This window comes from Schistocerca nitens, chromosome 1, assembly GCF_023898315.1.
Source record: "Schistocerca nitens isolate TAMUIC-IGC-003100 chromosome 1, iqSchNite1.1, whole genome shotgun sequence".
Classification (NCBI taxonomy): domain Eukaryota; kingdom Metazoa; phylum Arthropoda; class Insecta; order Orthoptera; family Acrididae; genus Schistocerca; species Schistocerca nitens.
The window spans coordinates 462,283,764-462,355,852 of record NC_064614.1 but is presented as its reverse complement, the minus strand read 5'-3'; the positions used below and the strand labels follow the sequence as shown (position 1 = coordinate 462,355,852).

The 72,089-nt window shown below is 38.0% G+C and overlaps 2 protein-coding genes across 3 annotated transcripts; one reads left to right on the top strand and one right to left on the bottom strand.

Moving 5' to 3' along the window:
* Positions 1 to 4,823: 4,823 nt before the first annotated feature.
* LOC126251821 (poly(A) RNA polymerase, mitochondrial-like) lies at positions 4,824 to 9,257 on the bottom strand. The gene has a single exon (XM_049952484.1). The coding sequence runs from the start codon at positions 8,940 to 8,942 to the stop codon at positions 7,266 to 7,268; it is 1,677 nt and encodes a 558-aa protein (XP_049808441.1). The 5' UTR covers positions 8,943 to 9,257; the 3' UTR covers positions 4,824 to 7,265.
* An 8,161-nt stretch (positions 9,258 to 17,418) lies between these two features.
* On the top strand, positions 17,419 to 54,474 carry LOC126251812 (39S ribosomal protein L16, mitochondrial). Of its 2 annotated transcripts, XM_049952460.1 has the most exons (6): positions 17,419 to 17,577; positions 17,685 to 17,756; positions 26,244 to 26,401; positions 26,498 to 26,629; positions 26,733 to 26,843; positions 54,203 to 54,474. In XM_049952460.1, exons 1-6 carry the CDS (start codon positions 17,544 to 17,546, stop codon positions 54,416 to 54,418), a joined length of 723 nt encoding a protein of 240 aa, XP_049808417.1. In that variant the 5' UTR covers positions 17,419 to 17,543; the 3' UTR covers positions 54,419 to 54,474. The 2 variants fall into 2 exon arrangements, with proteins under 2 accessions (XP_049808417.1, XP_049808426.1); XM_049952469.1 differs by lacking the exons at positions 17,419 to 17,577; positions 17,685 to 17,756 and adding an exon at positions 24,987 to 25,006 and having other exon boundaries at positions 26,227 to 26,401.
* Positions 54,475 to 72,089: the final 17,615 nt, after the last annotated feature.

Sequence of the window (72,089 nt, the reverse complement as noted above, 5' to 3'; positions counted from 1 at the left end):
TGGACATCTTCATGGAAGCTTTTGAACAAATGGCACTACCTTCTGCACCATTATGCCCCTGTTGCTGGCTTCAATATGTAGATGACAAATCTCTTATCTGGTCATAGAGGGAGGGGGAATTGGAAAGCTTTCTTCAGCATTTAAACAACCTGCATAAGAATACAAAGTTCAACCACTGAACCAAAGACAGTGGTGCATTACCATTTATGGCTGTGAAGGTGTATAGAGCTGCGGATCATACACTGGGACACAAAAGGTACCAGAAGCCAACCCACACAAGTTGGTAACTACACACAGCAAGCCACCATCACCCAGCTATGAAGTATTCAGTTCTGCACACGCTGACTGCCCATGCCTTCCAGATAAGTGACACTAACATCAAAGAAGAATTGAGGGAGCTAAACCACATGTTTTGCACTAGCAGTTATGGCTACAATATTATAAGAAAGGCGACAAGGTCAACCAAAATAAAACAAGAGAAGAGGGCAATAAAGAGAAGCTACCACTTGTGCACTTACCATATGTGAAGGGGATCAGTGAATGGCTAGGCAACATCTGTCTCTGATGAGGTTGGAAATCAATTTTCTGCAGCAGCTACAGGGTCCACAACATGACAGGTTCCACCAAGGATGCAGTGAACAAACTAAATACTGCGGGAGTATGTTGTGACAGCGGGGCTGCCTACAGGGAGACCAGGTAGCACACTAGTAGCAGAACATGAATACTACATGTGATTAGCACAGCATAATAAAACAGCGATAGTGGGACACGACCGAGAATGCAGACAGCGTACCTTGTTCCAGGAGGCCCGTATGCTAATGAAAGAGTCGTGGATGCGGCAATCAAAAATATGAGAGGCAACTGAAATTATTAAGCAGCCTGACATCAACAGAGAGGACGTCAAGAAACTTCCGGTGTCCTGGCTGCCGGCTATTCCAGTTCAATGCACCATAAACGGTAGTGGGTCAGAAGCCTCACCTGGCGCAGATAGAACAGCCTACAGAAACAGCTATAGGAGAACTGTCACGGCTTTTTCACACACACCATGAAGAAAATGAGTCCACCAGAAGCTGTGCTGATTTTCTCACTGCCATCAATCACTGAAAAGCTTCTTTCCTGCTCTCCCCCTTCTTTCATAAGTAGCCTATTATATTCTAGGGCCAATAAAATATCAAACAAATGATGTCTTGACACCGATTGTCTGCAATAACCTTTCCTCCTCCAAAACCAGTCTTGCCCTGGAGAGGGCCATTGTAATAGATCAAAACATGGGTTTTAAGTTTATAATTAATGTATTTCATACAATGACCTGGTTCAACACCCCGAAGAATTCTAATCATCAATGCTCGCTATATTGTTTAATGCTATTTGTGCATATGTCAACCAAATTTAACCAAGCATATTAAAAAGGAAGCAGCTACTTTGAGGAAAACTGCTGCTTTCTCAGTTATATTAAATATCTGCTGTTTATCTTCTAGCTTACCATCACTGACTCCAGAAACATTTAAAATAAGAAAACTAACTCACACAACATTCTGAAAGTCCTGGATTGAGACACACTGAAAAAGATGCAGTAGGCTACTTATTAACTCATAATAAGCATTTGATTCAGTACTACATCAATACTTATTAACGGAATGTATGACTATATGGAGTACCAAATGAGATCTGTTACTGGATTAAGGATTTCTTGGTATGGAAGATGCAGTGTTGTATCTTGGATGGACAGTAGTCAAAAGAAAAAAAAAAGGAGGAGGAGGAGGAGGAGGAGGAGGAGGAGGAGAAACTTGAATCATAGCCCAGGGAAATATGTAGGATTGTTGCTATTCATGACCTGACATGCAAGTAATATACTTTGATTAAAATAACTTTTTGATTGACAGATATGCTAGTGGAATATCAACAATGCCAGGGAAGGGATCTCCCCCCCCCCCCCACCCCACCCCCACATACACACACGAATGACTGCTACCATCAGCAGCTTCATTGGAGTGGAACTGCAGGCTTGTCACAACGTTCCAAACACTCATGTGATTGATAACAGTTACTGAGTGTTGTAACCATGATTGTCACTAGTGGGGAGTGTGGCAGTGGTAGCCACATCAGCTGAATATTTGGCTCTCTTTCCCCTCCCAACTCCAGTAGCCTGCTGTGCATGGTGAGGCCTTGTAAGTACCTATTGCACAGAACACAGGGAGCACATAAGGTCTGACAAAAAGCTGTGATTGACTGACAACCAGCTCCTAACACTCAGTTCACTGAAATGCCAATTACAAAGATTTTTCTTTTTTTTTTTTTTTTTTAATTAAAGTGTAGTATTCTAAAAGTAGTGACCTCCATCTTTTTGCAGATGAAGTACTGTTTGAGAAAAAGCTTCATACAATATCAAAGTGGTACAAAGATTGACAACTCACTTTAAACGTTCAGGAATGCAAATTGTTCACTTCATACAATACCAGTATGTAGTATCATATGCCTATTATCAATAAATCACTACTGGACTGACTCAACTTGTACAATTATGTCTGTGTAATAGTTTTTCGGGGGGGGGGGGGGGGGTATGAAATGGAAAGATCAAACACACTCAGTCATACGTGAAGGACGTGACAGATTTTGGTTAATTAGTACATTATTGGGAAAATGCAATCGGTCTGCTAAGGAGTTTTCATACAAAACACTCATGCAACCAATCCTAGATTATTGCTCAAGTTGCTTACACCAAGTAGAGCTAACAGGAGATATCTAACATACACAAATAAGGATGGCATGAATGGGCACATAATTGTCTGACCCATGGGACAGCATCACAGATGTGCTGAAAAACTGGAAGTGGCAGGTGCTTAAAGATAGATGGCAACTATTCTGTTAAAACCTGGTTACAAAGTTTCAATAACCACTATGAAGTGAGGAATCTAGGAATGTAATAGAACTTCCAACACATCATCCACGTAGCAACTGCGAAGACAAGATTAAATTAATTACAGTGTACACAGAGGTGCTGAAGAAATTATATGTGAATGGAAGAGGAATGAAAGCTAATATGCATTATAGTGGAAAGTACTTACTGCCATGCACTTACGCACTTGACAGTGGTTTGCTGAGTACACATGAAGGTAAGGCAGCTTAATAGATACTTGATTACACTCATTTTTCTTTAAAAAATTGTTTTTCAACATAAGTAAATACATAGTCCTGTTTAAAATTTATAATTACTTCTCATGTAGTTTTACAATGACTGTTGCTATGTAGTACACAGTATGCACCATGCAGTTAACAGATCTTTCCAATCCTTGAATCTAGAAAAAAAGATAATTTGTGGCAGGAGTTGCAACAGAGGTGTATTTTTTAAATTTTCTTTTAGATAAGTTAGGGTTTCCCATTTCTTGTTTATTTTAGATAGAAGATAATTGATTACTCTCGCACCAGAGTACATAAACTCAATCTGACCATAAGGCAAAGTGCCCACGAAAATTATTTTTGTTCCTTGTATTAGGGCAGTGTAGGTCCCAGTAACTTATTTTTACTGTAAGCAGCAAAAACATTAAGCAGTAAATTTACTGTAAAATTAGTGTAAGAATCAGATATTGAATGTATAAAATAACAAGAAGTTGTTGGGTGCACCTCTTAAAAATATGTATATTTATATAGTGACACAATGACTGTTTGCTGGCTTGTTATTGATTACATTTTCTATTCAAGATTTCCTCTATGACAGAGAATGAAGTGAAATAAAAAAAGTTTCTGATTATGGATTATAAATAAATCTTCAATTCATAGCGCTCTGTCACCCAAAATGCTTCTCATGCTCAACTTTTACCTCACTTTAATCTTTGGTCACCATATTGCATTTCCTTAAAGCTGTGGACCTGCTACACAGTTCTACTAATTATACTGTGTGGACTTCTTTGTCATTTGCAGAGGACCGAGGATTGTAAGAGAGTCCACAACTATGTCAGCTTAGTATGAAATGACATAACTGTCTTTTGAAGACCTCTTTGATATTTTGTTGCTCAAATAAAATAATTACACAGTTGGATGAACAGATCTCAACTAGAGCAATATGTCTGAAGTAAATCTTGTGACATCACCTAAAAGAGTGCATTGAATCAAGTCACAGTTTAGACTTAAAACATTTAAATTATTTTCTTCGGCGTTGACATTGTAGACAGCGCACCTGTCTGTCTGTCATCCGAAAAAACCACCAAGCCGTAATGCCAAATCATAAATGACCCCTTCTCAGCAGTTGGAGACACTCGATCACTGTTGCACTTTGCCGATGTCCTGTGGGCACAATTATTTGTCATCTCTGCAAATGTATCAACACAAAGCGCGCCCTGCTGTCTGTTCTCTGTCTACTAACTACCTAACATACATTTTTAACTTTCATGAGCATCTTTCATCAGCCTAAGAGGATAATAGTGGAACATATTACGGGGAATCTCATGCTACACTACAAGTAGTAATTTTCAAGGAAAGCAACTTCGACGTGCAGTTGAAATCAATCGTCTCTGACAAAGGTCTTAGGCAAGCTATTTGCAGGCACATGGAAAATTAAAGAAAACCTGCAAATTAGAACAATGACATATTATTAGTTGCTACTTCTACAAATGATCATATCATCCAGTTCTAAGGTCTGAAAACACTTGTTACGTAAGAATGTTCATAATTAGTGAGAATAAATAACTATTATTCTTTGATTTCTATCAGTGGACTAAAGTAAATATTCAGCAGATGTAGACATCATATTTATTTTGGTCAAACCCAGGACATTTACCATTTTTTATTGTGGGGGGGAATGACATTTTTACTTACATTACTTAAAAGTTTTAACAGCTTATTGAAGCATTAGACTTTATTTATACAGTCATATTTTCTAACAGACGTGACCCTTCTTTTCAGAAATGGTTTAATGTATTTACATCATAAAATTCACAACCAGAAAATTCAGAATTAATTTTTATCGTTTACCAGACGGTCAACAATAGATACTGACAGTCTATCCCTTTCTGTAGGCCAAATGCTCCCAGAATTGAAAAAAACTCTCTCAATTGGAATGTTTCACGCAAAGACATCAAAAACTTAACCATTTTAGATATACTGCAACACAAAATATCAGTCCTTCGGAACACCTTAAAAAAATTGCTTTCTGCGTCTCTTCAGTAGTATCTGGTACTTTCTCAGAACTTGAACCACACCCTACCCTTTGGTTTTGAACTACCTAGTTCACCATTGTATGTTCAGGAAATAGATTAACAATATCTATGGAATATTTTGTAATTTCATTAACAACTTGTGCATACACTTGTTAATCAGACCAGGAAACTTCATTCTATGAATATAGTACCTGAAACTTACTACGAGTAACTTTAACAAAACTTGTTCTCCACAAGTCTTAGTACTGGGTACTAGAATTACAAAAATTGTATGCAACAATACCAGAGAAGGAAAGTTGCTACTCACAGAGATGCTGAGTCGCGATAGACACAACAAAAAGATTCACACAATTATAGCTTTCGGCCATTGCGTTTGCGCGCGCGCGCGTGTGTGTACTGCTGACAAAGGCCTTAATGGCCAAAAGCTATAATTGACTGAATCTTTTTGTTGTGCCTATTGTGACTCAGCATCTCCGCTATATGGTGAGTAGCAACTTTCCTTCTCTGGTATTATTAAATTTCATCCTGGATGCACTTGTCCCTGAATGTCTTTACCCTCTTTAGCAACACACTCCAGATCACTATTATTCCCATCTTTGGCTTTGGTAAAATTTATTATATTTGGTGGAGCAGTAGCATTAATAGTAATCCTGTGTTTAGCTGTTTTCATGTGGTCTTTAATATAATCCTTTCTTTTATGTGCAACATAAATTCTTCAGCACACAGTGTGCAGTAAACACACACAATTTCACTGTAATTGCACAATTTCAAAAATTTTAATTCCTGTTCCACATTACAGTAACATTAAATACACACTTCCTTTTGACCAATGCTACGCAATGAGACTAAAACTGAATACAGATTAAATGATCAAAACCATGTGGACAAGTGTCTTGATGCACAACATAAACACACAGCCCTAGCCCTGTTGTTATACATGAGTTCAGCAGTGTTTTCAATCTCGTTTAGCTAGGCACACAAACAATACTGATAACATTGCTAGCTGAATACAACTATCTGGCAAAAAGTTATTTCTCCTGCCTCTCATATGCAATGCAGACACTATATCTATGCTTTGTGTACCATATTAAGCACCTAATGGCAACACTTATCTATGAACTGTATGTTACACACACTGTTGTTGGCTCATCAGGGTTGACAATTAAAAACACTAGTAACCAATACGGAACTATCATGCCGAGATGTGAAGAAAAAGTACACACATTCTACTAGTAATATTATGAAAAATAATCAAAACTGATATCATTCCATAGTCAAAAATGTTCCAGAAATAAAACAATTTTATAAAATTAACATGTACTTCACACGAGAAAGTCGTATAAGTTAGTTTCAGTCAGATACATGAACAGTACACAATGTGAAAGTTCAGCTTTCCTGTCCAACCATAAAGATTCAGGGTTACTGCTGTTTCTGTGCATCAATTAATGCAAATGCTGAGTTGGTTTCTTTGACAAAAATACAGCAAATTTTAATCCCCAAACAGAGTTCATGCCCTGTCAACACTTTATTTAATCATTCAAGAACTTTGTCACAGTAGCACGATGAAAATCAACAACACCCCCCCCCCCCCCCCCCCACACACACACAAAATATATAAATAAGCATTTTGAGGACAGGACACTGGTTGTACAGGTGTTGTTGATGGAACAATAAACTGTTACCTTTATTTCTTCTAGACAACTTCTGATTAATTAGCTGTAAAAAATTTGACTGAATGTAAGAGGTAATTGTCCATAAACCTTAAATTAGAAAAAATACCACAACTGACTATAACTTGCTAACAGTAGCACAAACATACAAGGAAATAAAAATTTGTTGTCCATTTCTGCTAAAGATTTATAATACTCTGATGACTCTTTCACCAATAAGTGACTACAAAATAACAGTAGGCCTACTCATGATCAAATTTATTAACATTAGCAATATACAATAATTTTGAGCAAAAATAAGCTACATTGCAATTCACAATTTTAATTTTACAGATTGCCACACACAGAATAAGGCAAAAAATTTAAATCTCTCATTCCGTACACAATAGTTTTCTTATTTAAAAAAAAAAAACTACTTTTCAACTGAAAATTTTTGTTAGCGCTACCTTGTTTCTTCCAAGAATAATTTGTTTATGGACACTCTCCTACGTTTGCTTACTGGAGGGGCAAATGACCTTTGTTCTTTACTGTGGTGATTTTCTCTGAAAAATGTCAATAAGCCCCAAGGAACACTTTTGTCCGAAGTTGGTGTTACATCAGCAGATTCTAACAACCATGCAGAATTCCTCAGCTCCATACGGAGTTTTTCTACCTCTTCTGGCCCAACATTTTTGCTTACATTTAAGTTTGGCTCCAAAGGATTTACAATGTAAAGAGGTGAATGTTCTGGCTTTATAGTGTTGGCTGATGTTAAAAGATTGATAGCTAAATTGTTAAAATCAAATGAAGAATAGAATGCAAGGAATTCTGTAAACATTATTCCTACAGTCTCAACACGATTATCCTGTTCCGAGGGGATATCTTCATGGTCAGACCCCACAATAGCAGATCTGGCATCCAAGTTGTTTAAATTCAATGCAGCGGAAGACATACTTAGTTTATCAAGTGCTGGCAATATTGGAGGCGATCTCTGTTGGAGGAAGTACAGCACCATAAGAACGAGTGAGAAGTTTGTGATCCATCTGCCTGGTACAGGGTTCGTCAGTCCTACATAGCGGGCCCAGGCACGAACGGCAAACACTAGAGGACGCACTCTTACATCGTGAGAACCCAAGATGTAAAGCAGTTCGCTCATCTGGACTGCAAATGCATTTGAGGCTGATAAATCACACTCAATACCTGTGAGATCTTGTTGAAATTTGACAATTGGCACTCGCGCTTGTAAAATCCGTTTAACTCCCGTTACACCTGGGAGGAACAACTGACACATGTCACCTACAGTTTCCATTAGCCGTTGTGTGGATGCACGTCCGTTAGGAGAAGACGTTTTGGCTTGGAACACCAGACGACAATCTTCCCATTTTTCGTGACTGTCATCATTGTCCAGCTGTAAGACTATATCAAGGTCACAGCCCATTCTTCCAAACCCATTCACCGATGATCCAAAAGGAAGAGCTTCGACGTTAGGAAATGGTCCACAGAGAGCTATTTCTATCTGCCGAGCGGTTAGAAACCGCAGTCTTTCTCCCACATCGTTTAAGTGAGTTGCACTATACAACACATCTATCTGCTCTGACAAGGATTTTGCTCCTTGTAATAAATTTTTAATGTCTTTATCTGTTGGTATTGCGGTTCCGTATTGATGTTTAAGTATTGGCACATCTGACTCGCCTGTTCTTGCTTGCTTCTTTCTAGGCGACTTTGAACGAAACCATAGGAACGGAGTCCTTGTTGGTATGATGTGGCTTTCATTCAAGTGGCAACACTGATTTAGAAGTCTTTCCATTGCACTCACTGCTTTAAATTCCACGAGAATAAAGTGTGACTGTTCATTCAAACAATAATGATGCATACTTTCGATTGTGCCATACTCGGAACAATAGTTATACAAATCGGTTGCAGATTTCTCAGACTGCACCTGCACTATTACACTCTTCTTCGCCTCATTTCTTCTGTTCTCAACTTTTTCCCTGAAAGTCATAATCATCTGTTGTCCTGCAGTAATGTCATTTTGAGTATCTAAAACAATTTTTCTCGCAAAACTCCTTGAACTGGTAGTGCAAAAATTTCTGAGTGTTTTGCAAATCTTGATTGAAGTTCCCATGAGAATTAGCGTCATTTTAGAACTACGACCCACTCACATCTCAAAACAATGCACAATATATTGCTTTTCTCGTCTGTCACAGCTAAATAAGTCACACGATGTGCCAGATTACTAGATGTTTCATTTTAATTATCTTTTGCCGCATTTGAAGGACTCGTATGTTTCTCACAACATGTGTCAGAGGTTATAACTATGCAGAAATTGAAAACAACTTGTCACAAACCAGAAAGAAACAAACATACTCAAACGTAGATGGCACAATCACGTATAAAATTAACTGAACATCTCCAGTACATTAAACACCGCATGTTTTCTTCGTATCGTAAACATTGTACTCATGTACTGGTGATATCTCTGGTTACTGAGCATTTCAACAGCGAAGTAACATCGATGCAAATAATCAAACAGTGCTCTACGGGCCATTCTCCGATTAGCAGTCGGTTAAGCTCTATTCTCGGAATAGCGCGAGAAACCGGAGAATAAACTCGAGATAACATAAGCGGCGATTTTTAGCCGGTTACCGGGCTTAACTGGGGAAAAACGTTTCAAGAAGGCAGGAATAGTGACAGATAAAAAGCAGCCAGCAATGACGAGATTTTGGCTGAACTGTTCATGAGAACGACGAAGGAAAAGAAACAGTGACGACACTGATTCCGAATTTGTATCCAGTTTTCCATATCAAAGGAAGCTGTACTTCGTCTTGTCAATCTTGTACGTAAGAAACTGGAGCATATGACGGACAGGCGATATTATTTCTCTGTCTGCCTGTTTATCTGAATGTTAATGCTGCGGGCCCGGGTTCGATTCCCGGTCAGGTTTGAGATTTTCTTCTTCAATGGACAGGGTGTTGTGTTATCATCATTTCATCCTCATCACCGGCATGCGAGTCGCCGAATGTGGTGTCGTCTGAAATAAGGCTCGCACTCGGCGGCCGAGCTTCCCCTAATGAGGCCTCCTGGCCAGTCAAGCCATACTATCATTTCATTTTTCCCTCTGTTTGTTAAATAATACTGTTTATTTGTAGTTATATGCATTCGATTTCAGTACCTCGTGAATTCCGTCGTGTTATTTATGTGAATCAGGAACATTAAAATGACGGTTCATACAAAAATACTCTTGTTCATCTGGTGTGTGTTACAATTGCTGCAGTAGCTTGAAGGACTGTTTCATTGTATTTAACAGATAGTGGCGTAATAGACTTTACCAAATAGAAAAACCACACCAATTATGTGTGCAATTTGCATTACCAGCTTTTCCTGTTTTTGACGAAATATCTATTTTTGTGTTGCAAAACGTTTTGATAAAACAGTAGTGCCCCAATCTCATGAATAGCAGAAAATATTGTTCCACTCTGTTCTTTTATTGGAAATGCCTTTTTAGCAAACACCACAGCACTGTAAAAATTTACTTACTGAAGGCAGTGAACTACTTGTTCTTACTCAGGCAAAATTTAACACAGTAAGATTAAGAGGAAAGTAAGGTTTTTTATTTTATTTTTTTAAAGCGATGCTTCCCATTCTATAGAATGTTGTTTCTGTTTTCAGTATTGTCCACATAATCCCACCCATATTTATCATAAAACTTCTATACTATAAGAACATAACAAGAATCTAGTTATCTGCATAACTGTAGCATGTGGAAGGGGTGCCTGGAATACCATTTTTTTAAATTTCCTTGAATGTAAAGTTATTTTCAGTGTTCTCCTTTATGTCAAACTGTAGCTACTTGAAGGTAACGTAAATTGAAATATCTTATATTGTACTTGTGTGAAGCACCATTTTTCTGAAATTGGTGGCATATTGTGATTGTTAAATGTAACGAAAAGTTTGGTACCACACTAATGTCCATAGTTCACTCAGCCAAATCTATAGCAGATAATATTGTTCACTCTTATATCCCATTGGGACAATAACTTTCCATATTTTACTGAATGCTTCAGAGCAACAAAATTGAGCACCACCTAGCATTATTCCCCTAAAAACATGTAAATTATTTCTGTTTACTCAAGCAAAGTTTAACGTAGTAAAATTAACAGGTAAGCTATTTTTTTTAAAGAGAGCTATAGGAGATATCTATTATATTTCTCAATTATTAGTATTATACGCATAACCACATTCATATTTATCATAAAGTAACTATTCTGTGTGACAAGAACATAGGTACTTTTCATGTAGTTGACATGAATCTTTAGTTATTAGATAATCATAACAATGAGTGGCTGCAAGCTATGTTTTTAAATTTCCCATGAATTGTCTCGTGTCATTCTTTTCTTTCTTTCAGAAATGACTCTTCTATCAATGAACCAGCTCCTACACATACTCATATATTTTGTCTCTGGTGATTTCCTTCTGTCCATTGGAGATTTTATTGGTATTGGCAAGGGACAGCCAGCATGATTATTAAAAGAATGTATATTACACTAGACAACATGAACAAGAGACTGTTTTTTAATTATTTCAGTTCTCTATTGCAATTGAAAGAAAATAAATAAATGTATATGGATTAATATATTTATATTCTGAACTCATTAGTATTAATTTTGATTTTGTTATCCTATTTTTGAGGTTTAGGATCCTTTTTTAAGCAGTACAGTTCTTTCTCTCTTCTCTGGTTCTTGAAGCAGCACCATCTGCAACTCTAATTCTTTCACGTTTGAGAACAGGTAGTTTTATTCTGAAAACAAAACTGACAGTTGCAAGCTGGACTAACAAGAAAAGAAGGAAGAACACAGCGAAGGTGTCAGGCCTCTGGTTACTTCCTCTTCCCTCTGAGATTACATACAGGTGCTAGAGATGACTGCACAACCCAAAATTATGTGTGAAACGGTTTCTCAACCATTTATGGTGCGATACAACAACAGCAGCCTACAGTTTATAAAAAAAGATAATGGATGATTATTGTAAATGTTGGCATTGTGCTCTTCCATATATACTCTTAATATAATTAATAATCATCACATCACAGAAACATGATTTATATATGCCCAAGAACTGCAAAAGCAGCTGCACAAAGGTGTTCAATATCTTAGCAAGGGTCTTTTCTGTATAACACCCATTGTTGCTTTAATGAATGAATCATTCAAAGACGTTAATATAAGAGCAAACTAGTCAGTAACACCTTTCACAATTTTCGGTCAAATTAATCTCCATGATCTCTATGGTATGACAGTTTGTTGGGGAGACTGTAAAGACCAACTGTATCACAAAGCAGACCACATTTCACACTTGCTTCTATTTATGTGCCTACTTATGATTCAATTCAGCTTCTACCCTACAGGTACATTTGATGGGATACTATTGTGTAGAAATTATGCATCTCAATCGAACTGTCTGTGGCGTCCTTCTGTAGACAACATTATCAAATCCTGTATTTGATTGCACACAATCTGGAAGTTACATTTCACATATGGGGCGCCACCAATCTGTAGCCTCTGTTGCCTTTCCTGTGCTTAATATTAACGCCTATCTTCTTTTAAATAACAATAATATTAATCATAAGTCTATATTTTTTGTATACTTTATTCTGAAATCTAGAAAGATTTCTTACAGGTCAAATAACATTTACCTGATCATTTAACTCTATTCAAGTTAGGAAGTTATACATACATGTATCCTACCAGATTAGTTAAATCTTTTGCACTAATATTTTCGCTGAATGAGACTGCAACAGTTTTCGTGTTTTCTACTATACTCTTGAACTCATTCGTAGTATCTACCAGCCTCAAAGAATCTTCAAGCGAAAAGTTTTAAAATATGGAACATTTATCATCCATTTTTGACACAGACGACGACTATGTAAATATGAAACGATGCAGGCGAAAATACCCACAGCAGTGGTTCCCAAACTTTTTTGTAACGCAACCCACTATTCCTCTGGAAACATTTTCGCGCCCCAATATATACAGATGTTTACTCTACCACTACAACCACTATGCAATAGTTAATAGTACTGTAAAAATTATACATAATATGAAACTGAACTTAGTACTGTACGAAAAAATGCTTTGCTGAATATTAACTTTGAAAATGGTGAAGGAACATAATGAAAGAAAAGAAGCAATATCTTGGCCTACAAGAACTTTATTTCACTCGAATTAAATGGTGAACTTAATGAAATTTGTGGTGTTGTTGAGTCTTGGTGTTAATGAAACCTTCTATATCTGGATTGAAGCTTGTTAGCTTTTGTCATAAATCGTTTTCCCGCAAAGTTTGTTTTTACATTTCTTTTTTAAAACAACCAAGCTAGAAAAAGCACATTCACATAAGTAAGTACTTGTGAAACCCATTAGTTTCTTCAAAGCTATGTTTGCAAACACTGGATACTCTCCCTTCAATTTGATCCAAAACGGGATTAGGCTTAATTCTTGAAATAAAGTTTTGAAAGAAGAATCACTCGATAGTTCTATCAGGGAGTCTTCTGCAGATGCCATCAGTTTTTACTTTTTAAGATTGTCCTCTTCAAACGGATTTCTTATCCATAGCAGTTCATCATGAATTCTTTGAAAATAATACCTACAACAAGAAATCAATATTAAGTAACAATATTAAATAACCAAACACCTGTCAGTAGGATTAACGTGAAACTATGAGATTCTCTTGAGTTCGCTATCTTGGGACGGCCTAACTATCATTTTTAAAATGGAGGAGGTGGAACTTAATTGATATATTTCTATATTGGGAGAAAAACAATAACATGAAAATTATATACATATTTAATAAGGAATCTTCAAATTTAAGTGCTAACTAGAAAAATTATTTCAGAATAAGTACCTGAAACTTCAGGCCAGTGCTTCAAGATGTTCCTTCATGGCACCTGCTGTTTCCTTGTTAACTTCGATTCCGTATGTTTCTAAGAAAGCATTGAAGAATGGGAATGCATCAAAACAGCTCTCTTTCACTTTACTGGACTATCTTTCAAGTTCTTTTAATATTTGCTTCTATTTTATCTTGAACATAGAACTTGTGGATATCCTTCCCTTGCAGTGATAAATTGAGGCTATTAAGAGCACTGAATATGTCACTCAAATATGAGAGATGTATTATACAGCTTTCGTCATTTAACACGCCCAAGAAACTGCTCACAGATTTCGTATAATTTTTGTGCTCCAACAGGAAGATTCTCAGCTCACCTCGAAGTTCATACAATCTTGATAGCACTTTCCCTCTTGACAACCAGCGTACTTCACATTGCAGGAGAAGTGTTTTGTGCTCACTGCCCATCTCATTGCACAGAATGACAAACAATCTTGAATTTTTAGGTCTAGATTTCATAAAACTAATAATTTTCACTGAGTCATTAATGATTATCTTTAGGCTTTCAGACAGACTTTTATCTACAAGGGCCTCTCGGTGCAGGCTACAGTGAGTCCACTGATCAGAATGGGCTACTGCCCTAACTTTGGCAATCAAACCTGAATATAAGCCAGACCTAGCAATGGCACCATCAGTCATCATTGCAACATATTTTGTCCACTTCATTTCATTTTCTATCATAAAGCCACCAAGACATTTAAAAATTTCTTCCCCCATTGCTGTCATTCTCAAACATTTACAAAAGGGCATTTCTTCCTCTATACTCCCATCAAATTCAAATTTAACAAAAGCCAAAAGAATAGCCTCGCCAGCTATATGTGTGCTTTCATCAAGCTGAAGTGAAAAGTAATCACTTTGCTTGAAAACTGTAATCATGGATTGTTTTACAAATTCTGACATTTCATCAATCCTTCTCTTCATTATTGTGTTTGATAGGCTATTTCATCAATTAGTCTTGTGTGCTTTTCCGCTAAATAAAGAATCATATCTTATTCTGGCCGCTGGTAAAATAATATCCTTTCCTACGATGTGAGCTGCCCCCTTTTTGGCTATCAATAATGACAATCGATATAAAGCTATTGTAGCTTGCTTATTTTGTTCCCCAGAAGTCGATTTTGTTATCACACAGTTTGACTTTAAAAATTCTCATTTTCTGTTTTGGAAAAAATCGATTGACTTACTTGCGTATTCTGGATGTTTCTTCAATAAATGTAGTTTCAGTTTTGAGGGTGTCATATTCTCACTAGCAAGTACTTCAAAGCACACAACACACTGAGGAAGTGGCTCTTGAAATGTGCCAGCAAACACAAACCCAAATTTCAAATAGCTATCATTGTATTTACGAAAGCAATATTTTGCCTTCTTCTGGATGGAGTTCAGTTCACTAACTTCACTAACACAGTCACCTTTAGTTGTATTATATGATGCACTGGTACTGGATGTGGAAGGCTCATTGTACTTACATGAAGTCTGTATTTTAAGGCATGATCCAGTTTTAATCTACACGTCCATAGTGAAATTAAATGATGCAAGCCACTTCAATAAACACGCATGCACACACTATACCAAGAAACAAGCAAAGCATGCTCTCACAGTCGTGAGTCACACTGTCCTAAGACCCCTAGTAGAAGGGAAAGTGGTGTAGCATTATTGCAATCACCGATGAGTCCTGCGCCTGTGCTGTTCTCGTTTTTCCAGAGCACGTTATTAAGCCAAAATAGTGGCTTGCTTAGAATGATCTTGTATATAATTTTTCAGATTATAAAACTTTCCTTTTGAAATAACATTTCATATTTTCATTCTGCAAGATATTTTACTTAATTATTTTAAAAATTGTTTGGTGACCCACCTGAATAATTCTCGCGGCCGACTAGCGAGTCGCGACCCAAAGTTTTTGAATCACTGACCCCAGAGATCTACATACTGAGATCACTGACTGACCCAGAGTGCTCTTCAGTTGTTGCCAACTTCAAAAATGGCTCAAATGGTTCTGAGCACTATGGGACTTAACTTCTGAGGTCATCAGTCCCATAGAACTTAGAACTACTTAAACCAAACTAACCTAAGGACATCACAGACATCGAAGCCCGAGGCAGGATTCGAACCTGCGACCGTAGCGGTCGCGCGGTTCCAGACTGAAGCGCCTAGAACCGCTCGGCCACCCGTGCCGGCATTGCCAACTTAACTCGACATGAACTCTATTCTGGAAATGACTAACCGAGGAATAAAATAGCGACATACAGCGCGTATTCCAAGTTAACAAGTGGTTAACCTGTTCCTTGGTTAGCTAGCGCTGGATGTATCCTGAGATTTTACCATTGGCCCTATGTTCAGTTCAACAGAACGGGACGGAAGGTGACTAGGCGCCAAAACGTGGTGGTACACACTAGACGGAACGCTAACGCGTAACTTCGCATAACCAATTACCGAACCGCAACAGAGAGGTTTCGAGATACCGTTTGTGGTGTAAAACTAGGAATATAAAATCACAGCAACTTTGTTTGCGCCGACCGTAGTGAGAGCACACGAAAGCGTAGTACACACATTTATAAAATAAATCGCAGTCTCACAGTTATTTGCAAGAATTATAGAAACCTTCTAAAGGGTCTTTCCTTCTCCTTTGTTGCCAGAACTCGGATGACGCGAAAGCCTGGTACGATCGTCTGCAAAAAGGTGGCGTGATGCGCTATTGACAGTTACTAAAATAACGGGTGGTGTCAGATGAGCGGCAATAACAGTAACCACTACTTCTCAGTAACCGGTTATTTCTATCTGTTAATTTATTTTGTGCCACCTCTATTAGACAGTTGTTTAGAGTTTTGTTGGGAGTATGGGTTATTGCCAAACAGGATGTGAGGAATTGCGTCGACTGCTATGGGAGGCTGCTGTGACACTCTGTAAGGAGACCACCGATGTAATGAAATTACTAGTTTCCTTTGAGAATAACTTTAACTTGGAAAACATTCATCACTTGTTGCCGCTCTTGTCAAATCTGCAAACTGTATCCACACTTGCCGCCTTGAGACCCGCACGCTCGATATGTATCGGTCGGAGGCGACTTCGTTATGTAAACTCGAAAATCGATTTACGAAATCCGGTTTTGGAAGCCCAATGTAAACTAGACGACACATTGGTTTGCGAACGTCCCCTTTTTGGTGTTTTGCGAACAGAAACCAGACTGTCACCGTGTTTTTTAATCATGTCTGTCTATTTCCTAAGTGTTTTTAATCAACACCACTGACTCCGGTTTTTCTTCACAACTTTTTCGCCATGTACCAGTTTTAAACATTACCCCTTTTATCACCTCTTTTTATAGTTATATCTCCTCATTATGTTTTTTAACTTTATCTGTAGGCTGCAGAGCGATGTATTACGCTGCTGCCAGCCCGCACCCCTCTGGGGACTTATGACCTCAGCAGTTGAGTCCCATAGTGCTCAGAGCCATTTGAACCCGCACCCCTCTATGGGAATCAAAATACAATAAAGAAAAAATAAATTGATTTACGGAGTGTAGATATTGATGTAGAACTTAGCAGATAACAGCACTCAAACAGCAGCATCCCCTCCCCTCACCAATGTCAGTGTTTCAACTTCCTGCATGAGGATAAATGACGCTTCGTTCCGTTCGGCGTGCGTGAAATTTTTGCACCTTTTATCGTGTGTATGTTGGCTGCTCTGGGGTTTAAGCACTGTTTTGTTTTGTGCTATGAAGTTGTTGTAGTGTGGTAGAGAATGTTGTGTGTTGTTTAATATAACAGTTAATTAAAATAACATTTAATGTTCTGCGAACGATAGAAGCAGCAAAATGATGCGATCGAACTTGGTTAAAATTTTAAACAGTATGTGCATTTTTTTCTGTAACATACCTTATTGGGTGTAATTTGTATTGATCAAATGGGAAACCTAAATGAATATAACAGTTTTAATAGTTTCCTTTGTTTAACAGGCTCATTTTCAAAGATTTGCGCAGAACAGACAGCAGGCATGAAACATTTTCCTCCACCTCCAAAATACGATGGTAAGCAGGATATTGATTTTGTTTCTCTGTTGCTGTATGTGCCAGGGACATTGTAAAGTTGTTAGGAGAATGTCGTTCATTGTACGCTCGACCCCCAATTAATATTTGCTCTCGTAAATGTCATCCTATTTTGCTCGAACTGTAAAGTTGTGTGATTCACACAAACTATAGGTATAAAGTGCAAATCACTATTATTTGGTAAAAATTACTTTCGTGTGAGTAAGAGCTTCTCTCTTGTTTCGTTAACAACGGATGTTGAGTTACTGTTTATTTTTTGACTATCAACTCGGAGTAACAGTCATTCGTTCCTCCTGTTCACAGGTTATAATTATGCTTTTACTTGTGGAAGCTTGTACCACAGTTTTAATGGTTTCATCTCATTTTTGTGTGTGGACATTGAGAGGAACCTTTAGCTTTTCATTTTGATAAGGGACTGCTGTGAGTGAATTGGTAAATGTCATTTTGTGCTTTCATGAGAAATAGAAAGCTATTACATGTTCTGTTATCGTATGAAGACTTTAAAAGCTATTGCCACTGACTATGTATGGTGCCTTGATGTATTTTCCACGAGAATCTGTTTGGGTCTCGGACAAATGAGAGAACAGTTGAGGGAGGCAAAAATGTTATGTTTATTGTGTTACACTTTAAAGAAAGCAAGAAATGATGTGGGACTACACAGCTCAGTAATTATTCAATTCTTGCTTATTTGATGGCATATACACTTTCATCTAAGGTAATCTTAATTTAAACTGTTACTTTGGAAACATAATTAGGGATTAAAGGCTTGTTGATGGCGAGTTTTATTGGATTAAAGAAGGATGAAACAGGAATCTTCCCAGCATTTCCTTTTCAAAGGTACCATACCCAGCATTTACCTAAGCAAGTTAGAGCTACAAGGGATAATCCAAATCTGATGCCTTGCTTTAGTACATGCATTTAAATGGAACAAGATATTATGCTTTAATAAAGTCATTCATTTCCCATTATTAATACCCAGACCGAAACTAACAGTGTGAAGGAAACTTCTTTCAGCTTTTAAATGAACATAATGTGAATGAATGAAGTAGAAGAAAAACATCTCAATTTCTGTGGCAACATGCGTATAAAATGAACATTGAACATGATTACTAAATTTCACAGTGCCACCTGTCACAGTAGTATTGACACACTCATTCTTCTGAAGTGTTAGTTCAGAGGCAGACCTATCAATATTATAAACTTGAGGATTTCTTTCTATGGATGTAGGGTTAAATCTCGTGCTTGACCGAAGAAACATGCTTTGAACTAACAAAGAACATACAATGAAAAGCAATGGACAGACATAACTATCACAATGTACTCAACAGAATAGTGAACTGTGGTATTTATTTCCGTTTAAATTAAATTGATTTAAAGCTGCAGCCCATTCTGAGTAGTTTCTGTAAGTCACATTCAATAAAGAGCAGCCCGCTTTCGTTTGCCATGATGAAAATGTACATTCTCTAAGTTTAAGTGCAGTGCCCTGCCACAGTGTCTGGTGCTTCCTACATGATTCTCTCTCTCTCTCTCTCTCTCTCTCTCTCTCTCTCTCTCTCTCTCTCTCTCTCTCTCTCTGCCACAACCACTGCACTGCTTAACACAATACCCAAATCAAAATACAAAAAAATTAACTGCATTCAAAACAAAAAACCTGAGCCACCAGGAAACAAAACTAAATAACACCTCAACTTACCCTAACTGCCACCAAAACATGCCCCATCCCCCACAAACCAAATCATGAACATCCCCGCCCCAACCCGACCTACTCAGTTCACAACCCTTGGCCTATCCGCTTTCCCCACTGCCCTCAGAAAACAACGAATTGCACAAAAATCATAAGGGACAATCTTTCACCTGCAGTATTCGTCCAGGGTTGAAGAGCACCTTTTCCCCATCTCTATAACTGATTTAATAAGCCCCCAAAACCCCTCTATTGCATTGGAACATGCCCCAGTACTGTAATCTTTAAACTACATATTGTGATTGACAGCAGAATTATCATATCCCAGTTTGACAAACCCTTATATGAAAAAACCATCTGAAACTACAGTAGTCCTCTCCTCAATGTATTCTTCAATCAAGCCCACTAAAACCCTTTTAGTTCTGTTCTGAAGCACCCTGAAAACATCATCTGAAACCCCCACCTGATATAACAGCTCCCCATACCCACAAAGCTGCATGAGGAACACCCCTCCTGTACTTTCCTTTTCCTGAACTATGACTTATTATTTCCAGCACTACTCCCCCCCCCCCCCCTTTCCCAAATTTTCCTCTGTATTTAACAAATTCAGATGACACTTCTCTACAATATGGATATCAATCTAAAACATATAAAGCACTCACTCCAGTCTCATGTGCACAGAAAGAAATGAAAGAGCAATAATAATAAGTAATTAAAACAATCTCTTGGATGGCCAATCTAAATTTCTCAGACTGATCTCTCTCTGTATGGATTGCCATATGTTATCACAGCAACACCACCACATATAAAGGTTCCTGGTCCAAACAGCAGGATCTTTGGCCAACTCCATATGTACCACAGTCAAGCTAAAAGCCTACAGAAACATGGTTGTGTTCATCATATCATCCTCCAGGGTAACCCCTGCTATACAATATCAGTGTAACTCCTTAGCAAAGCGGCACACACTGCTGTTGTCAATAATAATTATTTCCTTTATGAGAGCATTGTTGATTGAAATGAGTAGTTGAGTTGTGTCAAGTAACTATTAAGGCTGTTGAATGCTAATAATTATTACTGATAAATTAAGGCAACTGCTACCTCGCATCTGAAAAACGTGCTCTTTGTCTGTGTAAGGTCACACATGACTAGTATTGCTTGGCTCAATTTGCTAATTGACTCTAGTATCTAAACATTTATTCTAATCATGAGGACAATGTTATACCCAGCTTGTGCACAATATTCCCTAAAGGTCTACCATTGCCGATGTGTATATTACTGCCTCAAAATGTATCTGCCACCTGAATCAGCACAGGTTTACAGAATTTTAATTTCAGCCTCATTTCTTTCACATGTGATCTACATAATAGAGGTTGGGTGGTACTACTCCATAAATATTTAAGCTTGTCAACATGACTTGTGGATTGTCAGTTCATAGAACAGTTTCCTTCCAATTTCCCTGATATACTGGCACACTATGTATGCTCTGTATAGTGATTTGTGGAGTACAAAGGGAGATAACTGGATATCAAACACCGTACCAACTGTTTTAATAATTAAGTTCCACATGCCACTACTATGGTGGGTTAGAATAAGTATTGCATATTGCTTTATTGTCATTATTAGACATGTCAGCTGTAGCTGTAAGAAAAATAAATAAATAAAGAAGATAAACATAATTCCACTTGATAAATGCAAACAAACAAAATGAAGCCATACAAATGATTCTACTGAAAATATTACAGTTTCTTCTCACTGTCATCTTGCATATCACATTGTTTATGAACCCATTGACCTTCCTTATAAATGTAGACTCTTTTGAATGTTGTTAGGCATACTCGTTACCGGGTTGCCCAGATAAGTATAAGCCTGTTGGATATTGTTCCATTCATTCACAGCAGCCCCTTTGATGCCCTGTAAGGTTTCTGGTGGAGCAGGTCGAATGACAGTTGCTTGTTTTAGTATGGGCCATGCATTCTCTGTGCAATTGATGTCTGAAGTCATTCCATTTGACTGGTTGATATGTAAGCCATTCTGTTTGACCGATTCTTCACTCCACTAGGAAGGTGCTCACAAGATTGTGATGTTGGGGGTGTGCATTGTAGTCTATCAGTGTGCTTCCTACTTGAGTATGTTCAGCAAATGGAGCCTCAATGCATGCAAGGGTGTCATTCTGATGTTTTACAGTAGTCATCCTCCTATGTATTGGCACAAGAGGTGTCCTGCAGCCACACATGATTCCACCCCAAAACATGCACCTTGATAAGGGTGACATGGTCTGTGATACATTTAGGATGTAAAAATTATCCTCGTTGCCTCCCCACACAAATACCAGTATTAATGTGGATCTCATCAGAAAAGAGTGTTGTCCCACTGCTGCCAAGTCCAAAAATGTGGTTTCTTGCTCATGTGAGCCAAGTTAGAGCAGGAGCCTTGAGAGGTCTCCTGGCATGTAATCCCTGCTCATGAAGCTTACTATGTATACTTTCTGTTGACACCTGCACTCCTGTGGCTAATTGCAACTACTGCCATAGACATATACTATTGTGTACTGGTGTTATACACAGATATTGGTCCTGCACGCCTGTTTTATTTCTCCTTGGCTATTTATTTGATGATCCTCAACTAATCCTGTTGCTAGAAACTTGTTCCAAATTCAAGAAACATCACTTTGACTCACAGTGCCATTCGCTGCAATGTCCAAATGTCTCATTCCATGCTTCATCAGAGTGACTTATATGGAGTTTCTGATTGTACGTTATTGTTGTCCAGACCATCCTGAATCAACACAGTAACAATATTCCAGTATTTACAGGTGGCATGGTGGCCATAGACTGCACATACTGCCCCCTCATGGGCTGTTTCCACTAGAATTACATTACAAACAAATCATTGTATTGACATCATAATGAAGTTCTAGGTCACAACATTCAGAATTAAAGTTTCAGCAATATACAACCTTTATTTTGATCGCTGTACAATAATGCATGTCTGAGAGCTGAAGTTTGAGGTACCAGTCCTGTTACATATTAGTCAGTCGCATTACAGCACAGTAAAAATAAGTAATGCTTACAATTGTGCATGTTATTGAACATCTTCCACTATCTTGACATTCAGCTTGAAGGATACTCCCTGGGGTGAAGGGGGAGGGAGGCAGTTGAACTCTGTGACTGTTCCGTTATTGAGTGTAGTCTACACACTGCAATGTTTGATCCCTGAGATTACACATCTGGAAAAGGCAATTAATGTTATAGTATAATGCGGAGTAAGGTACATAATATTAGCAAGTTAAGTTTGAGATGCAAGTGTAGTGTCGTGGTGTCATAGCGATATGGGAAACAGGGAAACAGAGCTGCCCAAATGAACTGCTTGATAAAATACATTTTACGTGCTTTTGGGTTTTTTATGTTTGGTCTATAGAAAGTACAAGATAAACAAAATGGAAAGCATACAGTGCGTAGCTTCTTCATGCTTCATATTTTCTTCAGAGGCCTTAGGTATCAAGGGCCATTTGCATATTGTGAAAATGGGCTCTGTAAAGTGACCAGTAAATTGCTTATTTTGTGCCAGTTCTCTGAAGTAGCTCCATTAATGTTCTGATGGTTACCTCTGGTTCTTGTCCCAGGCTCGGACTGGTTTTCTCAGACACTTCTTTTTGTGATCACCTTTTTGTTTTGGATGAAAGAGGCGGCCAGCTAAAAAGAACAATTCTGTTCTCTTTTGCATGCTATTGCTGAAGTGTTTATTGGAGCCTGATGTTACTGATTATTGATATAGTTGTCTTACTGAGGTGATTATATATTCTATATAGTTTATATATATTGTGCTGTACAAAGTCAACAAACTATTCTGTGAAGAATTCGAAGCCCAACTCCACACTGTCCAGAAGCACGGCTACTGTGATGATTTGAGGATATTTTTGGAATCAGAATAGATTTCTTGCATGCTGTGTGCATGCATGGAACAATAGTTCACTGAGGAAAATAATAGTTCAATGGAAATTATTATGTTTTTCAAGTTGAGATTGACGTGCTGTTCAGTAGAGACATTGTTCATCCCAGAGCATCCCCTTCATGGTGACATATTTGGCTTGTTGCTCAGCCTTTTGAAATCAGCAGTGAATCTTTGCTATTGACCTGGGAAGTGCAGTTTCCTTTGCACTGGAGTGTGAAAACAGATGATATGGGCACTACTTCATTATCCTTGGCAGGTATTGTAACATGCCAAAGGCTTGTTTTGCAAGCCTACTGAAGACTTCAGTTTCTTGATATCTGTCTGTTTACCGTGATGGATCGTAGTCAGGAGCAACAAATCATGTTGTCGCCTTCAGTGCAGTCATATTACCTTCCACTGCAATAGGAACAATGCAGTTATGGGTTGCCTGTTGGTTGTAAGGTACAGTTTGTTGATAAAATGGCTGGGCATGTTGCAGATGTCCGACAGCGAGTTGTGTACTGTCATTGGCTATTGGGGAGCAACAACTGAGGGTTAAGGACAGCAGTACCAGGTTTTTTGGTTAATGTAGGCTACCATGTAATGCAGTGATGGCTTATGGCTGAGAAGTTAGGTGAAGAGACAGCAGGAAAGGAAAATATACCTATATTTACACAAGCTTGTCTTAATAATTGAACTTGTGCAACAAATCAATTCTTTGGTCCTTTAAGGCTGCAAAATTGTTGATGATATCTTCCTAGAATGGCTGTATTTTTATTAACTGTGCTAAAAGTTTTTTCTGAATTGAAATATTCTCTAAGAAGAAAGTCTCTTTTCCGAAATTGCATTTACTCAGGTATGTTTTTATACTTCAGGCAAGAAAAGCTTCATTTCACATTTGCTGTAGAGAAGAGATGGACAGAATAAAGGAGAACAATATACGTATCTGAAAAATGTCCTATTCTCATTAAGTATTTCTAATGTCTTTCCAATTGATATATTCCTGCACATCTCATGGGGAAACAGAACAGGGAGTTTTGCTTCTTGAGTGTTGTATCTTGGAGAATATAACCCCAAAGAAATTTTGCATGTTTTCAAGTGCACAAGAAGGAAAACATGCACTTTTCTTCAGACATTGTGGTATTGGCAAAGCAAACAAAACCTCTCATTCATTCCCATCAAAATGTGATCCAATGTTTTGGAATGAAAGGCTTGATAGAATGTGAAAAGGGTGTTTGTAATAAGATACACCCTGGATTATACGCAGAGTTCATATTTGAAACATAAACCACTAAATGCACTTCAGATGGAAGCATGCTCCATGCATGCAACCTTCACTGCTTTATAGCCTGCTGTTTTGAACTGAGTAGCCGGCAATAAAAGCTCCGTATCTACTTCACTGCATGCCCCTTTCACAGGCAAACTCGAGCATGTGATGTCATGGTTGCTGTAGCAGCCATATAGCCATGCTTGGCCTGTGGCTGCACCAATGAGCTTGAGCTGTGGGAAAGGGGAAAGCCACTTGGCCTGGGTAAAATCATGCGCTTGCTGCTACAAGACAGTTCTGTGGAGTACCAACCAAAACAGGGAAATACATTTGGAGTAAAAACCAGCATATGTGGTAAGATAAATAAACTTTTATAAAAATATTGGTGAAGTGCTACTTCACCTACTACTCTTAAAACCTCTGATGTAATGCATTGAGCTTTATGTTCTGTTATGAAGGTGTTTGTCAGTTTCTGAACTAGTGACAGTGGAAGGGGCCCATGTTATAACATTATTAATGTGACTGCTACTTAAAAGTTTTCTTTCGGTATGTGTTATTATTATTATAATTATTGTTATTGTTATTATACAGTGATATGCAAAATAAGAGTTCCCTTGTTAACAATAACTTTTCTTCCTGTAGCTTATAGAAATCGAGCTCTTACCAGAGCCATCAGACAATATATTGTTACCCATGATTTGCAAGGTTGTCAGTTATATTGGTTCTTGTAACAGAAGTAGCTTCTCCTTGATCTCATACCAAAACGTTATCACTTAAACTGTGGGAAGTTGACTGCGTATTGCATAATCAGTAAAAGTTACATGTGCCAGTGTTAATATGATCATCTAGTTGAAAGATAATGTTAAGCCCAGTGACCCTCGTCATCATTCGTAATGTTTTTTTATCTTACTCTCAGTAAGGATATTGCCACAGTTGTGTGAAATTTAATTTTTGTATCTTTTCAGGTTTTGTAGTAAGATGTTGTTATTTTTCTCATATTGCTTTAAATTTGTGCAGCTTTTCATCAATATGATCATCATAATCATAACTTATCTCACAGCCCAGATGTTTAAAACACTCAGTTGCACTGTTAGTGCTATTTTATAGAAGTAGACTATGTGCCCCTACTTCCCCCCCTCCCCCTCCCCCCTCCCCCCTCTCCCCCTCCCCCCTCTCCCCCTCCCCCCTCTCCCCCTCCCCCCTCCCCCCTCTCCCCCTCCCCCCTCTCCCCCTCTCCCCCCTCTCCCCCCTCTCCCCCTCTCCCCCTCTCCCCCTCTCCCCCCTCTCCCCCACCTCCCCTCTCTTTCTCCCCTAATGTCTATATACACTCATCAAAGTTATCTACATTCAATAGATGCACATAAGAGACAATACTCACGGTATAATTATGTAGGTCAAGTGCTACTGTACACAAAGAAATAAAACATTTCAAATTGGGAAACTGAACCTCGTACTCAGGATCTCCCAGCTTACAGTGCCAAAATACTTGACCTGTATTACCTTTTATTTTTATATAAAGAAAAAAATCTTAATTTTCTGTGTTGTACTTTTTCAACAACATTGAGCAGTATCAGTTTTTATTTTTTTCCAGACATTGAGTTTCCTGAAAGAGCAAGGTTGCGGTTCATGGATAAAGTTCCTCAGTATCCACCAAGTGTTCGACCGCCAAAAATGATGAAACGGCTGCTTCTTATGCGGGGTCCAGAACTTGTGCATAATGAACTCCTTCATAGACAGTATGGGATTATAGTAAGTCTCTTAAGGTTCATAAGTTGAAATTTGAAACTACTTTCTGACTTTTATTACTTGTGGAAGCCCTGTTTCAGTGCTTCATTTTGTGGCTAGGCTACAGGAGGTGGCCGTCTGAAATGGGGTCACTTTGAAATGATACGTCTAGGAATTCTGCGGAAGATGGATGATTCAAGAATGTTTGCCATATGGAGGATTGATGCGCCATGGCAGTCTGTTACGAAAAAGGTATGCTTCCCATTTTTTGCACGTTTTTAGGCTTCTTCCCATGTTTTTGCACGTTTTTAAGCTTATCATTTGGATTTTGCATAACCATTTTAATCCATTGCAGGGTCAAGGACAACGAATGGGAGGTGGGAAAGGTCCAATAGATCATTACGTGACACCTGTGAAAGCAGGACGTGTGATTGTTGAAGTTGGAGGAAAGTGTGAATTTGCGGAAGTAAGTTAGCCATTTTTTATGTACATAAATATCAGCAGAATTAGTTACTGTACTGTGTTTAATGTAATAAGGTACATACTTGATAGCTTCTGCTAAAGTATTAGCAGTTGTGATGGTGTCTGAACTGCCAAGAAGTGTAGCAGTTGTAATGGTGTCAAACTGTGAAGAAGCAGAGGCTGAGTCAGAAGCTTTGAGAATAGCAATTGTGTCACCTCATATGTTACACAGAGAATAATTATGTGTGCCTCACAGTTATCTGCGGGGAAAAGAAACTAAAAACTGGTGCATTCACAAAATGTATTTGGATGAAAGAAAAGTGTTTGTTTCAGCCCGTGTACGTATGTAATGGCAGTATGAGGAAAGTTTAAAAATTAAGTTAAAAGTTATCATGGGAGGCCAGGTAATTTTATTGAATGCTGTACTACACTTCCAAATGATGCAAATGCAACACTATCAACAAAGTCATTAAGTTTCTGTAAGTTGCTAAAACATTATACCAATTGCTCCATTCCTTGATGATAGAAATTCACTCCTTGATCACAGACTTATTTGAGAACGTCACCCGACTTCATTTTTATTTTATTTATTTATTTTTTTTCAGTTGGAAGTATAGTAATTTCTTCCAAAAGAAATGGATTCAACTACATTTCGATCTCCAAACTCCAATAAGTAGTTTTGAGGAAATAGCAATATGTTGAACCTGGTATTTCTTTTTAGTATCAAACCAATTTCTGTCTTGCATGAAAGTTTGAAACTTTGTGCACAAATAAGAAAATACGTCATTTTGGATGAATCATGGATTTTAATTATGTATGAGGCTGACTGCAAAACATGTCTGTGATAATATTTAGGAGTGACAATTTTAGCTCATGCTATTAATATACCGGAGACTGAGTGGATTTCCCATAATATGTTCACATTGGTCCTGCTGATGGCATGGAGCACCAGTGAGAACACTAAATTTGAATACTGAGATTACCAGTAAGTGTTCACATATATTATTTATTGATTAACAGTTATTTCATTCTCAGTAGCCCACATAACTTGGGGTCATTCCATATCAAATCACCCAATAAAAAATAAATTTTACACCCACCTCCTTAGATTTTCATGAAATTTGGCTCAAATGGTTCTAATACCATCCTGACAACACCTGCAATTTTTTTGCTGTACCTCTTACAGTTTTTTTTATAAATTTTTAAAGTTTTTATGTTTTGCGTTTTCTGAACCTTCGGAAATGGTCAATTTAATTTGTATTCAAAACTTTAAATTTGCTTATCTTAAAAACTCTTTTAGATAAAATCATGAATTTTTGCAGCAAGTTTATTTATTATACGTATTTGAAGATAAAAATGATGCTATTAAAATATATTAATATTTTCTATGAAAAAATATATATATATATATATATATATTCTTCTTCTTCTTCTTCTGCTTTTACGGCCTCATTGGACCACTTCAGTCAATCATTTCTGGTCCTCTTCTTTGGTATTTTCCCCTTCCGAGTGGCCCAGTATCTCTTCATTCGTTCCGATGCTTTTCGTCGTTCCTTATCTGTAAATACCCTTTTCATTGTATGTCGTTTGTCAATTTTTGGTTTAAATCTAATTTCTGTGTCCCTCAACTTCTTTAAATTTGGCGTTTTGTTCTGCAAATCATCCAGAGTTATTTCCAGTTCTTCCATATCCTCTCTTATTTCCTTAAGCCATCCTCCTTGTTGTTTCAAATTCCAGAGTTTCTCAATAATTTTCCTTGATAATCTGGTCTCTGGTGTCCTCAGAATGTGACCACAAAAAGAGATCCTTTTCTTTCGTATATATATATATATATATATATATATATATATATATATATATATATATATATTTTTAACGGATGTTTTGTTTTATAAGAATTGCAATATCTAGAGTCTCAGACCTGATAGAATGCTCAAATTTGTTTTAATTTACTCTTAAACATATAGGCTACTTGATAAAACAAAAATAATGATGGCTTTTTAACATGTTTATTAATTATAGTAGATTACATTAGAATTATGTACAAAGATAGTTTACTTACGACACTTATGTATAACCCAACTGATTGCTTGAAACATTGAATTTTTTGAGTAATTTTGTCTTTTTAATAAACATTAATGCTGATTCAAACTGTTTTTCCACTTCATCCAAGAGCTTTCAGTTCTTTTGATACAGTCTTTTTTGAAGTAATACATTCTCCCAGTGCCGCTTGATTGAGGTGCGTCTACTACAGACTATGTGCTCCAAAGGCACTATGCACGAATCTTCTCTTTCAGGCCAATAAAATGATGCAGCGGGTCCTGAAGGATGTAGAAATAGAATTTCTGCATCTTCTTCATCATTGAATGTTGTTTTTACCAGTCCAAAGTACCAGTTACCATCATAATTTGCAGCCACATAGCAATTTATGGATGGTTCAACACGAACCCAATCGGAAGAAGAATGGAAAGAAAAGACTAAGGAGGGTTTTACACTATCTATAGTCCTTCTAATTTCAAGGTTGTTTGTTGTAAGTGGTTTGAAGTTATGAAAACTTCTTGTTGCAGGAATGGTTCGGGTTGCTGAAAAACGTTTTTCTAGTTTTAACCGTAGCAAATCAGCTTCTTTTTTGTCAATAAAGTGCAAATGAATGTTCTCAATATTTTTTCACAAAACTTATACACATCGATTGCTGTCATTTTTTGTTCTTTGTCTGAAAGCTGTAGACTGGCTTTCCTTAAAATTCTTTTAATAGTTCCTCCTAGGCCATCACAAATTGACTTCCCATGACTTGTTGAAAAAAAAAAAAGAGTGTTGGGCCTACAAATTAAAGTCTCTCAAGTGTTCAGTACTGCCCAGCACAACCATCTGTAAAGTAGTGAACTGAGTCAATGTCAGTATGATGTAATGACAGCCACTTTGTAATTTCTTTTTGTACAAACTTAACAAAACCAGTGTCATGTTCTTGGTCATCACTAATAAAACAGTGGTTGGAAACAAAAACATTGTTTTCCTCATTTCTTAGAAAAACTCCAACTGGGTGTAGAGTACAACCACCTCTATTCCAGTGGTAACTTTGGATCTCCTTTTGTATAACAAAGGAATAATTTTCACTGAAATCCATCACAATAATTGCTGTTTTGGGTGGTGGGTCTTCTTTCAATCTTTTAAAGGCTGCTGATTGGGATTTTGCTATAAACGAGTGCGGGGTGAGCTTTTCCAATGACCTAACCAATAAAGAAATGTAGTCTTCAACACTGATAGACCGTTTGATCATTTCTGCCCTGTCTGTGTTAACCCACTGACTGATTACAATTTCTTCTTCTAAATCATAATCTTCACTTAGTTTTTCAGTTAAGTACTCAGTTAGTGCAGTATTTGCAGGACAGCTGTCGCAATGATGTAGCATGCAGTTTTGGTTTTCCGTGTTGCACACAAGCATCTTAATTAGGTCTTTATAAGATTCTTCAATTTTCACAGCATCCAGTAATAGTTTAACATTCTGGTGGATACTGCATACACATACAGTGTGTGTGCCTGCAGCACCAGCAAGGATACACCATTTAGGTCTCAAGAAACAAAATTTTGAAAATCCTACTTCTACCTCGGGATTCTCCCATTTGAAAGAATAATAGAGTTCTCTCAAGTTACACAAAATGAGTCTTTTTTGCATGTACACCTTTTTTTTGAACACTTACTTTGTCTTTTGTTCCAGGTAGCACTCTGGAACTTTCATCCTTTTCATAAAAATCTGTTACAAGTCTTACTGTATTTTCAGAAAGAGTTTTACCTTTTTTTGGACCAGGAGTTTCCAAAATACCCTTTTCAGATTTTAGCTTTCTAGCTTGTCGCACCATGTACTCACTTACATTAAATTCTTTCACCACTTTATTTCGAGTCCAAGAATCTGGAGCCAAGGTCAGAATCTGGATTTTTCTAGACCTCCCAACAGATGAAATCTTCTCTTTCATAAGAGAAATCATTACATCAAAATCCTTTGCTTTCTCAACCACACTTTTATCTTCTTCGTCATCATCAGAACTTGGTGCATCATATTTTAATGCTTTTGAAACCGCCTTTTTTGCAGTCTTTTCAATACTGCTAACCTTCCTTTTAAAATAAGACCCTTTACTTTGTTCTGACAAGCCATGAAGCTTTATCGGTGTTAAACCTAAATAATCAAGAGCAATGTTTGTTTGTACGAGGGATTCATTTCTGGATTCCAATGATTCTAATTCAACCATGACTTCATCATCTGTTTCACTTTCATTGACTTCAACTCTTAATTTTTCCTCACAAAAGTTACGGCATGTTGAGCAAAGCTTTTCTCCAGGTTTTATGCTAATATTTTTTGTCAGTAATTGTTTAGAAAGATCCAAGCCTACACTTCTCAACGATTTTTTGATGGGCTTTTTGTGTTTTTTTAGTGGGTCTACACATGTTGTTTGATACTTTTCAAAAACATTTAAAAAGTAGTAGCTGTGGTGTGAACATATATTCTTAAATTCACACAGATTAATTCCAGATCGTAAGTGGATCAAATCTTTTTCTTCCTCACTCAATTCTGATACCGGTTGTAACTTTTTTGAAGGTGTGTAGGTTGTTTGGAAACAGTCAGATTTTTTAAATAACCCTACACTACAGGTTTGAATATCTGACATATACTGATTTCACTTTTGGTCTGATTACTGTTCTGGTTACTTTTATAGGATATTGGAAAAGAATCTCTGTAAACTAAGTAACAGTACTTACTGAGAGTTCGAATAAACTTAATAAAATACTATCCAAGCACTGTTTAACACTGTAATAATTTTTTACTTCAAAACACAGGAGTAACAATACAAAATCCAAGTGTACATTGTTACTCCAAGAAGACAAAAACTTATTTTCGGTGTCTAAGTCACTTGGTATTTTTTATTTTTAAAATATAATTAATATTATTTTAAAAATTAGATAACTATTAAACAGGTTAAAAAGCCAACATAATTTTTCTTTCTATCAGGTCTGAGACTCTAGATATTTCAGTTTTTGTAAAACTAAACATCTGTTAGCTAAAAAAAAAAAAAAAAAACATGAAAATTTTTTTCCATTTGGAAGAATTTAATATATCTTTATGGTAATTTTTTAACATTTAGATATAATACACAAACTTATTCCAAAATTTCGTACTGATATCTTGAGTATTCTTTAATATACAAATTTTTTTAGTTGTGAGGACACGTTTAAGTTACAGTTTCCGACTGCTGAAACAACGCCAAATCTAAAAACTTTAAAAATTTATATAAAAAGAAAACTATAAGAGATAGAGCAAAAAAATTTTACAAGTGCTTTCAGGATGATAAAAGAAGTAATTGTACCAAGTTTCATCAAAATCTGACATGGTTGGTGTCAAGGCCTGGGTGACTTGACTTGGAATGACCCCTTGTTAACTGATAGCTGTGCCAGCCCTTCAATAGGAAACCAGAGGAGATGCACACTCCTACTACATACTGACATAGCCATAGCTTAGGAAGTTCTTTGGGCTATTTGGAACGATGTAATTGTTAACAGCTGCTTAGCCAATAAAAATATGTGTGAGCAAGAAATGTTAACATCAGTTTTTGACAATGAAATTCTCCAAACAGCCATGCAATTGAGAAGTTATTTTATTTTCATGACCAGTTTCGGAAGTTCATTATGCTGTCTTCACCTCGCGTATGCAACTCTAAAAAATAATCGATATTGGCATAATGGGGCCATTTGTTTCTGGATGCCGTGAATTCTCACATGCTTCCTTTGAAAACTTGACTGCAACTCCAATAATAGTTGCTCTCAAGTCTTCAAAGGAGGCACTGCACGACTGTTTGATGAATTTCATGTTAAATCAGTAGTCCCACATAATAGTTCCCTAATACATTCAGTGTATTTGCTACTGGCTATCCTTCAAGTGTCCTCATATGGGAATTCTATAAATTATGAAATGTGTTTTACAATATATTAGTTCCAAATCACTTTGGAGACAAATTCTGTAAACTTTAAATGTACGCCACAGCTTCAATCTGTTGAGAAAGGATTAGGATTGTGGCTTGAATTGAAGCACACATGTTCCAATGACAGGAATTTTGCTAATTATTTCGCTCTGACTTGGTCCTGTTAATTTATTAGAACAGGAAATAGCTGTAAATTATTAAAGGAATTGCTGCTCAGTTTGTTACTAATATCTATTGGAATAGGCAAGTCTGCTTCCAATACATAATTTGTAATGATTGGATCACAGATATGTGGCACTTGTCAATAAATTTTAGAGAATATTGCTAAGTCTACATTCAGTCTATTTCTTTTTTTCCTCTCCAGAGATTCTCATAGCATCTGTACTACGTATGATGTGGACTATTACTATTCTATCATCCACTGTCTTCTGTTCTTGTGTTTCATTCCTACAGATTTGCATCTCTATAACTAATTATCTAGGATGCGGCTCCCAGAATTTTACATTTGTGCATTATCATTTAAGTTTTCCAGGGATATATTAAATACCCTTTTCATCAGCCTCATGGAAAATTTAAAACAACAAGTAGAGTGGGGGTGGGGAATAAAAAACACACTGTCTGTGCTAGCATATGTCACAAAGTGGTTTTCCCAATGTCGGCTATTGAAAATGATCAACATATACGTAACTCTGCATCTATAAATGCTAACACAGTAAGTTGTCCCTTACTGGAAATTGCATATGGAGGACTATGTTGGATGAACTGTTGAAGTAAATCCTGCAGTTTGTGCTCCCTATTTGATTGCTTGTTTGAGAAGAAGCCCCCTTATCTCTTCTGAGGCTGTCGTGTTGTCTCCATTGGAATTCTTCTCCGTTAGATTGCGCTTTCTAGTTGCTATTTGTAACAGTGAAATTTAGTGTGGCGGTTTGTATTACTACTATTGTTTCTGCAATAATGTCCAAAGTCATTACTTTAAGAAGAGGAATGCCATCTTATTTATTTATCAAAGTGAAATAAGGACTCACATCTGGTGATGTAACAAAATCAGTCCAGTGTGAGAGCCAAATGAAGTTCATAACTAGTGTTAGGATCACAGTTATAATCATACAGCATTATTTCTAGCACTGCGAGTAATGAACGTTATTTCATTATCCTTTCACCTAGTCTTGTAAGGTTAAATTAACATTTCATGAAATGAAATAATCTTTTATATTACTTATATGGAAATAACTTGCCCATTCTGTCAAAAGTGAATCGTTCATATCACCAGGTATGACTGATAACTGACTTGGACGTTTGTGTCACAGTGGCCAACTGATGACTGATCCAAGACTAAGAGTAATCTAATTTTTAATAAATGAAACTGTAATTAAAAAGCATTAACATAGGCGAAGACTTCAGGATTGTTAAATTGATTTTTAATAAGTCAAACTTTAAAGCAGCTCATTGTAAGAGCTATACCACACTGTGGGTTCATTTGTCATGACCATCTGGAGTGAGTAACCTGTGTCTCTATCAGCGTACTTGGTGACAGCAGTGAATCGGCAAATACAATTCTATGCATATAAAAATATATGTACAGAGTGAACATTAATAAAACTGACAAACTGCAGGCATGGATTCCTGACTGGAAATGGAGGGGAAAAGATCCTATTAACATTTGTCCGAAAACGGACAGTAAGCATGCAATGACAACAAATTGTTCCAAAACACAGTACAGAACTGAATCACATCCACAGCACAACAGATGTTTGGTGTAGCCTCCATGGGATTTCAGCTAATAGGAGTAATAGTGCTTGTCATGCAGGATACACGTAATCGTACTTTGGGTCACACCATGTATACCATGTTGAGGGGCCACTTGCCTGAGCTTGTGCTAGGGTTTGTCTCAGTATCCTGTAGAACCTGGTTCTCCAAATCTGTTGTACACACCATCCTCTGCATCCCTGCATGTTCGTCTGTCTGAAAGGATCCATGGTTGCGCACACACTCAAAAAGGGCTTGAAATGTTATATGGTGTCTGTAAGGGTACTTGTTTTGCTATAGCCTTGCTGACTCTCAATCACCTCCATCTGCATGGCTGTACGCAGGCACAATCTTGGCTTGTTCCTGACATGAATACTGGACCATTTTGTTGCTTGCAGTACGCTGTCAGTCACACAGCCTGAGACACACAAGGGACAGGTGTCAAGTGGTCAGAGAACTGTCATTCATCAGTGTCATCTACTGTGGTAATGATGCATTTCGGACACATATTTGTAGGACCTTTTTTCCTTCATTTGTAGTCAGGAATCTGTCCCTGCAGTTTGTCGGTTTTGTTAATGTTCACCCCCCCCCCCCCCCACACACACACACACACTCTGCAATGTGGCATAAATGCCACAGACTGCTGACACATTTGAAACATTGGATATTCTTGTCAGTAAAGGCAGTAGTATCTACACCTGCTGAGGTTGGGAAAAACAGAAAGAAAAACTATTTTGTTTGTTATGTGTGCTGCTCTCGAGACCATACTACAGTGAGAGATCTTGATCTGCACAGTTTTATGAATGTGCAGGACTTTTTTACTGCACGGCATTTGGAACTGTATCTTTGCACATGCTGAATTTTAATTGATTTTTATGCATAATCAGTAAATCATATAGTATCTCCTTAATGAGTTCGACATTTTAATTGTAAAACATTGGGGGGAAGTGACGTAATATGAGTACAAGTGGTCTCTTTATTCAAGACCGCCTTGAGTATGTTAGGTCAGCCTGTTCTCAATAGGTTGAAAAATTTACCTCAAGGCAGAGGAATCTCATTGAAGATCAGTGGCAAGAGAGAGTAGAAGGCAAAGAGAACCCACCATGTTACAGAGCCTTAAGAATCTCTCAAGTTTTGTTACTAGGAATAAATAGTCAGAAGAAAAAAAGGGAATCGGAGCCCAGGGTCTGGTAGTGGAAGGAACTATGTGAGACTTCTCAGATCTTCAGCGAAATGATAGGTGAAAAAAAAGTGAGATAGGAAATTGAAAATGCAATTGGGATAAGAGAACACTACTGAAAACTGAAAAAATTGTAAAAAAAAAATCAGGAAAGAGGCTGATTAGATATGTTTGCTGTACCAGAAACTAGACAGAAAAATAATATAAAAAAGGGAACACATCCTAATGTTCCTCAAAATGTATTTATTCAGTCACAAACTGGTTTTTGGCTTCTTAGGCTGTCTTCAGGTGACAGCTGTATGTCTCAAACACACGTAAAATTGATGTGTGACTTACAAAGATATTATTTCCACAAAAGATGCAAAAAAGATATTTTTTTGTCATACAGAAATAATTACATTCAGTATAAAAGGAAACAAAGTTTTTTGTAGAGATACATTTAACAGCTGATGGAAAATAATTTGGACTTTGAAATTTTACTCTATGATTTGTAACAAATATAATTTGAAGGAGAGGGAAAAAAGAAATTTAGTTTGATCATTTGATACTAAATTGGCATTCTGTCTTATGTTTGTTGATTTCCAGTACATCCAGCATGGTCATCTTTCCATTTTTTGTTACAGAATGAAATACTTCACATTCAGCATCATATTAGTGGTTGTCTGTTATTAGATTATAGGCAGAGGTTGAATCTTTCTTAATATCCAGCTTCTCTTGCATTCAGATAACCTAATTGCCATAGATCTGCCTGAGTGACCAATATATACTTTACCACAGTGCTGCATATGATTTTATGTAAACCACTCTGTGCCAAGAGCTGCATGTCTTTATTACAGAATAAAAATTATGGTGCACTGTTGATATTATAAAATCCATGTCTGTAGTTGCCAGACTTCAACTTTCTGCTGAGGTTATCTGACATTTTCCCATATGCGGGGTGATGCGTCTTGTTTCCGTAACTACTGACTGGTTCCTATTGGCCTACATACAGAATGGTATAATATTAAACATACTAATATTGCTTCAATTTATGGCTACAGCTCTGCTTTGATTGGTAATATACTAAAAATGTGTAAAAGTACACCATTTCTGTATGCTGGCCAACAGGAACCATTCAATAGTTGCAAAATCTGATTATCATCCCAGATAATGGCAAGATTTAAGATAACCTCTGTAAAAAGTAGAAGTCTCACAACTACAGAAGTACATTTTATAATACCAACAGTATATCAAAATTTTTATTGAGTAGTAAAGCCAAATTGCAAACCTTGGTACAGAGTGGTGCATATAAAATCACTTGCAAGCACTGTGGGAAAGTATGTATTGGTCAGTTAGGCAGAGTTGCTGATATTAGGTTACCTGAATGTGAGAGAAGCCGGAGATTAAGTAAGAAAGAAGGAAAGATTTAACTTTCACCAAATGGCTAATAACAAAAAACCAGTCATTTTATGTAGAACGTGAAGTATTACATTCTGTAAAGAAAAGCTGAAAATGAACCTACTGGAAATCAACAAATGTATGACACAGAATGTCATTTAGTATTAAATAATCAAACTTTATTTCCTTTTTCCCTCTTTTAAATTTAGGTTTAGTTACAAATAATAGACCGAAATAGTAAATTCTTAATTTTTTTTTCATCAGTTGGTAAATGTACTTGCACAAAAATCTTTTCCTTTTTTAATTAATGTAATTATTTATGAGTGATATATCTTCTGTGTAAATAATATTTGTGTAAGTCAAATATCATTTTATCACTGTTTGTGACATTCAGTTGTCTCGTAAAGATGGCCTAAGAAACCAAAAGCCGGTTCATGAGTGAATAAATGTTACTTATCAGAACATTAGGAAGTATTTCTTTTTCATATTATTATCATGTTCTGCCAAGCACTGATGGAAAATTCAAGTCATTAAATAGAAAAAAAAGTGGGAGATATCATGTCAGATGACTTCAGAAATATTTCCTTGTGGGAAAGGAAAATCAGACTGTTGCTGCATATGTGTTTTGTATATTGTGGCACTGTGGCTCTGTAGTGAATTGACAGACTACAAATCCAAAGGGCTTGGGTTTGATCTGTGGTCAGTTGTAAGGTTTTTATCAGTCACTTATCAGTTCAGTCTCCTCTGGCAATGTTAATGTCAAAAAGGTTGATTGCTTTGTGGTTCTGATTCCACATTAAAATGAATAAGTCACTTCAAAGATCAGGGAAAGTCAAGGGCATAGCACTCCAATAGGACAATGCCTAGGAAAACACTGTGGTGTTCAAACCGATCTTCAGTTTTGTGTCAGCTTTACATTATGTTCTTTCTTGTAAGAAGATGAAGCCTCATCCATGAATTGCTGCCAGTATGATGCTACCAGTGTTCATGGTCAGCATATGCTTAGTTTTTTCCAGAAGTACAGTTACTGGTGAGCTACATTTTGAGAAGAGGACGTGGATGCAAGAAAATTGACTGCAAAAATTTTATTGATTTTTATGAATTATTTTCCTTTGAACCATTATGCAATAATGATACTGTTATGAGGAGTTTTGTGGATAAAGTTTGTCAGTGCTTTCCATGCAGTGCATATTGTTAAATGAAGATATTTCTGATGATGAAAACATGTATCTTGAAAACACACAAAAGAAAGTGTCTTTGTGTTGTGAGTAGTTTCACCTACATTTTAGTTTTCAAGCCAGAACCGAACATCCAGTCAAGGGTAAAAAAGAAAATCAATCTGTGTCTGTTGTTAAGGATATAATAGACCAACAATATAGTTAATACCTTCCATGTTAATAACAGACTATTTCTGACAAAACTAGACATTTCTCCAGAATTCAGACAAAAAGAAAGCGTTCAGAAGATGGAGGATCATATTACATGTGTGATCCACCAAGCTGCTGAAAAATCGATATCAAAGTCTGGCAACCATCTCAGAAGACAACCTGCTCTGTGTGCAATAAAAAATACAACTTGAGAATCAGTTCCAGATGTGAAGCTCTGTGGAAATTCAAATGTAATCTAACAGCAGATCATCTTGGCAACTTCAGGACTGTGAGATTGAAAGTGTGGTAAGTGGTTAAATAAAGGAAGAGAAACTTCTGGAAGGAATTAGTGAATTCCAATTATCGATCCACATTGACCATGCAAGTTTCAGAGCCAATAAGAAGAATTACAGGCAAGGGCAATACACATCCTCTTCGGCCACATTGTGGATAGATTCTTTGTGGACTCATCTTGAGATTTGGCTCAAACTATGGCTTAACACTTTTTTAATATCACCCCATCAATCAGACAAACTCATGAGTTCATGGCATTCCACAAAACTGAAGAGATCAGGTGAAGTTCCTTCTCATATATGAGGAAACTTACAACAATACATACTCCATGTGAGAAATGGAATCATATCTGTCCGCAGCAAGAGAAACTGCCCCAGGTTTGGATCTGATTCATTATAGCGTTTTGTGATATCTGTGCTCGGGAGACAAAGACAAATGCCTATCTAGTTTCAATAAGAACTGGTTTGATGGACCAACATGGAGAGGAGGAATATTAAATCCTTTGTATAAATCATGCAAGAATCAGATCATTGCTAACAGTTACCAGATTAGATCTTACCAACTGTATGGGAAGACTCTATAGCAAATGGTGCACTGCCATTTTGTGTGGTTCCTCAAATTCAAAATCTACTGTGCTGCTCCCATTGCAGTATCAGATGAAGCACTTCCACCCTAGATGACTTAATTCTTTAAGTCAGTGCGGTTTTTACCTTGAAAAAGTATGTGACACCACTTAGAGATACAATATTGTTTGGCAGCTTAATGAATGTGACTTTGGGAACAAATCTGCCAGTTCCTAATCAGTCCTTCTTTGATAAAATGTGCTTCCACTGGTCATGTCAACTCGTGGTCATGAATTTCTCAGGGGAAAAAAAAAAAAAAAAAGTTCCCGCTAGGTAGCAGCAGTGATGGCCACACTTCAGTTCTAGTAAAAATGGTGTTGGGACGACAGAAAGCGTTTTGTGTTCTACATTTTGCGCAGTGCGGGTCAGTAATAACTTTCAGCAAGGTTTTCGTAGTAGGTATGGTGTGGATCCTCCTGCAGCACAGAGCATTAGATGATGGAATGAGCAGCTCCGAGAAACAGATTGTTTGTGTAAAGGCAAATCGCTGGGCCATCGCGGAGTCTCTGACACAGACGTCGAATACATCTGCCATATTTTCACTAGGAATCTACAGGAATCCTGTCGCCATGCAGCTCAACAGCTCAACATGTCCCCAGTGTCCATCTGGCATGTGCTACACCAATGAAACCATACAAAATTTGGCTACTGAAAGCTCTTCGTGGAGGTGACAAACAACAATGTGTGGAGATCTGTAATTTTGTTCTTGGCAAGATGAAGGATGACAGTTTCCTTCCACGCTTAGTGTTCAGTATTTAGTGAGCAACATTCCATTTAAATGGAAAGGTGGACCATCATAATGTAAGAATATGGGGTATGGAACAACCATGTAAAGTTGTACAACATGAGAAGGAATCTCCAAAATGTATTGTGTTGTGTGCAGTTTCACAGGAAAAGGTGTATGATCCATATTTCTTTGCTGAGAATATTACAGGAAGCACATATCTCGGTGTACTTGTAACTTTGTTTTCCCACAGTTGGAGACTGACTTGAAAGACTTCAGTTTGCGACAGGATGGGGCACTGCCACACTGGCATTGGAAGTGCGGGGATTTTTAAATCAAAGGGTTACTGAATCATGGATTGGTCACACTGTACCAAATGATTCAGACTTAAGACCTGATTGTGTGTGATCATTTCTTTGTGGGGGTTTATAAAAAGACTCTGTTAATGTGTCTCCATTACCAGAAGCAATGAATGAACTGAGACGTCTCATAACAGCAACTGTGGAAGCTATAACTCAAGATAAGCTCCCTGCAGTACAAGAACAATTTGAATACTGCAGTGACATATGCTGTGCTTCTCAAGAGGGGCCATATTGATCTCATATGAAAAGGCATCAAAAAAACAAAATACATTGTATATGTTTATTAGTGTCAGAAATATAGAAATGCCAAATCGAATGATTCTTTTCGAGATATAAACCACAAGTACAGGAGACCTAGCAGATGTTTTGTGTTAAAGTTCCCTCGTAGTGTGTTGAAATTTAGTTGACACCCACATAATTTTGGGCTTCCTTTAACAAATCTAAGATGAAAATATGAAATTTAACCCTCTATTGCACTGTGTATATTTAAATATACATATTTTCAGAACTCTGTACTGGCTCATGTGATGTAACTGTGCCACTGACGTGCACTGTATACTCAGATATGCTGCGAAAAAATTTATCAAAAATACCAATTGAAGAACACCTTGCAGTGGACGAACAAACTGTGCCATTCAAAGGTCACAGTAGCTTGAAACAGTATAATCCCAAGAAACCAAAAAAGTGGGGCTACAAAATATATTGCATAGCAGGTGCCAGTGGTATTATTTATGATTTCGAAATCTATTCTGGACCCGTCAATCAACCCAGTCATCTTCCTAATGTAAACGCCAGTGGAAATGTAGTGCTCAGATTGGCTGAAAGAATACCAAAGTACAAAAATCATAAACTGTTCTATGATAACTGGTTCTGCAGTCCAGAGCTTCAAGTTGAGCTGGTAAAATGTGGTATTCACTGTCTGGGAACAGTACAGTTGAATAGAGTGAGAAACAATAAGATGCCATCTGATGCTGAAATGAAAAAGCAGGGAAGAGGCACATCTGTTGAATCCACTGCATCTGTTTCTGGATATGACCTGATTCTTGTGAAATGGCAAGACAACAGGTGTGTCAGCCTTCTGGGCACCTTTTCAGGCACTCACCCAGAAAGCCAGGTTGCAAGATATGACAAAAAAACAAAGCAACATATCGAAATAAAATGCCCAAAGATTGTGAAGGAGTACAACAAGTTTATGGGAGGTGTTGACACTATTGACTCCTTATTAGCTCTGTACAGAACGAAAATCAGGTCAAAGAAATATTACATGAGACTGTTCTTCCATTTATTGGACATGAGTTGTGTTGTTGCTTGGCTACTTTACAAGAGAGCCTGTCATGAAAATAGTATTGAAGAGAAAACCCAGATGGCTTTGTTTGATTTCAAGCTTGATATTGCTGAATCCTTATGCTGGTCAGGAAAACCATCCAAGAGACAATCGCTGGATAGCTCACCAGGCAGTGGCACCAAAAAGAGAAGGCAGCCAAATACAGCAAATGCTGACATCAGGAAGGACAGAATCGATCACTGGCCTAACTACTGTGAAAAATCTGCCAGATGTAAATATAATAAATGTCAAAAAATAACAAAAGTAATGTGTACCAAATGTAACACCTATTTGTGTTTTGTACCAGATAGAAATTGTTTCTACAATATTCGCAATGTATAAATTCTGGAAATATGTAACTGCATAGTAGCGACATTTTGCTAACTGATGTATACCCAACTTTTATAATGTTTTTTATTTTCGTTTTTTAAATAAAATTTAATTTAAAGTCTTCATTTGTCGATGTACCATAAATTTTGAACTCTGTTCTCCAAAAATGTAGTACCTTATACGAACTATTATGTGCGTACTCATTACATCCGTATTTGCGCAGTGTATATTTGAACATACAGAGTGATATTTTCCAAAATATATATACTAGAAAGTTTATCATCATCTATTTTTCATTCATGGGCACTATGAAGTATAAATCCAAAGTTGTTATTGGAAAATTCTTAGTTTTACTGTTCTTGTGCAATAGAGGGTTAAGTTAATTTTTCCATAATTTTTTTTTTTCCTGATTTGGAAAGTCACAGAACGCTATCTTTTCCGTCATATTACCAGTTACTGCCGATGTAATTTTAAACCGTATTTTCTCCACTCCAGCTATCTGTATTATGTAAATATTTATTACTAAAAATGTAAAAAAATGTATTTTTATGAATTATTTACTTGAAAAACCTCATCCGAAAACTTATAAGAATTACACAAAATATTGTTTGGTTAATATGTTAATAGTCAGTGCAAACACGGTGGGCAATATTTTGCTGTGTAAAGGGTTACAAATTTTTCAACATTCTGCATATTTCGCATCACTGAATTTCTACTGTAAAATATGCGTGTTGGCAACACTTTTTCCAGTGCTCTTCTGTTTGTAACAAATGAGTGAAAACTTGCACATAAACCAGTCTGCATCGAGTTTTGTATTTGGTTTGAACTTTTTGTTAGATACAATGTCAGTGAGGAAAAACAGTAGTGAAAGAGTGAGGTGTGTGGACTATGAAAAAAATACACATGAAGGTGGTGGTCAAGAAAAGTGAAAAACACTTCACAGTTGTTGGAAATTTGTCAGAGGTATTGCAGAAATATTTCGGTCCTCAAGTAAAGGTATTAGCATCACATCCATTGTGCAGGAATTGCTGCACTCACTACAAGAAGAAATTTAGTGACAACCGACCTGAACGATCACCATCACATGAATGTGAAACTTAAGAAGACAGTGCAGATGTGTTGAATGATAGGATTTCTTCTATAGCCCCTACTATATCCCCTCTTAAATGTCCAGGAAAGGTAAAAAGCACAAGAAGAAAACAGTATGTAAAAAGAAAAATGGAAGAAATTGAAACAAGTTTTACACAAGCAAACATCTACAAAACTTTGTGAAATATATAATGTACACTTTGTAGTGATGTGTGCACAAAATGTGATGTGTGGTTTCAAAACCTAAATACTGCTATCTCAGCAGCCACCTATACTGAGAAGGTATAGTTACTGACAATAATACCTGGTAGCTACTCTAAGCAGCAGAAACAGAAATACATACCCACTTCCTCACATTATTTGATTTCAAAATCCCGTAAAATAAAGAATGGGAAACTTATTTGGGCATACCCAGATTGTTACTGTGGCCTTCCGTTGCAAGATGATATGCTTACTGTTGCTGTGGAATATTACCTAAGTGATGACAAAGATTGCAGCAGGAAAAGTCGTAAGCAGGCGCTAATGTTATCTCTGTTAGTGAAAACGGTGAAAAAATTATAAAGGCAAAAATATATATGACAAGATCTATAAGAGAAGCATAATTCTTAATGGAAAAGGAGAACCCAAATTTAAAAATTGGTCTCTCAAAATTCTACTCCTTATGACCAAACTGAGTAAAATGCCAGCCAGTGAAGGATTTATGCGTGTGTATGTACTGCACTAATTCGAAACTTGTTTGTTTTGCAATATACAGTGTCACAGGAAAGACGTACACAGAGATGGGCCTGATGCTTTTGTTTATATGTTGAGAGTCACAAGATAACTGTTGGTTGTGCAATATGTCCTACTGCTGAAGTGATGACTGTTGAAGCTGAAGTGATGACTGTTGAAGCATTACACCTTCCGGATATTGACAATGACATAACCTATTCATTGTGGGATGGAGGAGATTTGACAAAGTACAGCCAGAGAAGTTTGTTACAGAGGTTAGGCATTGTGTTATGAAAGGAATAGCTCACCATCATATTCAGAGGATTCAGAGACAGGCCATAACAGAAGTAAAATCAGCCACATCCCAGAATACTGACACATTAGTTCTTCATTTTGAGTTTGCTGAAAACTGGTCTGTTGCTTTGCAGAATGAAATTCAAAGCTACCACTGACACACATCAAAGCTATCAGTATTCACATGTGTTGCTCGCTTCCTTGGAACATCACACTGTTTTGTTATGGTCAGTGATTATCTCATTAATGACAATGCACATGCATGCTACACTGTCAACATAATAATTGATGACATAACATTTAGAGACCATGTAGTTCCTAGATGTGTGTATGTAACTGATGGTGCAGCATCTCATTTTGAAAACCACTTTCAGCTTTATGAGCTTGGTCAGCACTGTAGCACAGGAATGAAGACAAAAAATGCATATTTTCAGCAACAGGTCATAGGAAAAGCGCATGTGATGTGGTAGGAGGTTTTTGTAAACACCTTGCAACAAGATTTAATCTCCAGCATGAAGATGTTGATGCTATAAGAGATGCTATGGGACTTGTACACATCATATCAGTAACAATCATGAAACACTTAATTCTAAATGAAAGTACATTAAGGGAATTCCATTTAAAAAAGAGAGAAGAGTGGTCTGCTATGAAGTCTGTGGTAGAAATTCAGTCAAGTGACTAAGGAGCAAATACATTGTAAGAATGGTTTTGCATGAAATGCAGCCTGTTGCTGTGTGTGAAATGCAGAGACCACAGTATACATTAGAAGACTTTGTAGTGAGGCATTTCATTGCTTGTGCGTATGACAATCAGTGGTGGGTGGGACAGAAAATAAGTGTGTCTCATGAGCTGCAAGATGTAACTGACTCCTTTATGGCATCTTTTGGTGCGGATAATGCTTTCAAATTGCCTTCATCTAAAAAAGATCAGTGTGCAGTTCGCATTTCCCAAGTACTGCTTTTGTTGGATCATCCTTGTCTGTGTGCAAATTCTGCTCGGTTATACAAGCTCAATGAGAAGCAGATGAAAAAACCAAATGAACTCTTTTCAACAGTGTCGTGTTGATTGTTACATTGTAGACAATTTTAATTCATGGAAAGTCATGAAGTAGTAAAATCATAACTGAAGACAGTAATAATATCATAAACAGAAAAATGGGTATAAATATCGTGTATCTCGTCTTTGTTATAAGAAGCTTTCGAACAAAATTATAAATTATTTTCCCACTCACTTTTAATGTTGTAAAGTTATTATTTTGTTCAGAAATACCAGTTTTTCATGACATTTACTTAAAATCAGTGATCAATTGAAATATTTAAGTGTCCATGATATTTTGACCTCGAGGGTAGAGCTAGGTCTGCCTAAAAAATTTCTCACATTTTGTACAGACAAATATTGTCCACTCTGATTGGACATTACCTATGTACAATGACCAACTAACGTACCATGAATTTTTTAGAACATTTAGGATGGAGGTTTTGGAGAAAATAATTTCTAAATAACCAAAAAATTTCCGATTCTTTCATCTTTATGTACAATTATTTTGACAGTTTAAGAATTTCGTGCATTATTGTCATAACTGACAGTTAGCAGTCCTTGCACTTCATCATTCGTGAAGACAGATAACATTCTGTGACTATTCATATTTTCAAAACATGATATTGAAATTCACAAGAAGTTAGAAATTTTCATAGTTTATTATTTAAAAAAATCCATCTTAGAAGTGTGTATGTATTAATGATGTTTTATAGTATTGAGAACAAAGTATTTATTGAAAATAAATTCAGATCTGTATCACTTTTGGTTTCTGTATTACAATTTTTCTGTTTTCCCTTTTGTCATGACATTTCACAAATACTCTCATTTAGAGAGGTCTGTAGCATTTTAACAAATCATCAGAAAATCAAATTATTGTAGTTTTGGACAGGTATCATGTGGAACTTCAACATATATTTGTTTCAGCAAAGTTTGAAATAGTGATGTGACACATTCACCCTTGACCTGTATGATTTGAGGTGAAATCGCCCCACTATATTCAAGAGAATAAAGTCCATCAAGGCAGTGCAACACTTCACAATAGCTATCAATGGCACCCTTTCTGCAGTCAGAAGCCCTGTTAAAAGTTCATTGTTTGTGGATGCACAATTTTCTGCTCTCACAATTTTCTGCTCATCATCTGATCTTGCAGTGGTCATGAGGTAACTATGGCCGACCACCAGCAGGCTAGAAAAATGAGCTAATAAAACTAGTTTTAGATTATCATTGGAGAAGACATTGTGTAATTTATAATCATGCATGTCAAAGTTTTAATCAATCAGAGCTTAAACTGTGGACAATATTTTAAATTTTAAGATATTTGTGGACTTTCTGGGCCTAATGTAATGTGAAATTAACCTGGCTGCTGCACTTAAAAGATCTACAAACAAAGAGCATAAAATTGTTGAATGTTTTGAAATGTCAGCAGAAAATGTGATTTGCCAACAGCTCCCATCTCCTACTGTTTTATAGAGCAATTGTCAGATCTGGACAAGATTACGGCAACTGTTATGGATCCTACCTCAAGATGTTAGATGATCTCCACCAGTAGGGTATTAGGCTATCAATTGGAGCCTCTCGGACCAATCCAGTTCAGAGTCTGTGTGCAGAATTTGGTGGCACCTCCATATGCAAAAATAACCCCCGAAAATATTGGCAGTGCCTCAGTCGTATGCATTTGGTGTGGTAGAGCATTCAAACTGAGTGAGAAGCCAGAAATTGGCCACATGTGACCAAGTCATTAAGAATATGTCCTACAGAATGTTTCTTGGATCCGGATGTATCGGACCATCAAATAAGAAGCCAGGGATAGAGCAAACTGCTGCCTTGGTATCTTCAGAGGCCCAAAGTTATTGTAAACTTGCCAGTGTGTAAGAAATCTTGTACTTTAGATTACATTTGTAAAAGTTTGTTTTAATTAGTTTTAAGACTGTACAAAGATTTTATCCTTATACATATATTGCTACATGTGCAGATGGATTTAAACAAGGGAATTCACATGGCTGTTCAGCAATTTTTCCTGATAGGTTTTCAAGAGATTGCCTACAGGAACAGTTAACGAATCATGATGCGGAGGTATATAGAGTAGGGAAATCACTGGAGCAGATCGAAGGCATCACTGCAGGCAGATCGAAGGCATCACAGTTTCTCACCTGCTCTGACACACTCAGTGGCCATCAAGTGGTACAGCAAATGTATCCAGTAGAAAAAATGATTTCAGACCACCCATGATGCCTTACTGGAAATCGAAAACCAGGCAAAGGGGTGGTTTTTTTGCTTTGTTTCAGAACATGCAAGGATATAAGGAAATACTACACCTGATGAAGCAGTCAAAGAAGCATGTAGAAGTGCAGTAGTTTAGTGTACCACCTTTCAACATGAAATCACCTCATTACTGACAGAAGATTCCTATGTCAGTGAGAAAAGAACAGCTGGAAGTTGTACATAGGAAGCAATGGTCATTTAAATCAACAACAGAAGCATTGGCAGACCTCATCCCAACCACACCAGTGGGAGGAAGTAATGCTCACCAGACTAGAAATAACACTTTCTATTGACATATGGTGGTGTCATCTGGTGGGAGAAGCTTATAATATGCCACTTTTGGTACAGTTTGTTTTACTAGGTCTACAACTTTGCTTCCACCATTTTTTCTCGAAGTTCGGGGCTTTATTGTGAAAAACTTACAAAAAAATTATGATTCATAGTATTGCCCATCGCTGGCTACTACATTCTCCCATCTTTCGGATAGCGTACGAATCCCGTGGCAGAAGAACTGGGCGTCTTTTGTGGGGATCCATGAATCGATTCAATTTTGCACTTGTTCATATGATCGGAAGTGCTGGTCAGCCAGACTGTATGCCACTGATCGAAAAAGGTGGAAGTCAGAGAGAGCAACATATGGGGAATACGGCGGGAGGGGTAGGACTTCTCATTTCAATGATTCCACTTATATTTTGCTGGATTTTACGACATGGGGTCGAGCACTAACCTGCTGCAAAATTACTTTTACGTGTCTACTGCTGTATTGCGGCCATTTGTGTTTCAGTGTTGGGCTCGAACACATCAATTACTTTCGATAATGATGTCCTGTGACTGTCTTCATCTGTTTTAGTAGCTACGATAATGTTCTATCTTACACCGCCATGCCGGTCTTCAACATCAAAATCACCGTTCTTAAGGCATTGAAAACATTCTCTGCACGTTCTTCCACTAATAGTTCCCTCACCATTGGTCTTACCCAGCATTTTAAGAGCCACAGCCACAGATTTCTTCACGTTAAAACAGAAAATTAAAACTGCCCGCAAATGGCGAGAAATGGGGACGTAAGTTGATGTACTTAATCGAGCATAACCTTATGATGCAATCACAAATCGACTAGTATTTTTATGGCATTATGTTTACAGATGCCTAAGCTTATTGTATTACACATACGACCAACCACCCGAAGCCCACTTGCCCTACTGCCGTCTATTGCAAAACGGCGGAAGCAAAGTTGTAGACCTAATAACTACATGTATTTTATATGCTGACATAAGTGCAGCCCTCTGTTTAGTCAGACCTGTCACTTGTCCTTGTTGACAACAACGTTGTCACATGTGTTGTAAAATTCTGTGAAATGTCAGGCCTCATCCCAGAAGTGCTAAGGATGTACAAAGTGCTCTTGGGTGGATGACCTGACAAGGCAGTTCAGCATTTTTATTCATTGGCTGTCAGTGTTGTGCATCTAAAAATGGTTTTTACAGTTGATATAAGCAATTTACCTTGTGAGGATAGACCCCCCCCCCCTCCCTCCTCCCCTCTGCGACACACACACACACACACACACACACACACACACACACACACACACACACACACACACTAGATTTTCGTGCAAACAACCATTGAGGTCACTGATGATCATGCTGTTGAGCACCCCAAATTCATCATCATCATCATCATCATCATCATCATCATCTAGAGATTTCTCCAGTAAGTAGATGCATAATACAAGCCTACTTCCCAACAACAATGAAGGAAGGTGAAGAAATAGAAGATACAAGAAATCAAATAGTAGAATTACTCAGAAGAAAAAAGAAATATGATAATTTCATGTTTATATGAGATATTAATTCCTTTGTAGACAGTCTCCAGAATGGGTTAGTCGGGGATATTAGAAAGAATAAATACTAGAGATGAAAGGCTATTGAAATTTTATGACCACTGTTGAAATTTTCCTTACAGAAAGTCCAGATTGGAAGGGAAAATCTCTTGAAAGTACTGGGAGGGAATTCTAGATTGAAAATAACTTTAGTTGAGCAAAGATATAGAATTTAGTAACCCTGCTGGATGTATTTTAAGTTCAGCTTCACCTCTATAAGTGAACTGGAACTGGTGCTGCTGTTTACCGGGACCTATTTGTACTATTATAATTTAAAAATGTGCTTATAACAAAGCAGTAGTGCTTGGCCTGACATCAAATTCAGTCAGGATCTACTGCATATTAATTTCCAGCTAGAACTATTATTGTTTGGTTTTGTGCACTGATAGAAATTTTAATCAGTTATTATAGGAAGTTCATTTGAGTTCAGTAAATATTGTTGGCCCTGAAGTGAGGATTATAACACTGAAATCAAATTAAATCTACACTGGTATCCAACATTAAAGCAATAATTTGAAATATTGTAAGATTGTGTTTACTTTGCCACAAAACAGTATAAACAGGTGATAGTAAAGTAGAAACAATGTAAAGAATGCAGAACATACTCAACTGCAACATTCATAATGATAGATAGAAATGTTCTTTTTATTTATTTATTTATTTTTTTTCCCCCCCAATTTGTGCACACATTCTGACAACTGGTTAATGTGCTTAGTGTGGGGTGTGACCACCTCTGGCACCAAAACAGGCCTGACAACAATTGGACATGCTGCGAATGATGTGATCAATCTCATGTTACGGCAATAACGCCCATTCTTCATGCAGAGCTGTTCACAAGTCTTTGAGAGTGGTTTGTGGATGCTGACGTGATGCAAACAGTCTCCCTAATGCATCCCAGACATGCTGTATGGGATTCAAATCAGGAAAGTGAGCAGGCCACGCTGTGCGCACAATATCTTCCATATCCAAAAAAACATCAACTACCCGTGCTTTATGAGTTGAGTATTATCATCCATCAACACAAAGTCTGGGCCTGCAGCAACTTGCAACAACTGCACATGAGATCCCAAGATCTCCTCACGGTACCTGACAGCAGTTAAATCCTCCTGATTCACCTGTACAATTTCATGAAGAGGTGTTCGAGAGATCAACATAATTCCTGCCCACATCATTAGGGATCCTCCTCAAAATTTGTCTCTTTCTACAATGTTTGGGTCCCGAAATCATGTTTCATGTGCCCTCCAGTTGCGAATCCATTCAGAATCACTCTTCAGTCCAAATGGAACTGGTGTGAAAAGAACATTGGCCCACCGTTCGACTGCCCAGGTGGGATTTTGATGGCTCCACTCTAGACGTTCTCTTATGTGAAGACATGACAGAGATAAACAGACAGTAGGTCTCCACCAATAAAGGCCACTCTGCTGAAGCCTTCTGTACAACGTTTGCCTTGATACAACATGTCCAGGGGATGCTGCGAGGTCAGATGCCACTTGCAGTGCAGTAATAAGGCAGTACCGTTGTGACCTTACAGTCAAATAATGGTCCTCTCTTTCTGATGTCACATGTGGTCAGCCCTGTCATGGTCTTCGGGATACTGTTTTGGTCTCTCTAAACTGTCACCTCATCTGAGAAACAACAGAACAATTCACATTAAGCCATTATGCCACATCAGTTTTTGACTCTTCTGCTTCCATTATTCCTATGGCCCTCCACAGCAGTGTGTCTGTAGGTGTCTTCTCTGTGCCATACTGTCTGTGACTGTGTACACAGTGATTTTGGGTGTGGGACTACCCTGCAGACACTACCCTACTTGATAGGTGCCCTGACATCATTGCTGGAATGGTACTCCGTTGATTGGAAATTGGAATGTCATCCTCCATGCAGAACACATTTGTAATGACATCTGTTGACAGTTTTTATGATTATATCATGAATTTGACACAGGACAGGGAAATAGTAGTTTGTTGATTTAATTTTGGACATCAGTGTAGTCATTCCTACCCAAGTTTGACATTGATAGTGGCCACTTAGTAGTTACAATAAAGTGCAATTATATTATAGGTATAGAAAATAAAGAAGTAAAATGAGTTAAGTGAAAAATGAACACACAGCTGAAGATTATACACAGTGTCCATGGAGGAATGGTCAGCATTCAGGACTATGATGGGAGTGATAGAGCCCATGTTCACTAGACTTTCTTGTTTGAAAGTCTAGTGAACAAGCCCATGTTCACTAGACTTTCTTGTTTGAAAGTCTAGTGAACATGGGCTCTAAACTGCTACCTGAAGAACTATGAGTACTAGTTAATCTTTGCTGCTATGAAACACATCTCTTCTATTGTACAATGCTTGTAGCTAGTAAGGCACCCATTTTAAAGCCCATGTTTATTGACCTTTTTGCTTCGAATGATCATTCCTGTCATATCCCTCAATGTTGATTATTCCTCCTTTGAGACCTGGTAAAGATGAGGTAAACAAGATAAGCAAGGCACTTGAAAGCTGAAAAGAAGTAAGAAAATGTAGCAGTGGAGTGACAGACAAATCCTAGGACTGACTGAGCACCGAGCAATGAAAAATTATACTAAGGGTTAAAAATGAGTGAGAAAGAGACACACTGCACTATTTATTTATGCTTGCATTCATTTCATGCAGCAAAACTAATGCCTTGAGGTCCTCTTTTTTATGTCCAACCAGACTTTCTTCGAGAGGTAATGTGCAATATGCAAAGTACATGAGTTAATAACAGTATTAATAATAAAAAATAGGAAAATAGTCAGTTATCAGTCTTATTAACATTGTGTTAAGTAATTTTTTCATAGCATAGCATTCCTGGCAAGGGGAAGCATTCACATGATAACAAAAGGAATAAAATCTGGAATTAACTGGTGTGGGGGAAGAATGAGAAAAATATGTGGTAGGTGTTATGTTGTAGGTAGAAATGTATTCTAAATTTTTAAATTCTGTCAGGCAACAGAGATTTTCTGCATCCTGTTGTTCTTGTTTTCTTGGACTCTTACCCGAGATTATGCCAATACCTTACTTTTTTAATAGAGTAGCTGGATAATAGGAGGAACTGTTTTGTGAAACTTTTTACTGAGAAACTTTTGTTGAATAGAAAGATCACCTGTGACTTCTTAGGATTTAGCTTAAGGTCTAGGTTTTTTGCCTATCTTAATAATGAACAAAGGTCATCGTTCATACGGTATGGCAAAAGCAATGATCTTTGGGACTGGTGCTGAGATACAGCCGGACATTTTCAAGATATAAGTGATAGTTAAGAGAATATATAACAGTTAAGAGAATATATAACATATATAAAATTTAGTTGATGTACGTGGAGGTAAACACTGTACTTAGGACTGCACCCTTTTACCCTGGGGAAACCCTGAGGTTTCCAGCATGACTCTACTAGTTCATTGACAGCTCATTAACATCAGGTTTCAAGGTAGCTGCTGAATCACAGTAATAATGCACTGTGTCAGAAATTCGGCAGTTTCATTTTCGTAAGTAATATCTCAAAATCAACAGTATTAAAAGCTTTCCTGAAACCACACAGTGTTAAAATGATCTATACGTGACAAGTTAAATGTCATCAGTCACTTTTATTGCAGAAATGGTTGTGCTGTGATGTTTCCAGATGCCTGAATGATATTTGTAGTACTTATTGTAAGTTTTAAGTTGGGCTGTTACTTTTTATGATCAGTGAATTGCATGAATTTGGGTACTGCAGGTTATATGTTTATTAGCTTGATTTTGAGTTGTTATTCTTTGTTAGTGGTCAAATTAAGCTTTATTTTCAGTCAGCAGTGTAAGTAACCTGAACGAGAGAGAAACTGGAAATGTCAGTATGAACTGGAATAATAATTTCAGATCATTTTCAATCATATCTGTGCTCACTCCATCATTACTTACTACTTCAGAAGAGATTCTTCATATGGTTTTATATGCTGTTTATGTCAAAAGATGGCTGAAGGAAAACTCATTCTTCATAAGAGTGCTGTCTTTTGGCTGATAGTGTATTGTAGCATGAAAGGTTCACGTGCAGAGGCATGAAAATAATATTTGACTTTGCTTTTGCTATATCAAAGTTCCAATCTTTTTCCACAGAGCTGCAGGATTCGACTTTCTGCATACAACTTAGTGGGCATGCTGGATTTTGGCGTTGTGTACATTTTGCTTCACTTTATTCCAGTTTTCTGTATATTTGATAAAGTTCAGCTGTTGGGTTTTATTTGAATCTTCCATGCAGAGTCTTGTCTTTTCATTTGGTGTAAGTCCATAATCAGCCATTGAATAGAAGCTCATTTTTGTTTTTACTGAAATCTGAGAGGCATGTTTGCCATAAAGTGCCGTAAGTTTGCAAGTAATTCTGAGGCTATACCAACAAATTCCAGCCCTTGAAATGTGCAAGCTATATCTTGTCTTGAGATGTCTGAGCAATCCTTGTGTAGTGCATCTTGGTTGACCTGTTCTGAAAGGTGAAACTTTCTCTGTAGTCTGCATGGAGAACATTAAGAATATAACACCTTGAAGAGAAAGATCAGGAGCAGGAAGGTGGCACAAACTGTCCTTTTCATTGATATTATGAAAGTGTGGTTGTATACGCTACTATAATTATAATTTGGATCAGATTCTTTTAAAATCTCTTTCAGAAACTTTGAGTTCTTAGAAAAATTGTAATTTATCCATTTTGAATGACAAAATTAATAAATATAGCAGTAGGTACTTTTTGTTAAAAAAACTGTACATATTTTTCTCAATTTTCTGAACTGTGAGTTTCTTAAATAAATTCCAGGTTAAAGGATTTCTGGAAATGATAGCTCAAAAGTTGCCATTTAAGGCTAAAGTGGTCAGCCATGAAATGCTTCAGAAAATGAAAGAAGATGAAGAAAGAAGAGAAAAGGAGAATATGAACCCATACACATTTAAATATGTTATACAGAACAATATGGGTGGATATAGAAAGTGGTTGTCAAAAGCTGATTATAAGTGGTATGGAAAGTATGTGTAATTCTGGTGCAGTGTCTGTAGTATATTGTTTTTATATTAAAATAATTATGAAAAATTTTCTGGAATATTGGTTTCTTACTGCCCTGTTTCTTTACACAATTTACACGTGTTTTACATAAAACATATTCTGTATACACATACTCAAACTTGATTAACTTTTATACCAATTTCTCATGCAGTTTTTCTTTTTTTCGTCTTCTTTGTTTTACTTTTGGTGTTGTTAGGAACTGTATCAAACAGTGTAACTGATTCAGTTTTACCTACATAATTTTATTTACTTCTCACTGTATTTGGTGCTTCAATATTAGACTTGTACATTTATTGATTCATGTATATGGTCCACATGCCAGTGAAGGAAACAAGCCTTTTAACTGACAAATTCCAGTGTAAAAGTTGACATTGGTGAGTGCCAAGAACTGGACAGATAGCCCTTAATCACAGCTTACTGAGGACTTATGGATGAACAAGGGTATATCACAGTATCCAGTCCAGATGTTGAGCCTGTGCAGCTATTATAGTTTGAGTCATGAATGATGGTGGTAGAGTTTATACTTGTTCTGCACTGCTATGTCACACATTCTCTGAGTGTTCAGTAGTGTTCTGAGAGCTCTGCTGTGAATGTCGTAGCCAGTGTGAGCATTAAACACGATTGTAGCGAGTTATTTACTGAATTTTTATTCCACTTGTTGTGAGTTGTCATCGGTGATGGCGATGCTAAGTGACAAATTGTACATAAGCAAGTGAGAGAGATGATTTGCAGGATACATGCTTTCTTCAAGCATAGAGCACTTGTATACACATGCTGCAGCTGTTGCCGGCAACTGGCAACACTGTAATCCCTTTCCATTTCCTAACTTGTGCAAACATCCATTGTTGATGAATTGGACTATATTACCCAAAAGATATCAGTCTTGATGGATAGCTCTGCGGGAAACAAATATGGATAGTCTGTTCACCAGCTGACATTGCAGACATAAGGAATCGATCTGCTAACCTGTGAGGGGACTGATGGCCATAGATGTTATGTCCCATAGTGCTCAGAGCCATTTTTGCTAACCTGTGTGCTACAGGTGACATTAAGACTTACTTATAAATGACAATTTTGACACAGTAATCACTGGCATGATCAGCATGTAAACTGGTGATGGTTATTCCTGGTACTGCACCCAGGCCTGGGCTGAGACTGCTGTTAATACAACTGTGCTGAAGTTTAGCACTATTCACAGAGCCCATTAAATTCTTTTTGCTGTTGCAGGCTGTTGTACATGGGTATGGTTGTTGACCCTACCACAAGGTTAGAGTTCCTAGGAATTAGTAATCTGGTCTCAGAGAAAGGATAATGGGGGAATAGTGGGCTGAGAGAGCTCGAGCAATAGCTTCAGGCTATGGGGTTTGGCCAGTTTCTTCTGCCCCCAAACTTAGTATTTCAGATTAGGTTAGAAGGACAGTAAAATGGATGTTAGGAACCTACTGTTCTGTTGATATTTATTTTGGGACAGTGAGTTGCAGAAACTTAGGATATACAAATATGCTCTGGGGTAAACACACACACACACACACACACACACACACACACACACACACACAGAGAGAGAGAGAGAGAGAGAGAGAGAGAGAGAGAGAGAGAGAGAGGGGGGGGGAGAGTGGGAGACAGCATCTCACTTAAGAGTCGTCAGCTGCATTTTCTGTGATGTTTTGGCAGGTATGAGGGTGGTTTGAAAAGATCTTGGAATGGTGTAGGAAAAAAGTACTTACATTACTGAAACTTTTTTAAATTTTCCAATGTAGTCTCCTTGTAGAGTAATGCTTTTGGTCCAATGATGTTCCTCTGCCTTGATCCCATCTTGAAAATGAGTTTCCTCCAGGCCTGCAAAATAGTTGTCAACTCCGGCTCTCAATTCTTCGTTTGAGGTGAATCTTCATCCACCATGAAAAATTTTCAGTTCTGGGAAGAGATGGAAGTCTGACGGACCCATATCAGGTGAATAAGGTGGGTGTGGCAACAATTCATTCCTTAGTTCGTGTAATTTAGCCATGGTGACAGCACATGTGTGCGGGCGCGCATTGTCTTGATAGAAGATGACTTTCTTCCTTGCTAAACCTGGCCTTTTTTGCGTATCTTTCGTTGCAGTTTGTCCAGGAGATTAGCATAGTATTCTCCAGTAATTGTTTGCCCAGTGGGGAGATAATCAACAAACAGAATCCCCTTCGCATCCCAGAACACTGATGCCATGACCTTTCCCGCTGAAAGAATTGTGTTTGCTTTCTTTGGTGGCGGAGAATCAGCATGTTTCCACTACTTTTGACTGTTGTTTTGCCTCTGGGGTATAGTAGTGCACCCAAGTTTAATTTATGGTCACAAACCAGAGCAAAAATCTTGTTCATTTCTTCTAAAATGGGCCAAAAATTGTTCCGATATGTCCATTCTCATGCGTTTTTAATCCAGTGTGTAGAGTTGCGGCACTCATCTTGCTGATAAGTCTTTCATTTCTAATTCTTATGTGATATACCCTCTCAGATGACATCTGGCAAGTGTGAGCAATTTCACGCACTTTTAATCGGCGTCCTCCTGGACGATTTTGTGCACTTTTGTAATGATTTCTGGAGTAGTGACACATCTTGGCCGATCACTGCACAGATCATCATCTAAGCTCTCCTGACTAAATTTAAATTCATTTATCCTCTGGGCAACAGTTTAATATGAAGGACCAGAGTCCTCCAGTGTATTCTGGAGATTGTCATGAATGTCCTTTGCTTTCATACCTTTCTTTACGAAGTACTTAATCACTGCTGGAATCTCGATTTTTTCCGTCTTTGCAAATCGCTACGCGGGAACAGCAACAGAGCCAAGTCACCGCCACAGCTCTTTTCAAATAGCACTGACGTGGTATGTGTTTACAGGTGACAGTCCAATGAACATCTCATGAAAAACTCGTTGTGCTAGCGTTGGCCTCTCGTGGTGATTCCGAGAACTTTTCAAACCATCCATGTATTTGCAGTTTGAACCAAGGACCTTGCCATTGGTGGGGTGGCCTACATGCCTCAGCAAAACAAAGGCCAAACAAACATGGTTCCTGAGAGAGGAAACAGTGAAGGCAGAAGAGGATCAAACAGGTGAAAAGGAGAGGCCTAGTAGAAATCCTTACACTGAATTTAATTGATGAAGGAAGAAAATATAAAAAAATGCAGTAAATGAAGCTGGCGAAAGGGAATAAAGATGTTTAGAAAATCAGGAAGTGCAAAATGGCAAAGCAGAAATGATTAGAGGACAAATGTAACGATTTAGAAGTGTATTTCACTAGGTAAATATAGATATCACCTACAGGAAAATCAAAGCGGTCCTTGGGGAAAAAAGAAGCAACTGTATGAATATGAAGAGCTCAGATGGGTAACCAGACCTAAGCAAAGTAGTGAAAGTTGCAGTTAAAGAGGGTCTATATCCTTGTACTTTAAGAAGAATGTAATAATTCCAATTCCATAGAAAGCAGTTGCTAACAGTTGTGAAAATTACCTGCCTATCAGTTTAATGAGTCATGGTTGCAAAATGCTAGCACAAATTCTGTATAGAAAAATGGAAAAACTGGTAGAAGCTGACCTTGGGAAAGATCATTTTGGATTTCAGAGAAATGTAGGAACAACCAAAGCAATACTGACCTACGATTTATCTTAGAAGACAGATTAAGTAAAGGCAAACTTACATTTTTAGCATCTGTAGACTTAGAGAAAACTTTAGATAGCGCTAACTGGAATACTCTTTGAAGGTATAAGAGGTAAAATACAGAGTGTGCAAGCCTATTAACAACTTGTACAGAAACTAGATGGCAGTTTGTAAGAGTCGAGGGGTTGAGAAGGTGGTGAGACACGGTTGTAACTGTCCCCTATGTTATTCACTGTATAACTTCCCCCATGAACCATGGACCTTGCCGTTGGTGGGGAGGCTTGCGTGCCTCAGCGATACAGATGGCCGTACCGTAGGTGCAACCACAACGGAGGGGTATCTGTTGAGAGGCCAGACAAACATGTAGTTCCTGAAGAGGGGCAGCAGCCTTTTTAGTAGTTGCAGGGGCAACAGTCTGGATGATTGCCTGATCTGGCCTTGTAACATTAACCAAAACGGCCTTGCTGTGCTGGTACTGCGAACGGCTGAAAGGAAGGGGAAACTACAGCCGTAATTTTTCCCGAGGACATGCAGCTTTACTGTATGATTAAATGATGATGGCGTCCTCTTGGGTAAAATATTCCGGAGGTAAAATAGCCCCCCATTCGGATCTCTGGGCGGGGACTACTCAAGAGGACGTCGTTATCAGGAGAAAGAAAACTGGCATTCTACGGATCGGAGCGTGGAATGTCAGATCCCTTAATCGGGCAGGTAGGTTAGAAAATTTAAAAAGGGAAACGGATAGGTTAAAGTTAGATATAGTGGGAATTAGTGAAGTTCGGTGGCAGGTGGTGGTGGTGGTGGTGGTTAGTGTTTAACGTCCCGTCGACAACGAGGCCATTAGAGACGGAGCGCAAGCTCGAGTTAGGGAAGGATTGGGAAGGAAATCGGCCGTGCCCTTTCAAAGGAACCATCTCGGCATTTGCCTGAAACGATTTAGGGAAATCACGGAAAACCTAAATCAGGATGGCCGGAGACGGGATTGAACCGTCGTCCTCCCGAATGCGAGTCCAGTGTGCTAACCACTGCGCCACCTCGCTCGGTCGGTGGCAGGAGGAACAAGACTTTTGGTCAGGTGATTACAGGGTTATAAATACAAAATCAAATAGGTGTAATGCAGGAGTAGGTTTAATAATGAATAAAAAAATAGGAGTGCGGGTTAGCTACTACAAACAGCATAGTGAACACATTATTGTGGCCAAGATAGACACAAAGCCCATGCCTACTACAGTAGTAAAAGTTTATATGCCAACTAGCTCTGCAGATGATGAAGAAATTGATGAAATGTATGACGAGATAAAAGAAATTATTCAGGTAGTGAAGGGAGACGAAAATTTAATAGTCATGGGTGACTGGAATTCGTCAGTAGGAAAAGGGAGAGAAGGAAACATAGTAGGTGAATATGGATTGGGGGGAAGAAATGAAAGAGGAAGCCGCCTGGTAGAATTTTGCACAGAGCATAACTTAATCATAGGTAACACTTGGCTCAAGAATCATAAGAGGAAGTGGTATACCTGGAAGAATCCTGGAGATACTAATAGGTATCAGATAGATTATATAATGGTAAGACAGAGATTTAGGAACCAGGTTTTAAATTGTAAGACATTTCCAGGGGCAGATGTGGATTCTGACCACAAACGATTGGTTATGAACTGCAGATTGAAACTGAAGAAACTGCAAAAATGTGGGAATTTGAGGAGATGGGACCTGGATAAACTGAAAGAACCAGAGGTTGTAGAGAGTTTCAGGGAGAGCATAAGAGAACAATTGACAGGAATGGGGGAAAGAAATACAGTAGAAGAAGAATGGGTAGCTCTGAGGGATGAAGTAGTGAAGGCTGCAGAGGATCAAGTAGGTAAAAAGACGAGGGCTAATAGAAATCCTTGGGTAACAGAAGAAATATTGAATTTAATTGATGAAAGGAGAAAATATAAAAATGCAGTAAATGAAGCAGGCAAAAGGGAATACAAACGTCTCAAAAATGAGATAGACAGAAAGTGCAAAATGGCTAAGCAGGGATGGCTAGAGGACAAATGTAAGGATGTAGAGGCCTATCTCACTAGGGGTAAGATAGATACTGCCTACAGGAAAATTAAAGAGACCTTTGGAGATAGGAGAACGACTTGTATGAATATCAAGAGCTCAGATGGAAACCAAGTTCTAAGCAAAGAAGGGAAGGCAGAAAGGTGGAAGGAGTATATAGAGGGTTTATACAAGGGCGATGTACTTGAGGACAGTATTATGGAAATGGAAGAGGATGTAGATGAAGATGAAATGGGAGATTTGATACTGAGTGAAGAGTTTGACAGAGCACTGAAAGACCTGAGTCGAAACAAGGCCCCGGGAGTAGACAACATTCCATTAGAACTACTGATGGTCTTGGGAGAGCCAGTCATGACAAAACTCTACCATCTGGTGAGCAAGATGTATGAGACAGGCGAAATACCCACAGACTTCAAGAAGAATATAATAATTCCAATACCAAAGAAAGCAGGTGTTGACAGATGTGAAAATTACCGAACTATCAGTTTAATAAGTCACAGCTGCAAAATACTAATGCGAATTCTTTACAGACGAATGGAAAAAATGGTAGAAGCGGACCTCGGGGAAGATCAGTTTGGATTCCGTAGAAATGTTGGAACACGTGAGGCAATACTAACCTTATGACTTATCTTAGAAGAAAGATTAAGAAAAGGCAAACCTACGTTTCTAGCATTTGTAGACTTAGAGAAAGCTTTTGACAACGTTAACTGGAATACTCTCTTTCAAATTCTGAAGGTGGCAGGGGTAAAATACAAGGAGCGAAAGGCTATTTACAATTTGTACAGAAACCAGATGGCAGTTATAAGAGTCGAGGGGCATGAAAGGGAAGCAGTGGTTGGGAAAGGAGTGAGACAGGGTTGTAGCCTCTCCCCAATGTTATTAAATCTGTATATTGAGCAAGCAGTAAAGGAAACAAAAGAAAAATTCGGAGTAGGTATTAAAATTCATGGAGAAGAAGTAAAAACTTTGAGGTTCGCCGATGACATTGTAATTCTGTCAGAGACAGCAAAGGACTTGGAAGAGCAGTTGAACGGAATGGACAGTGTCTTGAAAGGAGGATATAAGATGAACATCAACAAAAGCAAAACGAGGATAATGGAATGTAGTCAAATTAAATCGGGTGATGCTGAGGGGATTAGATTAGGAAATGAGACACTTAAAGTAGTAAAGGAGTTTTGCTATTTAGGGAGTAAAATAACTGATGATGGTCGAAGTAGAGAGGATATAAAATGTAGACTGGCAATGGCAAGGAAATCGTTTCTGAAGAAGAGAAATTTGTTAACATCGAGTATAGATTTAAGTGTCAGGAAGTCATTTCTGAAAGTATTTGTATGGAGTGTAGCCATGTATGGAAGTGAAACATGGACGATAACCAGTTTGGACAAGAAGAGAATAGAAGCTTTCAAAATGTGGTGCTACAGAAGAATGCTGAAGATAAGGTGGGTAGATCACGTAACTAATGAGGAGGTATTGAATAGGATTGGGGAGAAGAGAAGTTTGTGGCACAATTTGACTAGAAGAAGGGATCGTTTGGTAGGACATGTTTTGAGGCATCAAGGGATCACAAATTTAGCATTGGAGGGCAGCGTGGAGGGTAAAAATCGTAGAGGGGGACCAAGAGATCAATACACTAAGCAGATTCAGAAGGATGTAGGTTGCAGTAGGTACTGGGAGATAAAGAAGCTTGCACAGGATAGAGTAGCATGGAGAGCTGCATCAAACCAGTCTCAGGACTGAAGACCACAACAACAACAACATTGAACAAGCAGTACAGGAAACCAAAGAAAAATTTGGAATAGGGATTAAAGTTTACGGAGAAAAAATAAAATACTTTGAAGTTCGCCAGTGACGTTGTACTTCTGTCAGAGACAGCAAAGGATTTGGAAGAGGAGTTGAATGGAATGGACAGTGTCTTGAAAGTTGGATATAAGATCAACATCAACAAAAGCGAAACAAGGATAATGGAATGTAGTCAAATTAAATTGGGTGATGCTAAGTGAATCAGATTGGGAAACAAGAAACTTAAAATAGTAAATGACTTTTGCTATTTGGTCAGCAAAATAACTGATGATGGTCAAAGTAGAGAGGATATAAAAGGTAGAAGGCAATGACTAGAAAAACATTTATGAAGAAGAGAGATTTGGTAACAGTGAATATAAACAGTTTGGACAAAAAGAATAGAAGCTTTTGAAATGTGGTGCTACCGTAGTATGCCAAAGATTAAATGGGTAGATCTCTTACTAGTGAGGAAGTACTGAATAGAATTGGGGAGACAAGAAATTTGTGGCACAACTTGACCAAAAGAAGGGATTGGTTGATAGAATGCATTCTAAGCCATCAAGGGTCACCAATTTAGTATTGAAGGGAAGTGTGAGGGGTAAAAATCTTACGAGGGAGACCAAGAGATTAAGAAGCTCTCACAGGACAGAGTAGCATAGAGAGCTGCATCAAACTAGTCTTTGGATTGAAGACCATAGCCAAACATAATGCAAGTTCAAAGAAACTGAAAAAGAGAAAATTTCAAATAGAGCAAGTGAGCAATTGAAGAGAGGGTGAGTATTTCAAGCATAGAATAATGAGTGTGTGACAAAATGCACTGAAAGGTTTTCAGGAATGCCTTTATGTGAGAAGGTACATTGAAACTTTAGTCAGAGATGCTATTCTCAACAGTCGGATATAAAAACGTATATAGAAACATATGTTACTGTAAAAGTAAGATGATTGGTAAATCCTAGAATTGAAACTTCCTGGCAGATTAAAACTGTGTGCGGGACCGAGACTTGGAACTAGGGACCTTTGCCTTTCGAGCAACCCACGCATGACTCACGACCCATCCTCACAGCGTTAATTCTGCCAGTACCTCGCCTCCTACCTTCCAAATTTCACAGAAGCTGTCCTGCGTACCTTGCAAAACTAGCACTCCTGGAAGAAAGGATACTGCGGAGACATTGCTTTGCCACAGCCTGGGGGATATTTCCAGAATGAAATTGTAACTCTGCAGCAGAGTGTGCGCCGATATGAAATTTCCTGGCAGGTTAAAACTGTGTGGACCGAGACTCGAACTTGGGACCCTTCTTCCAGGAGTGCTAATTCTGCAAGATTCGCAGGAGACCTTCTGTGAAATTTGGAAGGTGGGAGACGAGGTACTGGCAGAATTAAAACTGTAAGGATGGGTTGTGAGCCGTGCTGGGCTAGCTCAGATGGTAGAGCACTTGCCCGTGAAAGGCAAAGGTCCCGAGTTCGAGTCTCGGTCCGGCACACAGTTTTAATCTGCCAGGAAGTTTCATATCAGTGCACACTCTGCTGCAGGGTGAAAATTTCATTCTGGAATCCTAGAATTAACTGATGAAACCTAAGACTTACCATCACTGTGTGGTAAAAGCCTGAATTTTTTTATTTTGTGCATAGATTTCGAATTTTTACCAAGAGACATTTGTAAATATTAGGATGTACCCATACCGACCGGTAAAACTGTATTCATTAAAAGAAATCATCTTAGCAATGTATTGAAACAGTTTCCATTTATTGTAAATCTATGTATTTTAAACATTCTTGCATTCCAATGTGATTATAATGAGCAATATTCCATATTAGTGAAAAATGTTGTAAAAATGTTACCTTGTGAATGTTAATTTTTGCTACAACAAGACTGACTACTGTGGCATTTCGAATTACATAACATGGAAGATGATTTACACAAGCATTTTTTTTAGTTGAGCACTTTTTTAAGCAATTGCACTATGTGAACCCTTGTCCTCCAACAAAATATTGTTTGGCAACCACTTCCCATAGACTAATTTCTTCTCTTGCTACTTCTTCAACATTGTTAAAATTTTCCTTGCACAATGCAAATTGGTTCCTAGTGTACAATGACTTCAGTTTACCAGCTTTGGAACCAAGTTGATAAAATTCATCATCCTGAATGGTTATCACTACTGCTATAATAGATTTTGCATCAATTTTTGCCCTGTCTACATCTGATACTTTAATTCTCACATTCTGTCCAAGTGAAGGTTTTGGAATTTTGTTACATGAGGCTGCTTTCATTTTCTTTGCCTGCAATTGAAGACCTTCTTCAGCAGCTTCTCAGATTGGTCTCACTTTATTTACACTATTGGAACTTGTCAGCGTCTAGTCACAACCATCAGCTGGTGCCGGTGTCTAGTTGTTAACTGTCGTCAAATCCTGTGTCTCTGGTGCTTCCTCACCTGCTGCAGCCGCACTTTCTACCTCCGTTCCTTCTGTTCCATTATTTCATTCACTGGCATCAATTCCTGAGCCGTCATTTTCAATTTCTTGTGAGTCAGTGGAAGTGGTATTTGACATTGTTCCCAATCCTTTTTCAGTGTTAATATTTTTCATTAAATTACGTGTAACAACTGAGGGAATGCCCAATTTTATTGGAACCCCAAACATGGCTTCATACGGTGAACATCTGATCCCTTCATGATAAGCCCTGTTTTTCACTGCTTGCACAAACCTCAGCCCTTCAGATCATTTTCAAGTTTCCTTTGTTTCCACCAAGCCGACAACATATTTTCGATATCTTGATTGGCTCTTTCGACTGATCCCTGACACTAACTGTGCCTCAGCTTCCCAGGGACTATCTTCATATCACTCCACAACTGACATAAACTTTGAATGAGTTGGTTACAAAACTCTCGTCCATTATCAGAATGAAGGATATTTTGGGCACCAAACGTGGTAAAAATGTCCAATACATGGTATTCTACTTCATCAGCCCTTTTCGAAGTTAGTGTGCGGAAGGTAACAAATTTTGTCAAATGATCTTCTTACACAATTATGAACTTCGTTGTCTGAGTTTGTGTGCATGTCAATTAAGTCAATTTGGCATTGTGAATTCAGTTCACTGTGAATGATAGGTTTCACTACAACACCCCTTTTCAGTGTTTTTTGCTTTTTCTGATATGCCTAACATAATCTCAAATAAGTAATGATTGATGCAACAGTCACATTTTTGTACTTATGATTCTGTTCCAGAATCATGTGCGTTCGGCCGCCATGGCCCATAGCAATGTGGGTCTCATGTAGTACGTTAAACAGTTCATAAAAATGAGCATAATAATGAATTTCTTCTTTTCCAGCAGACTCTGATGCTATGAGTTTCTCTTCACCTCTGATGTTGAGAACATCATATCGCTTCAAATGTATGCAGTGAACAGAGTTTTTATTGGCAAAGATTTGCGTATTTTTCACATCATTTAACAGAATATTATATTGCTCAGTAATTACATAAAAATTGTCCTCCTACTTATTCACTTTAAAGTTGATAAAATTTGTTACACATGACATCACTCTTCTGATGCAAAGCTGCAGGAGAAACACCACTTACATGAGTCGCAAAGGTGACGTACGCACAATGCTCGACGCTGACTGAAACTACATAGTGTTGAGCGGACTGAGAACTCATAATTGCCTACAAGGAAACTTATCTGAACACAAAATTGGCAACAGTGAAACTTGTCCGAAACTGCACCATGGAGGTGGGAGTTTTCGATCCAGCTATTGCCATTTTAAATTGCTAAATACTGACAGAAAAGTGTGACGAGATAGAGAAATTAGAGAAAGGAGGAAAATATGATTTGATGTATAAATAAGCGATGCATTTGACATTCAGGGAAAAGAGAAGCAACAATTGACTAAAGGAAGTAGAGGCTGCAGAAGGTACAATGGTGAGTGAACACAAAGAAATAATGAGAAGATGGAAAGAATGACTATACACTGCAGACAGCCCACAAAGTGAAGAAGACCTTGGGATCAGAGAAGAAGGTAAAGTTGAAGATGATGACAAAGGAAATGCAATACTAGCTAGTGAGATGGAAGAATCTATGAAGGAGTTGAAAAATGGAAAGGCAATACGAATTGATGAGATTCCTGCAGAACTTGAGAAGGAAGGGAAAATGGAGTTGACTGAATTGTGTAATCAAATATACATGACAGGAAAATGGCCAAAGGACTTTACAGAAAGTATCTTAATACCTATAGAAAAGAAAAAGTACAGCAAAAAGTGTGAGGAACGTATTACAGTGAGCCTGATATCGCATTCAGCCAAAGTCTTGCTGAGGACACTCAACAGAAGACTACATGGAAAGCTGAATTGCGTAACAGGAGATGAACAATTTGATTTCAGGTGAAGAATATGAACTTTGTGCTTCTGAGAGTGATAGGAGAGAGGTACATGTAGAAGAAAAGGAAGGAGTATGTTGTGTTCATTGGTCTTGAGAAGGCTTTTGACTGTGTCAGATGGGACAAACTGATGGAAATCCTAAGGAAACATGACGTTTACTGGAGGGACAGACGTCTAATTAGAAATTTATATTTGAACCAGAGAGTAAGAGTAAGAATAGGAGGTGTGATGAGTGAAGAAATTGAACTGGGAAGAGGTTGTAACGGAATTGAAATGGTGATAGGCTGCCAGTAATTTGCAGCCCGCGCGACGGAAACGGGCGCGCTGGCGTGAGACTACCAGAGAGCACACCCTGATGCCATCTATTGGCGAAACCGGGAATTAACGCGAGTTGACATCAGCGGGAACTAGCGGAAAGGGACCACCACGCTATCTGTCAGAAAATGCACTAAGTTCTCGGACTCAAATGTATTCTTTTTCTTCTTAATTGTAAGTTATTACTGTATAATTTAAGGTTGTTTAGGCGCTAGTAGTAAATCATTATGACTGGTATGAATTCCAGGGTAATAAATGTAAAATTTCTTAAACACTAAATGATTTCGATAAAAATGTGGTAGGGGAAGGCCCCCGCTCTTGGTGATACGAGCGTCGCTCGTGGTAGTTGGAGACACAGAGATTGAACAATAGAATGGCCTGACGTGATCGGACATGTATTACTGTGCTCACGCAAAAGTGATTATGCAACGGCGAAGAGGCGAATATCGTCGCCGTTTGTGGAGTAAAACGTGACGAATGTTTATCGAAGTCGCCTCTATGCCACTGGGGCTGATTGTAAGGGTTCCTGCGCCCAGATTTTATGGCGAACGTGCAGTAGCTTATACGAGTGCTACGGCTCGTAGTTCCAGCCTCCATTAAGGGCATGAGGCGTGAAGAGTTGCATTATCCACATACATCTCACCACCAGCACCGGCACGTCTACCCAAGGCAAGACTGCTTGTAAGTGTTCATTCGAACTTTATAGAAATGTAAATGGAGAATACCAGTTGTTCTTTTTATGCAAGTACAGAGGACAGAATACAGTTACGAGTAAAATTACGACGCATGTTGTTCATTGTAAAGTGTAGTAGTAACCTCAAACATAGTATAGTGAAATCAGACTGAGGCCACCGTCGCATCTTTCATTTACAATTCTTTTTGTTGTAGAATACTTTAGTGTATAAGAATGTTGAAAAGAGCAATGGTCACACCAGACTGAGTCGCCATTTTATAGTTAACTTAAATTTTTCTGATTAACTTTTTAAGCAACGTCACGTAAGAAATTCTATATCAATTGTTCAAAGAGTAATATCCAAAATCATTAAATAAAGTTGAAGGATAGAATTTTGTTAAACCAAGTTGCATAAATAGTCTTGGTAGTAATTACCAAGTCAACACACAGAAACTGAAAGAGTATTTGCTTTGTTGAATCACCTTGAATGATCAGTAATAGTAATATTCAAAATTCAGTTTAAATTCAACTCAAGCCATTTCACTTTGTAACGAGCCAAAAATTGATTTATTCTTTAGCTCCTTCAGAGCTGGCGATAGTAGTTATAAGTATTTCAGGAGGATTCGACGTTAAGTCTGCTGCTCTCGTTGTGCTGATAGGATTATCCACTGCTGCTAGCAGTGATGATTGGATACATAAGCTCACTACCAAGTTAAGTGGGTCAGGTAGGCAGTGTTACCGTGTGAACTGTAGGGCACTGTAGGCCATGGATCAAATCCGTTCAATCATCACAGCTCTTTGGGAAATAGTGCGGTTAGGAGTGTGCTTTAATCATTAGGTAATACTGGCAAGTAACGGTCAAAATGTACACGCAAGTGAATTTAATAGCTTAGCAAGGTCCAAGTAGCACATAGTTAATGTTGTGCAATGGCGAGGGTAGGAGAGCAGTAAAAGTGAACTGAGCGTGTGGCAGCTGTGCTGTATTCAAATATTAACAACTTGAATTCACTACTACCGCTCATCATTAGGACTGAGCAATTTACTGTTAAAATACGTAGCAGTAAGCGCAAGGGCATGACAGCTACTAGTCCGTATTGGTGATATACATACGGATTTAGGAAGCAGGTCATTACATCAGGGGAGGGGGTTAAAACAACCGAGTCAGTTGAGAACATACCCCATTTACTGACGGAAGTATTCGGCGGTTCGGTAGCAAGGTGTAAGACAAGGTTGTTGTTTATCACCAACACTGTTCAATATATATCTGGAGGAATTTCTTAGTGAAAGTTTTGATGGAAGGAGAGGAGTTTGTATAGGGGGTTGGAGAGTGGATTGTATAAGATTTGCAGACGACATGGTTGTGATGGCAGAGTGTGCAAGAGGGATGGAACAAGTGTTAGATAATATAAACACAAAATTAGAAGAATGTGGAATGAAGATTAAGAAGAAGAAAACGAAAAGCATGATAATTGCAAGAAAGGGGAGAAAATGCTGTATGAAAATAGGGGGAGAGGAAATAGAGAAAGTGAATAACTCCAATTACTTGGGAAGTGTAATAATGGATGGATGATGTGTGTTGCTCAACAGAAAATAGGAAAAGAAGTGCAATGGCAAAAGAAGGATTCAAAAGGAAACAGAAATTACTTTGTGGACCACTAAACAAAGATCTGAGGAAAAGACTTGCCAAATTTTACATCTGGAGCGCTGCACTATATGGTGCGGAGACCTGGACTTAAGGAAGGAAGATGAAAGAAGAATGGAGGTACTACAGATGTGGATATGGAGAAGAATGGAAAAAGTGAAATGGCAAGAGTGAGTAAGGAATGAAGAATTACTAAGAAGAGTTGGAGAAGAAAGAAACATGCTGAAAGTTATCAGAAAGAGAAAACGGAACTGGATTGGACACTGTTTGAGGAGAGACTGTTTATTGAAGGAAGGAATAGAAGTAATGGTGGAAGGAAAAGAGTGACAAGAGGAAGAGGAAAAAGAAGATATCAGATGCTGGACAATATCAAAGGAGACAAATATTCAGAAATAAAGAGACTGGCTATGGACAGACAAAAGTGGAAGAGGCTTAAATGATGACAAGACCTGCCGTAAGGCAGAATACCATACTACTACTACTACTACTACTGATAAATCCTAAGATTTACCAGTGTCTCTCGGTAAAAGTTCAAAATCTATACACATAATGAGAAATTTCGGACTGTTTACCACACTGTGATGGTAAATCTTAGGTTTCACCAGTTAATTCTATGATTTACCAATTATCTTATTTTTACAGTAACACATTGACAAACAATTGAAGAGGTGAAGATACTCACTCACTGTAAAGTCAAGGCACTGAGCAGTGACAGGGTCAAATAGCTACCAAACTTTCGGACATTCATTCCGTGGAGCTAACAAAGATTTTTAAGCATGGGTTAAAGATGGAGCGTAGAACTACCCCAATCACTGACCTGAATATTGCTGAAAACGTCGAACTATTTTTTCAACTGAAAATTCATTCCTGTGGCAGCTATCACTCATATTACCAACCAAAAGTGAGAATGATGTACTCATAGGCGGTTCTGTTTAGTAGGATTTTTCTGATATCTGTATGGTTAACAGGAGGTCGTTAGATCAAAGGTAGAGAAATGTTTTGCAGCTTCAAATGGGGCAAGCAGATCTTTGACCATTTCAGGCATTCAGTCTCTGTCATAGAGATGTTATTCATGTGGTTCATATTCTGCCTTCTGCCAACCCTACTGACAGAATTGCGTTGTCACACTCACTGGTGGCCTGGATTATTACGTCCCATTCCCTTATCTGGTCAATCTCCATTTGTGCTGCTCTCCTCTTCACTACTGGCATGGAGTGTGGCTTGAAGTAAAAACATTCATGTAGTATCATTTTCCTGTGGCACATGTAATTCATTAATCAGTGTGGCGTTCCTTAATTACTGCAATAAAATTCCTGTCACCTGATCCTGTTGTTCTTTGCCTAAGTAGCTCCCATCTGAGGTCTTCTCATAGACCAGATCATTGACCTCTTACCTGTTGCATCCGTATGGATATCTCCCTAATGACAACTCCTGTCAGGATCCCCATCACCAACAACATAAGCCTTTCACAGAAAGGCAGCAGCACCTTACTTCCTTTACTTGCCACATGAACAGCCCTGCCTCACTGATCATAACACATCAGATCGTATCGTCAGTCTGTGCTGAGAATCTGCATCACTCTCAGACCTGAGACCACTAGTGGCGGTTGGTGCCATTCAAGCTGATTGGGTATGAAGTGTAAAAGGACCTGTTTTCTGTCGGGTAATGACCTTCCTCTGTTCGCTTTTTGAACTCTTTAACTTCAGTTAATGATTTTTCCTAACTGCAGTGATGATAAAATAAAAATGAGATTTGTCCTCTCCTGTAGGTGGGTATAATAATACTTGGTCACTGGACCTAAACAACTGCTCCTGTGTTGGTCATATTCTGTGTTGGCTCCCCAAAACACCATCAGAATACAAGGACATTTGCATACCCTCCCTTTAATTTTATCTTCCAAAGCCAGAGGCTCTTCTAATGGATTTGTGCACAGTTTATTTCTCTTCCTTGCATGGTGGAGATTGGTCGAAGGCAAAGGTCTTGGTTGATAGAGTGAGAAGGTGTAGTTTATGTTTCTGCTGATTGAAATCTGTGTTCACCATGGGTCGTGTGTTCCAAGTTTTATGCTTGGAGCTTGGCCTATTGAATCACAGCAACCATTTAGATCTGTGATTTAACTTCAGATGCCATATGTATCGGTATGAACCTGAACTTCATGGGCCATGGACTCCTTAACATCTTTTCCCTATGCTACATTCCAAACCACATGGAACTCATCTGTTGCCCACAGAAGTTCCAACACATGACTAATCACTCTAAATGGATGCCACACCCAATCAGGCATGCGTCTGTTTACAAAGGATGTTTGAAAAATATTGAACCTCTTTCTTTCCTGCATAAACCAATGAAGTGAGGGAGTAATGTGATGAGAGTAATACTTTCTCACCAGCAGAAAGTGTCAGTTGTCTTGTGAGTGAGAACATGAAGTGCGGAATGCTCATAGGATTCTAATAGATTGTAAAATGACAGAACAAATTGAGCGGTGCTGCTCTAACAAATTTCCCCAAAGAATTGGCAATATTCAAGTGGAAACAATTTGCAAGATTCAACAAGTTTTCGGGGATGATGCCATTAGCAACTCACATATGAGAGAGTGGTACAACACTACAAAGATGGCTGCACATCAGTGGACAGCAAACTGTGTCAGACACCCCCAACAAGCCAAAATGACAAATGTCGTGGACCAAGTGCAGACTGTGGTCATGGAAGACAGTTGTATCTCTGTACAAGAACTTATGAATGAGATAGGTGTGGGCATTGAATCAGTGCTTTCAATTTTGAATAACGATTTGTGCATAAGGAGTAAGTCCGTGAAATTTGTGACAATGATGCAGAAATAATGTAACCTGGAAATTTTGCAGGATGTGCTGCACCATGCAAACAGTAACTCCAACTTTCTGAACACCATGATCACAGGCAATCATCACAGTGGAAACATCTGATATCCTGGAGGCCTAAAATTCACAGCAGGTCTGCTGCAATCTCCAGGTCATATTGACAGTTTCCTTCAACTCATGGGGTAGTACATCATGGGTATGCACAAGGCCAAACCATCACAAGATAATGCTACCAGGAGGTCCTTTGTTGTTTTTGTGATGCTGTACAGCAAAATTTTGGCAGCCCCATCATGATTATGTACTGGCTCATTCTGCACATATGATTCAGAGTACCCTCACCAAATACAACATTAATC

Excerpts from the sequence above, each read along its gene's own strand:
- LOC126251821 (XM_049952484.1), bottom strand. The coding sequence starts at position 8,942 with ATGACGCTAATTCTCATGGGAACTTCAATCAAGATTTGCAAAACACTC.
- LOC126251812 (XM_049952460.1), top strand. The coding sequence starts at position 17,544 with ATGATGCGATCGAACTTGGTTAAAATTTTAAACA. Across the intron at positions 26,630-26,732 it reads GGCAGTCTGTTACGAAAAAG|GGTCAAGGACAACGAATGGG; the intron begins GTATGCTTCCCA and ends AATCCATTGCAG. Across the intron at positions 26,844-54,202 it reads GAAAGTGTGAATTTGCGGAA|GTTAAAGGATTTCTGGAAAT; the intron begins GTAAGTTAGCCA and ends AATAAATTCCAG.